This window comes from Lacerta agilis, chromosome 7, assembly GCF_009819535.1.
Source record: "Lacerta agilis isolate rLacAgi1 chromosome 7, rLacAgi1.pri, whole genome shotgun sequence".
NCBI lineage: Eukaryota > Metazoa > Chordata > Lepidosauria > Squamata > Lacertidae > Lacerta > Lacerta agilis.
The window spans coordinates 78,299,847-78,367,618 of NC_046318.1; the positions used below are offsets into that span (position 1 = coordinate 78,299,847).

Here is a 67,772-nt window from a genome sequence, read left to right on the forward strand (position 1 = left end):
GTCTTCACGGTAGCCCACAGGTGCCCATGGAATGTCTGCAGATGCCTATGGAAAGCCCACAAGACAGCTACTAATAACTTAAGAAAGCTTTCCCTGAAGTGTTACCTGATTCTATAATGGAATACTACCTGTAGAACTCCTGAAACGGTTCTTATTGTTCTTAGATTATTGAGGCAGTATCTTTTGTATTTTATTTTATTGCCTGCGGCTTTGATAGCTTTTGGCCACAACGCGGTTATAAATCTGCAAGATGAATGGAAATAGAATTATAGAGTTGGAAGGGATCACGAGGGCTGTCTAGACCAACCGCCAGCATTGCAGGAATCTTTGGCCCAATGTGGGACTCAAACCCACGACCCTGTGATTAAGAGTCTCATTCTCCACTCACTTTTTTTTTTAAAAAAAGCATGCTCTGGATGCCTCTCCACACTTGTAACCACCATCAACTGGCCTGCGATCCCCATAGTGACTCAGATAGTTGAGGATATAGCCACCAGTAAAGTCCCAAAGTTCTAGGAAGACAGGAAAGAAAGATTGGGCAGGATCAGCACCTCGAAGAGGGACCAAGCTGTAAGCTTCAGGGCAGGCATAGGCAAACTCTGCCCTCCAGATGTTTTGGGACTACAATGCCCATCACCAGGGCCGGCACGTCCATTAAGGCGAACTAGGCAATTGCCTAGGGTGCCAAAATGGAGGGGGCTCTGGCCAGGCTTGGGCAAGACGGGCGAGCAGCAGCTTCTCCACTACAGCAGAGAAACTGCTACTTGCCTCTCCACCACCCCCAACTCCTGCTAAAGCAGGCTTTGGCATGGGGGGGTGTGGGGCGCCAGAAGGTGGTCGCCTAGGGTGCAAGAAGCCCTAGCACCGGTCCTGCCCATCACCCCCAGCTAACAGGACCAGGGGTCAGGGATGATGGGAGTTGTAGTCCCAAAGCATCTGGAGGGCCGAGTTTGCCTATGCCTGCTTCAGGGGAAGTGAGGAAATACATTTGCTGCAGACCTACATCTCTGCAGTAGCATCTAGTAACTGGCCTTACGATATACCCTTTAGAAAGGTAGCTCAGAGTTAGAGCACAAGCTTGCCATGTAAAAGATCCCAAGCTCTGCACCCCACACGGGAACATGGCAGGGTTGCAGAAGCCAACTTATTAGACCTTATGGAAACATGGGAGCAAAGTCTGCTGAAATCTTAGAAAGGGCTTGGAAAATTTTAAAAGTGCTTCAGAGTAGGACAGTCAGTGCCTTGCAGGTCTCCACCCGCAACTAGCAAAGTGCAGAACAAAGTATCCATAGAAAGCTGAAGGCCTTATTGCAGATCCATAGCTGCTCTCCTTCTGCTGCTCTTTTGGTAGTACCATATCTTCACTGGCAACTCCCAACCCACACAAACTTTTCCTGCTTTCCTTGTCTTTTCAGGAAAGGTACTTTGATTATTACTAATGTTTTGTCCATTGTCTCTGCTGTACTCATGGGTTGCACACATGAGGTAACTACATACGAATTCAAAATGGTTGCACGCTTGGTGACTGGAATATGCTCAGGTGAGTCAGGGTACTGGATTGAGTGATGATGATGATGATGATGATGATGATGATTATGATGATGTTAGCAAATGTTCTGCTGGGGCAAGTTGTGAGACACACCCCCAGGTAGGGACGAAGCCTGGGTGCCCTCCTGGCTACCCGAGTCCAGGGGCACATTGATATGCGATTGTACCCCAGCGTGAAGAACAACACACACGACCCATTAAGGCTAAAACTACTTTATTGTAGATAAGATGCAGAGTATGTCTCTGCTTGCCAGCTCAGTAAGTCAGAGCTGTGCATTAGCGTGTCCGGCATCTCTCAAGCCAGAAACGAAAGTAAAATGTACAATAACATCACATGTGTGGGAAAGCTAATAGAACTGGTGGCTTTCTCACAGGATGAAAACAGACACATAGTCACGTGAGCTGTTGCTTTTGCAGCTCGGCGTGTAATTATTAAACACATTCCCATAACTTACGTTGTTACCTGCCATGTCTCTGCATCATTTAACACAGTGACGTCTCATGCAGATCAGAAAGAACGGGTTGGCGTTTTGCATGCCACCTTCATGGGGAACATTTTATGGTGCTGACCAATTCCTGTTACTTCCCACTAGGGCCTCCTATACAACGTGGAGATATTCAGATGCTTATATACATCATGTCACATGCAGATCATGAATTATCCCTTGATTTATCATCTAACCAGGAATAATCTACAGTGCTGTTCCCATATACATTGGCGAGATATCGCCTGTAGAGCTGCGAGGATGCATAACCTTGACGGCCAACTTCTTTTTTTCCATTGGTGTCTTGTTGGCTCAGATCCTCGCTCTTCGGGAACTCCTGGGGAATGAAAGAGGTAATTTAGAGAAGAGCACCCTCTGCCGTATAGCAGATCAGAAGCACAATCCCCGTCGGTTTACTGTTTGCAGTATCATCACTGTTACCCTTCTTGCACAGGTTGGCCTTTTCTGATGTGCTTTGCTGGGGTCATGCCAGTGTGTCAGGTCTTCCTACTGCCCTTCATACCTGAAAGTCCTAGGTACTTATACATTCAGAAGAAGGATGAAGATGGTGCAAGAGAAGGTACAATACTAATGATTGTACTGGGACCTTTAGGAGTGGACACCGTGCAAAGCTCCTGTGATCATTCCCGGGCAACTCATATTTAGGAATGGTGGATAGCTTTACAATACTTTGAGCTGCACTGGGATCACTGGGTGTGGGTAGCTGCACAGCTGGAGTACCCCAACAGCCTGAAGAAAATTTGCCCATCCCATCAGACAAGGGTAAAGGTAAAGGGACCCCTGACCATTAAGTCCAGTCGTGGACGACTCTGGGGTTGCGGCGCTCATCTTGCGTTACTGGCCGAGGAAGCCGGCGTACAGCTTCCAGGTCATGTGGCCAGCATGACAAAGTCGCTTCTGGTGAACCAGAGCAGCGCACGGAAATGCCGTTTACCTTCCCACCAGAGCGGTACCTATTTATCTATTTGCACTTTGACGTGCTTTCGAACTGCTAGGTGGGCAGGAGCAGGGACCGAGCAATGGGAGCTCACCCCATCATGGGGATTTGAACCGCCGACCTTCTGATCAGCAAGCCCTAGGCTCTGTGGTTTAACCCACAGCGCCACCCATAACAAGGGTAGGGGACTTTTTTTTACTTTATTTTATGTTGTGTGGTTTTTTTTTACTTTATTTTATGTAACATCATATGATTTTAGCTTAGCTGATATCTAAGCGAAATTAGAAGGTTAAATTAACATTTTATGTTAAATTAATTTAAGAATGTGTGTGTGTGTGAAGTTAAATTTGTAATGACATTAATGAATTTCAATAAAGATTTTTTTCATCAAAAAAATAATAAAAAAATAAATAAAAAGGGTAGGGAACTTTTTCAGCTCCAGGGGCCAGATCCTTATCTCTCCCCAGCCAGTGGGCCAATGTTGACATGTGGATGGGGCAAGGCACCTGTCAACCCCATAACATCCTGATGACATCACATGACTGACATGTCAACATCTCCCATTTGAGCATGGGAAAGTGTTTCGTCTACCCTTTTAAAGATTGTTGGAGCAATCTTTTAAAGGTGCAGCAGAAAGACCCAATCACTCCCCTGAGCACAGTGATAAGTATGTAGATGCTTCCCACTTTCAACAGGGGAGGGGGGAATCCTGCTTACTGCTGAGTTCAATTGCACCAGAGAGTTTGCTACAGGGAGCTCTCTGATGCACCCAAACTCAACAAGTTCGCTTCCCCTTTGCATCGGATGGTAAGAAGGAGGAGCAATCCTGTTTAGCATTTGGTCTCTGCTTTGCCCAGTGTATCAATGGCTCTCAACAACCAGCTGGCTGTTGGGCACTTTGTGAGCTGCACAAAGTAGTTTTGGTCAAGCCCCTCCCTTGCCTGTTTGGCATTAGGTGTAGGTGTGGATGGGCACAGCATGCCCAAAATAGCTTCATCGGCTAAACTGGGAACCTTGGTGGGGCAAGAGTGACCTGCGGGCTGGAGATTCCTTACTCCTCTCATGGGATCTGAGCACTCTGTCATTATCGTATCATTCCTTTTATCCTGATGCTGTGCTTAACACAGGGGCTTTGCACTGCCTTTAATTAGGGGTTTAAAAAAAAAAAACACCTTCATTTCCACTGACCCTTTCGCTTATTTGAGAAGTCACCTCCTTTCTGCCTCTCCTCCCACCTAGCCTTGCAGAGGTTGAGAGGACGGGAAGACGTGGAGGACGAGATGGATGAGCTCCGTGAGGAGTTCTTTGCTGCGAAGGCAGAAAAGCCCTTGAACACGCCCAAATTGCTCTGGAAGAGAAGCCTGCGATGGCAAGTCATCACTGTCATTACCTTGATGGCTTCCCAGCATCTCACTGGAATCACTGCGGTAAGAGAGTTGAAGGCCAAGGTGTTTTGAAGCTGAGTCAGGTGAAACAAAGACTTGTTTTGAACACAAAGTTCACAGGCGATGACACCAGTCATTCATGTTGTATATCTAGGGAGACGGTCATATTCTCCACACTCAGTTGATATTCTGTTCTCCGGGTCTGCAACTATTAAGCACCCCAGCACTTTTAATAATTAAATTATTACAGTTTAAATTGATTGTACTTCTTTTAACATTTGATGTTTTCAGCCACGGACCCCAGTTAAGAGCAGTGGACTCGTAATCTGGTGAACCAGGTTCACGTCTCCACTCCTCCACATGCAGCTGCTGGGTGACCTTGGGCTAGTCACACTTCTTTGAAGTCTCTCAGCCCCACTCACCTCACAGAGTGTTTGTTGCGGGGGAGGAAGGGAAAGGAGAATGTTAGCCGCTTTGAGACTCCTTCAGGTAGTGATAAAGCGGGGTATCAAATCCAAACTCCTCCTCCTCCTCCTCCTCCTCTTCTTCCATTGGGAGGGAGGGCAGGATAGAAATGTAATAAACAAATAAACAAATTACTTTGAGCTAAAACCTCTGATTGTTCTGGTCTAATTTCAGGCTTACTATTATTCAGAGAGAACCTACATATATACCCATATAGGAAAAGACAATGTCCGCTTCATGAGTATAGCTTCCACTCTGAGTTTCTGCCTGGCAATCATATTTTCGGTAAGCATCTCCCGACTCCTCTCTCTCTCTCTCTTCAGTAGAGCATGAGACTCTAAAATTTCAGGGTTGTGGGTTTAAGCCACACAAAGATTCTTGCATTGCAGAGAGTCGGACTAGATGACCCCTGTGGTCCCTACCATTTGTACGATTCTTGGATTCTAAGGTTTCATCACCATACATTTAAAGCACATGTCTTCTCCCCAAGGAACCATGGGAACTGTAGATTATCCTTCTTGGAGCTGCAGTTCCTGGTACCTATAGGCACCAACTCCTCAGGACTGAGTTGTCTTCAGCCCCCTCAATATTGTTGATCAGGGGGCTCAGCACCCCCCGCCCAATACTGAGTGGGTGGAGGAGGCCGAGTCGACTGTGGTGCAGCATCAGTGACAGGCTCTTCCAGAGAGCAAGAGGGGAGGAGCCGTGGCCACTGAGGGGACAGTGAACAAACATTGATTTATGAACCTTGGCCAAGCAAGTGTTTGAACCAGGCCACAATCCTCCATGCTATTTATTACACCTTCCTGGCTCATGATGGCCTCTCACCTGCTTTTTTGCCTCTCTCTCTCTAGATGTGTTTAGTTGATTCTGTGGGGCGGAAGATTCTGCTTCTCTCTGGCTTTGGGATCTGCAGCATCCTCTGTATTCTGTTAGCAATTACTGTGGAATTACAGGTGGGTAATTCACAAAGTTTGGGCACTAACCTGGGCATAAATATGCACAGAGTAACTGGTAGCCATTGATAGCCTTCTGCTCCATGAACTAGTCTAATCCCCTTTTAAAGTCATCCAAGTTTGTGGCCATCACTGCCTCCTGTGGGGAGTGAGTACCACAGTTCAGCTGTGTGCTGCAAGAAGGACTTCCTTTTATCCGTCCTGAATCTTCCAATATTCAGCTTCATTGGATGTCCAATGCATACTCTGAAATTTAAAATCCAGTAGGTTTGTGTGTGAAAGCTTCAAGATGTGAGTGACAAAGAATTTCAGGGTTTTTCCTGGAAAAGTCACTTGGATCATGTATTTTGATTTGCCACCTTACAAGAGATCTCACAGGGGCTCCACTCTTGATTTTCTGTGGCGCCTGTTGCATTCCGTGGGCCAGCAATGCTGTGGGGAAAGACATGGCAATTGTAAAGAAGGGACATCCTTGAAGATCAAGGGGGTAATCAGTGTGGTGGACCCAAAACTCCTACCATCCTCAATCAGCATAGTGAAATGGACAGGGGTGACTGGAGTAGTGGTAGTTAGCAACTTTAGTAATACTTAACTGACATATATCCAACTTTCTCTGAGAGCCAGTGTGGTGTAGTGGTTAAGAGTGGTAGCCTTGTAATCTGGGGAACCGGGTTCGTGTCTCCGCTCCTCCACATGCAGCTGCTGGGTGACCTTGGGCTAGTCACACTTCTCTGAAGTCTCTCAGCCCCACTCACTTCACAGAGTGTTTGTTGTGGGGGAGGAAGGGAAAGGAGAATGTTAGCCGCTTTGAGACACCTTCGGATAGTGATAAAGCGGGATATTAAATCCAAACTCTTCTTCTTCTTCTTCTCTAACAGGAAACCATAAGAGAGATGGCGTATTTCAGCACAGTTTTTGTTCTCCTGTTTCTCCTTGCACAGTGCATTGGCCCAAGTAAGTACCAAGCTCCATGGAGGACGTAAAGGATATGAATAGGAAAGATAAATTACTGAGTCAGTGAAAAAGTTGCATTCAATGTTCTGAATCCTTTCTCTCTACCAAGATTCAACTCCGTGTCTAATTGTTGTGGAGCTGTTCCTTCAGACATCGCGGGCCTCAGGCTTTGTGATTGCGGGCTTTGTGCACTGGTTCATGAACTTTTTAACAGGAGTGCTTTTTTATCACACAGAGGTGAGTGATTTTGGTGGTCAGTTTTGATGGGGAGTTCATGGTTTGCTTTAGGGCTGTGCAGCGGATTTGGTGGAGGCCTGAAACAAATCGGGCCTATTTGGAGGGACCCAGATTTCAGATGCATCAGGTTCAGACAGCCACAGTTCACTGCAGGTCATGTTGCATGGTCCAGAACAATCCATGGCTGTTGGGGGTGGGGAAGTAGGCATGAAGGAGAGGCAGGCAGGGTGGGAAAACCTGTATGACTGCTGGATGCTTCCTCCTCCCCACATCACCCCTTCCACTCAACAGCTGGGAGTGGGTGATACTGTGCAAGCAGCTTTCGTTTAGGATCTGAGTGTCTGGAGTGAGCCAGCAGTAAATCACACTGTGCAAGTTGGAGTTAACTCATGATTAGCAAGAACACAATCTCTACAGACTTGGTTGAATGTCAGGCCTAAAGAGCAGAACAGTTCATTCCCTGTGGTCTTACTTCATGAAAATCAGTTGACAAGGCTGAAAGTCCCCTCCTCCCCACAACAGTCTTAAGTCCTTTCCTTTCTAGGGCTTTTTCCATGCAATCTGAGACTGTGCCTGTATGCAGCCAATCTCTCCTCTGCCCTTTTCATGCCACTTCTGGTTCTGGGAGAAAGGCGGGGAGGGGAGCTTGTCACAACAGAAGGAGGAGACACTTGTGACACCTCACCAGTTGCACTCATCTTGGCCTCTTGGCCTCCCTCCTCCTCTGCTTCAGCTTCTGCCTTTGATTCTGGATTTCACTCTGCCACAGATTCTCCCAGCTCACCAAGTCCTGCTACCCCTTCAGCTCCTGGCATCTCCTCTTCCCAGTCTTCTCCCTGTGACCATTCATCGTCATCCCACCACCACTCCCTGGGCTCTGAGCTTCCCTTGGTGCTTCCTCAGCTGGTTCCTCCCACCATTCCTCTGTGCCCAACCAGTCCATGACACCAGGGATGGGGAGGCACCCTGGTCTCAGTAGGGAGGGGGGGAGGAGACACAAGGTTCCTTCGCTCACCCAACTCCTGTTTCGCAAGGCTTTTAAAACTCTAATTAAACATTAGCCCTGGCCCCAAACGTATTCAGGAACAGAATGGGGTGAGGAGTTGGTCCCCAGGTTGACATTGGATTGGAACCATAAAACAGATGGCCAGTGGTTTGCACTGGTAAACTAATCCCAGGCACATGTAGCAACATAACCTCCCCCTCAAATTAAATCCACCCAAATACAGTCATACCTTGAGTTACACATGCTTCAGGATGCGTACGACATGGGTTATGAACACGCCAAACCCGGAAGTAACGGAACGCGTTACTTCCGGGTTCGGCGGTTTGTGCATGCACATACATGTCAAATGACGTCACGTGCATGTGCAGAAGTGCCAAATTGCGTTGCGCACAGGCGCAGATGTGGCGCTTCAGGTTAAGAACATAATGGGTTATGAACGGGGCTCCGGAACGGATCCCGTTCGTAACCAGAGGTACCACTGTATAAAGTAATTTGGTTGCCCCCCCCCCCAATTGCTTGCCCCAAGAAGCTTTAAGCTGTGAAGCAGTTTATAAATTTCTGGGTTGTTTTCTTCAAAAAGTTATTTGTTGCCATATAAAGCATCAAAGCTATCAAGTCAATGTGCAACCAGATTCCTTCATCTGCCCCAATTGCAACAAAACATTCCCCTCCCATATCGGTCTCTATATCCACAGCAGGCACTGTAACTGTCCATTGGTTTGGCTTCACCCACTTACCCACCCCAAGGCACATCTGAGACAGATGGATGCCAACTATTGCATTGTGGACTGGGGCTCAGAGTTGCTGTGTAGATGCCCATGTTTTGGTGCCTTCTACAGTAGTGATGTATGGAAGCTAGAGTTGGACCATAAAGAAGACTGATCGCCGAAGAATTGATGCTTTTGAATTATGGTGCTGGAGGAGACTCTTGAGAGTCCCATGGACTGCAAGAAGATCAAACTTATCCATCCTTAAAGAAATCAGCCCTGAGTGCTCACTAGAAGGACAGATCCTGAAGTTGAGGCTCCAGTACTTTGGCCACCTCATGAGAAGAGAAGACTCCCTGGAAAAGACCCTGATGTTGGGAAAGATGGAGGGCACAAGGAGAAGGGAACAACAGAGGATGAAATGGTTGGACAGTGTTCTTGAAGCTACTAACATGAGTTTGACCAAACTGCGGGAGGCAGTGGAAGACAGGAATGCCAGGCATGCTCTGGTCCATGGGGTCATGAAGAGTCAGACATGACTAAATGACTAAACAACAACACAGTCATGGAAGGGTATAGCATATACCTAAATTCAGGCTGTGTGATTGGTGGGCCATATCTAACCTCTGGATTGCTTCTTTGACATTTCAGTACCAGCATATTGTACTTCTCCAGACTCCATATTAAAACGTGACGTCCATAAACTCACGGTTGAAGAATTCACACTGATTCTGTAGCCTAACCCAAAGCTTCCCCAGACTGATCCTGTAGCCTAACCCAAAGCTTCCCCAGACTGATCCTCATTCCCCTTTTCCAGGGTGTGAACAAGGATCTAAACACACAAACACATATACCATGTGCATGATAGATAAGTAAATAAGCTTCCATGATATGCTCATCTCTCTCTCTCTCTCTCTCTCTCTCTCTCTCTCTCTCCCCCCCACCCTACCTCCCCCATTTCCTTCCCAACTCTAGAAGGTGATTGGATCCTACTGCTTTCTGTTTTACTTCCCTATCTGCCTAGCTACCTTCTTTTTCATCCTGAAGATTCTCCCGGAAACCAAGAAGAGGACCTTTGTGGATATCAAGAGAATCATGTTGCTGCGGTCAGTCAAGAAGGTCACATCTGCGGTGGTTGATTAGAAACTCGGGAATCACCCTATGCAGATATTTAATTTTGTTTTTGAAATTCCAAACAAAAGATTCTAAGAAAGCTCTTATTGATATCCTCCAATTGCCTTAGTTCAACTAATGTAGTAATAATATAATATTCCCTAAAAACAGTCTTCTTCTTTTTTTTTTTTTACATTCAGTTTTACCTGTGAAAACAGGGACAAACTGAGAAAGCAGCCAGCCTACATCTTATTACCTGCCATCTTTTCAATGTTTTGGCTGAGTCAAAATATATGGAGATCGGGGATGGGCAGTAGCTCAGTGGCTTTACAGGAAGGAGGTCCTAGGTTGAACCCTGATCACTTCCAGGTGGGGGTGGGAAGGACTTTAACCTGAAGACCTGGAGAACTGCTGCCCAGTCCTTGCAGGCAGTATTGGACACACCAGTTGCCCAGCTTCAGCATAAAACAGCTTCCTCTGTTCATTGATTGTTATCTCAATGGCTTTCTTTGAGCTGCTTGAGTACAGATATATTGAGGGGAACTTGCTTGGAAAAATGTGCTCTCTTAGGCAAAATTGCATACACAATATGCATTTTAGGAGAAATGCATGCTAAATTGCTGGGAAATTTTCATTAGGCAATGAAAATGTGTTGAACTGAACCTAAGACCGGAATAATGAAATATATAGAGAGAGAGAAACTGAAATTCATCATCCCTAGGGACACTTCTACATTTCATTTTCTGAGTTTCATATTTAAATATATAACAAATCAGTTTGTCAGAGAAGTGTTTACCCACCTCTGCTTTCTGTGACTGGTAAATGGTTCTGTTTTGCCCCCCCTTGTCTTTTCGAGATGCCTTTGTTTGTTTGTTTGTTTGTTTGTTTAATACCCTGCCTTTCTCCTGGTTCAGCACCCAAAGGGGCTCACAGCATGAATGAAAACAGCTAAAAACACACTCTATTAAAAACAGCACTGAAAACCATTTAAGCTAAGGTTAGCAGATTATTTTCAATGAATCCGGGGACACTTTTCAACTTCAATGGATTTTGTATTGGGACTGATTTGCAAATCAAGGGACTGTCCCCGGGAAACGGGGACATCTGGTAACCTTAATTTAAGGACACAGGTCAATGTGTCATCCTCAGAAAACTCAGCCGTAACAACAACTGAGCACCCAAAGACCTATCTCAACAACAACAGCAACAAGTGTTTGTCTACCGGTGAAAGGAAAGCAATGGGGGGGGGCACGCCCTAGCTTCCTATGGAAGGGAGTCAGCTCCACAATCTGACAGCAGCTACCGAGAAGGCCTTATCAGCTGTTAACATATCGCTAGCATGGTTTGCCTGTAATGGTTCAGTTCAGTTACATCCCTGGCATTTTTAGAAGCTAAATTTCTAAGAGGCATCTTGTCTCTTAATGCATAATGTATGTAAAATGCACACACGCAAATACTAAACTTCCATTTCACAGGCTTATGACGTATGTTTTGGACAGATGATAATAGATCATTGGACAACTGTTGTTCCCACCCCAACTCCAAATCTTTTCAGCCTAAAGAGTAAACGCTACATTGGGCTTTAAAAGAGGATGCCATACTGCATCATACAGTAATACAGAATACAACAGTCTTCAGCAATATGTAATGAGAATGTTGCCCCATGTTGATCTTTGGAATGAGAAAAATGGCTGTCGCAGTATTTCCCGGTGCAAACTTTTGAGTGGTGTTGAACATGAATGAACCCTGTAGATCCATCCAATGAGAAAATAAGCAATGCAATCTATTGACAAATCTAGAAACCAATCACACACATATGACAACTTGCACACTTTGTGCAAGTCCTGGTAAACTTCACGGGAAAGAAAAGGTTTAAGTTGCAATGTGCAACATGGATGTGAGGCTGCTTTGAAAACTACTTGGAAATTCATGGGTGGTGGGGAGGTGTTGGAGAACAGGCCTGTGTGTGCCATGTTGCGTGCCTTGGGACCACCTAAGTTGGCCTGCTGCTCTCGGGTACAGTGGAAGATTCTGAACCGTGGCTAGGGTTGAACTAAAATTCCACTTCCAATCTATTTATACATGGACCCGGGGCACATCTTGTCCTTCACCTACCCCAGTATTTATTGGGGATCTATGTCCCATCCTTCTTTGATTCATATTGTAATCACCCCCAAACAGGTAGCACCTGCCATTGCAGCAAAACGACCACCATTCCAAAGTTTGGCAGGTTTCATCTCCTCATCAGGGATAACCATTCCAGCATCTTGCATCCAATTACGGGCAAAAATAAAATATATACAGACATTACCTTTGTTTTTTGTGTTTTTAAACACCAAACTTTAAAGTTCCCTACACGAAAACCCCTGGATGTATCTGTCTATGATTTGGTGGAGCAACTTTGCTTGCAAATTTAATCCACTTCTGTGAAAGAAAGAATAGCTATGTACATAGGGAATGGGGGGAACAGAGTTTTGTTTTTAACAGATTTAGTTTGGTCCCAAATAACAAGTTGTACTGGAAAGACACAGTTGCTTCAAAACTGTTTGGTGCTTCCCAAAGCTACAGATACAAGTTGCATCTGGTTAATGACATCTGAAGGGCACAATCTCACCTACTATACCTCCATTTCTTTGGGCATTGAAATGCCATCTGTCCACCACCCTGCTCCCAGCTATTCTCCTGTGTATGTAATGTTACCTTTTCTACCCATACCTCTCATAGTATTTTTTTTCTTCCTGTGAAAATAACTAGAGAAATGGATGCAGTGTTCAAAATTATACATCCAAGTTCAGGTACTTTAAGTTCTCGTTCTCTCTCTCTCTCTCTCTCTCTCTCTCTCTCTCTCTCTCTCTCTCTCTCATATATCTAATGGCACAAAAGTCAAAATTTCCTTTAAGAAAAACCAACCCTAATTTTATCTAGCAAAGGAACTAGAAAATTAATTACATAGAAGATTAGTGTGACTACATTATAATAAATGGACACCATGGAAGACATGAATGATTGAAAATTTAATATGAACCAGATCTGTAAGAAACTGGAACTCTTAATATTTATATGATCCATTTAATAGATTTCCAATTTATTTTGGGGCACATCCATTTAATAAGTAACTGATTACCCTGACCAGGAGCAAATTGACCATAGTCCATGGCACTCCATTATGTGCATAATTAAGTATGAGCTCATGCACTGGATTTGGTGTGTTTGTATGTTTGTGTGCATGTGTTTTGGTTTATAGGTGTACCCTAACCACCTCCTCTGTAGCCCTTCGTGAGAGCTTAAAAATACAAATGAGAGCTTTTTTAAAAAAATAAAAAAAGCAATGATGGGCAATTACCTTTAGGCTTTACATAGCTAATTTGCCCTACCATCCCAGTACTGGAAGAACTTGTGATTTTGCCAGTCTGAGACAATGGGAAATGACCCGCCCCCTCTGTGTCTCTGCTAGTCTTTTCCATTCTCAGAAGCTATCACTGATAGCCTCTTATCTCCAAAACTCCTTTTCTCTGCAAGTATTCACTGTGTGCACATCCACATACGTTACAGGAGAAAGTGCATGCAAAATGGATACAAAATGCATACAATTTAAATGCAATGTTTACCCAGCATATTCTTCTTCTTCTTTTTTTTAAGTCCAGAGAAATGAGATGGATTGCATTTATGGTTGAGCACATATGAAAAACTCTGGGAATGCCTTTCAATTCCAAATCATTTTGTAGAGTGGTATTCTTTATTTGTAAGTTATTGAACTGGGGGGGGGGGGGTACTCTTGGTAATGTAAGACATATATTTTTAGTTTGTACGGGTACTGGTCATTTTAGGCATATCCAATTGATGCATGATCACCAGTGCACGGTTCCTTTGGGACCAAGAATAAGGCAGAATGGGGGCGGGGCATAACATTTCCAGAAATCAAAAATAGGCTTTTGTCTGTGTTTGGATATTGTTCTGTTCGGACCTCAAGGCCCAGCCATGGTACATCTCCCAGCTCTGCTTACTTGCGTCAGAAGCTGAAACAGTGGGGTAGAAGCAGAGGAGTACCAGAGGTAGGGCATGGTACCTCTTAACAACATGGAGAGCCCCACTGAAAGAGGCTCCAGGTGGGGTGAAGGAAGGAAAGTGATGAGGAGGAGGAAGGTAAGAAGAAGCCACCAAGAAGCAGGAGCAATGGCAGGAGCTTTCTCCCCCTTCCAAGGGAAGTGATTCCAGTGGTGTCCCCTCTGTCAGCAAGGAGAACCAGGAGTGAGCTGCAGCCCTCACAAAGCCCCAGAGGATGGAGAGGAGAGCCCATATCTCTGAAGGCATCACTCTGGGATCCCGCATAGCAGTTGCCTGGGCTGTTCCCAGGCAACTCCTCTGAACCAGGTTGCCACTTAACTAGGTGAAAAGAAGACCAGTAAAGTCCCTGGCTTAACATGCCAGAAACTTAAGTTTGGGGTTAACAGGGCAAAGAGGTAAGGGAGATCTGCCTGTACTTTCAAGGCAACCATCAAAGTGGAAAAGAGACACTAGTATGTGGTTACATTCAATGCTACTCAGAGTAGAACTAGCATGAGCTACAATAACCTACTCCCTTCCGAGGTCACAAAGGTATTGAAAAGAGGCAATTTTATCTCATCCAGTCCCAGCCCTTAAACAGAAATAGTAAACCCCCAAAATTGGATGGGATCATTAAGTGTGCAGTGCAAATATGTGTAGCTTCTTCTGTTCCTGGAGCGCTGCCACGATGAAGTCATTCAAATGCTCCCTGTTTGGCTGGCAAAGTACTTGCTCGGGAGAAGGGGAGGGGGCGACAAAGAACAAACTGTCCCAGAGGAAGCCGCCCACAAGGACAGCCGTTAGAAGAAACAACCCAGAGACATTTGCAAAGAAAACACACACACAACCCCCCTGTGTTGCATAAGGATTCAAAGTCTGAAGGGTGTTAACAGTAACTGATTTCAACACTTCCTTGAGGCCTGATCTTTCCTCTGTTAGCTCTTCTGAAGTGGTGGTTTGTCTGGGGGATGATTCCAAACACTCTAAGATATTCCATCACCCACAAATGGGCCCTCTTTTTTTGAACAGGGGAGTGACAGTCCTCTGATGGAGATTGCAGAATGGCAGTATCCCAAGGTTTCGGGGCTCCGAGGCAAACTTTTCATAACTTACAATGCCTGGGAATGGATCCAGGATCTTGTCCATGCAAACCTCATGTTCTTCCACTGAGCTAAAAACAACAACAACCAATGACAAGTGTGGAGCCTCATCCATGGAATTAAGGACGAACCAGAATTATGTAAAAGTTCCAATTCAGATTAGGTTCATATTTCATATGGAGTCCTAGAGACAGTTCAAGAGTCCAGTCCAGGATGAATCTGCATCAATCAGAAGCTGTGTCTTGGTTTTCAAACATTTCGGAAGTCAAACGGACTTCCGGAATGGATTAAGTTTGGCGCTTTTGTTTTTGCCATTTGTTTTGCGTTTTTGTTTTTGAGGCTTTTTCGGTTTATTTGTTTTTGTGACTGTGTGGAACCCAGTTCAGCTACTGATTGATTGATTGATTTTGTGACTGTGGAAATGGATAAAAGCCCCGCATCCAAACAATGACTATCATCAGTGCAGGTAAGAATTTTTATTATTATTATTAATTAGTTATCATCTACAATAGTGTCTTATTTATTTTATAGTACAGTACATTGATTGTTGCTTTCATTTTATGGATCAATGGTCTTGTTAGATAGCAAAATTCATCTTAAATTGCTGCTTTAGGGGTTGTTTTTAAAAGTCTGGAACAGATTAATCCATTCTGCATTACTTTCTATGGGAAAGCTCGCCTTGGTTTTGGAACGCTTTGGTTTTGGAACGGACTTCCGGAATGGATTAAGTTTGAGAACCAAAGTAACACTGTATCTGAAAATAATAATTATTTGGCCGGTTCACCAGTATTTCTAACCACAATCACATTGGATCTGGGTACAGAGAAGCATATGAGCCCATTCTGGTCAATTAAATTATCATCTACTGCTCTGCATTTTCGTGGAGGAGGTTCTTTAAGCATGGCAGCCCCACTTTGTGGAATAGCATCCCTGTTGAGATACAACAAGCACCCGCTATCTGCATTTTTGAAAAACAACTGAAGGCAGTTTTGTTCCAACAGGTTTTCCCAGTTGTATAAATGGGCCTTTGCAGTGCTTTTTTTACTCTTTGGAAAAGGTATTTGATAAGCACTAACAGGGCCAGTGCTAGGGTTTTTTGCGCCCTACGCGAGATCACCTTCTGGCGCCCCCTGCCAATCCCTAGCACCTGCCCTGCAGAGAAGCCCTATTTCGAGCTGCTCCCCCCTCCCCACCACTCTGTTGCTGGCGGAGCGGCACCGGGTGGCGGGGGCGGGGCGGGTGGCAGGCTGGCTAGCGCCCCCTCCATTTTGCCGCCCTAGGCAACTGCCTAGTTCGCCTAAATGGACATGCCGGCCCTGAGCAATAATACTTCTGTGCGGGGGGAACTCACTTTCTAGCACCTTGGGTGCCATGCTTTAACCTTTTTATGTGAACTGTATTTTTCTCCTTTCACAGCTGAATGCAATCATTTGGGGGGGGGTAGGACTCGGCCAGATGCATCCATTCAGATTTTCACCAGATTTCCAGGGCAAGTGGCAGTGCTATCTCTACTTGGAGGGCTAGAAGGTAACATCTCCTTTTATTTTTGAGATTAGCGGCATGGAACAAGCCAGGCATGATATTGACTGTCCTTGAACTCTGTCACCGGCTGCAAGTGTTGCAGAAATATCAACCTGCGTGTGACTGAAGTAATCTTGGACAATGGGAAGATGGTAAAAGGCTCCACAGCTGTGGTTCAAAGTCATAAAATGATGGGTACTGAATATGAAAAAGCAGAGGAGATGATGGAGCTTCCTGAAGACTAGATCCAGAAGTATAAACTGATGGTATGAAAACTTGATGGTATTGTACATTCAATTGGACCAGTATTATTTTGAGCCATGTTTTGCCAACGTGCAGAAGTAAACATGGGCACTAATAAAATATCAGGATGAAATGATACATATATTAAATAATTAACTGATGAAGTATTTCCACCCGTTTATGTACTCCTGAACACCATAGGTTCCAAGCCATGTGAAATAAAGTTGCAAAATGAATGGTAGGTAAAACCAGTTAATCATAAAAACCATCATGGGGTGGGGCACCATGCCTTAAATGCCTGCTGAAATTTCAAAAAGCCTTTGTCAAGTGCAAGAAGTTCAGTCTCAGACAGAAATATTCCATCTAAGAATTCATATCGAGGTTCCTGCTACTACTTTTTTGCGGTGTTTCATCACTACGTCGATGTCCACATGGGCAGATTGTTAATGTACCGTAGTTGGAAAGAGAAAAAGGAGAAAAATAAATGAAAGCTGTGACAAACTGTTTGCGTACTCAGATTCCACAGTCATCTTTTCTATTAAGGAATCCTAGATTCACAAGAACTGGGGGCTGCAGTGATCTAAGGAAACAGTAAAGGAATAAAATGGTTATGGGACACTCTCTCTTCCACATGATTTATGGACCAATCCTGCAATCCCCTGTGTGTCATATTCTTTTTAAACCCCTTTCAGTCAGTAGCCAAACTTTGCAGTAGAGAAATCCAAAAGTTAATTACATGCTGTATGAAGAAGAGTGCTCTTTTTCAGGCCTGGCCCTACCATTAGACAGCAACTTATAGAAACTTATTAAGAGAAGGGGGAGGCGAGTTTAAATTAAAAGAATTTGAGGACTTGAGAGGGTATAACATTGTTAGTTGTTTAATGTATGATTATTGTGTTCTTATTTCTGGAGAGTAGTAAATGGGGGGTTTTATGCCTCCAGGGACAGAACAACTTGGCAAGCTTTGACTACTGTACCTCTCGATTTGGGAAGGAGTGGTGACAATTGCTGTTTTACAATTTCAAAATATCTTGGGTCCATCCTACCTTCTCTCATTGCTGAATGACCTGCCCCTTTCGGTCGCATTGAAAAAGAAACTACCCTTTCTTCCTCAGATATGGAGAGTGCACCATTCCGTCCCGTGGAAGCAATTTGGCACTAGCAAATGTAATGTTTCTGAAGAACACTTGATCGGGCAGAAAATAGATCTGCAAGACTTGTACCTCTTTCCAAGAATTTTTGCCAGGAGGAACAAGCTGGTGAGTATCAGGTGCTGCTCTGAATTCAGGGAAGGATCTGCTGGATCTGCAATGTCCTCATTGCAGTCCCAAGCAGATGGAGAGTTTGACACACACAACTACAGCTTTCCGTTTATGGTTGCCTTGCCATAGACACGCACACTTGTGGTCCAAGACATCTCTGCCCATATCTCCCTTTTAGTATAAGCATTAGATAGGAATCACAGCACTGTGATTGGAGAAAAATGATAGCCCTGGTAAAATCAGTTCCTGATTGGAAGCTGTACTTCAAGGATAGGGAACTAGACCTGGGCCCAGATTGACAGGTGTATGGGTGCCCCACCTGTTGCTCACCTGGCATCATTATGACAGTGTGGCTTCCAATACCAACCAGAAAATTGACACCAACAGCTTGCTTTGAAAGGAGAGGGCTTTCTTTCTTTCTTTCTTTCTTTCTTTCTTTCTTTCTTTCTTTCTTTCTTTCTTTCTTTCTTTCTTTCTTTCTTTCTTTCTTTCTTTCTTTCTGGTATTCCTGAATGAATTGCTACTTTGAGCATTATATTTGTGTTTATTACATTTATAGGCAACCCTTTTCTTCCAAGGAGCTAAAGATGGTGCACAGGGTTCTGTTCTTTACCATGTCATCCTTACAACAACCCTTTGAGGTAGCTTAGGTTGAGAGATGGTGACTGGCCCAATGTCACCCAGCGAGCTTCCTGGCTGAGTGGGGATTCGAACCCTTCAGTCTCCCAGGTCGTAGTCCAAAAAACTCTAACCACTACACCACACTGGCTCTCCGGAGATGGCTTCTGTTCCCATCAGCCGATTGATGGAGAGAACAATCCTTTCAGAAGTCTCTGTGTAAGTGGATTGAATGCAAACCACTTGCAGACAGAAGTCAAAGGGCTTGTTCTCCACACTCATGAGACAGTTGATAGTCCTTGTAAGTGGTTTACATTCAGACTGTGAATTTGCTTCGGACTACATGAGCAGCAATCCAATTAGGTCAAAAGGCAGGCAGTGCCAGCTTAGTACTGAGGTTTCATAAATAGGGAGTTAAGCCTGAGTTAAGCCTGACTTGAGGAAACTGGTCCTTCAGATACTGTTGGACCCCCAGCTCCCATCTTCCATGAATTTTGACTATTCTGAGTTCAGCAGATAAGTAGTAGTCCAATAATTTCAGGAGGGTCATTCCTGAGAAGTTATCCCCAGCATGAGTTACGCACTTCTCCATCTCTCCTTACAGGACTCGACTCAGACTTAACAGGCTTCTGTTTCCCAAGCTGCAATTGCTGCGTATCAGTACCAAATAAATAAAACCACTGAGCTGCAGCCAATTCCAGAGGTGCATCTAGTTTCGCCTAGCCCAAATATCAGCCAGGCAATATTCACAAACAACCGCAGAGGTCTAGAAGGGTGGCGACCGATGAGGCGTAGGTCTGTTGCTTTCTTGAAATATTCCCACTTTCACAGGAAAGCCAGGAAACTGGGGTGGGTTGGGACAGGGCAGGTTGGGAGGAGAAAATAAGGTCTTGTCTTCAGCCCAGGAGGGAAGTTGCCACTATCGAAATTTAGCCAACTGGGCATAGGGAGTTGAAGGATAACAGTAACTACTCCGTTGGAATCATTCCATTAGTCTTAAAAATCTATTTAATAAACAAGCAAACAAACAAACAATCTGCTGAAAGGGGTGCTTCCTGAGTTTCTACTTTTCCGCCTGCTTCTGGATGTGGATCTTCACAGCCTTTTTCAATGCCCTGCGCCTCCTGATACCCACAAAGGTCCTGTTTTTCGTTTCTGGGACACACAGGAAGATATAAAAAATTGTGGCTACAGAGATAGGCCAGAAAAGAAGGAAAACGAAGGCTCCAATATATGCCTGGGGGTGAAAGAAAAGGAGAGGGGAGGAAAGAATCAGAATCTTTTTATTTGCCTGTTGTACAAATATTCTCCTTGACTTCCCCCCCACAAGGAGATCAAGACCAGTCATCCTCTTACCCTTGCTGCCACATTTGCGCCAGATGGCAGTTCAGGATGACGAGTAGATTGTGAACCAGCTCCCGGCATTTCTGCCCCATGTTGGCCTGCCTCAGTTTTGCTTCATGTTGTCTTGTACATTGAGGGTTGGCTCCTTCCTGCTGCTACCACTTGTCCCAGAGTCTTGCCAGTCCACCCAAAAACCTAGCTAAGTCTTTCTTGCCTTGGAAAGTACTATTGGTCTTGGAGGTGGGGGAGGAGACTATGCAGAGTCCTCCCTACTGTTGTGCTGCTTGCTAATGATTGAGTGACCCCTACACTTATTACCAGAGCTGGCCCATGACATTTCGGCACCTGAGGCAAACCACAGAACAGCATGCACATCCCACTGGGGAAGAAGGGGTGAGATCTATATCAGGAACAGGGTGTTGGTGAAATAAAGATCTACATCAGGAAACCAGCAGCACCTCCTTTCCGCCAAGAGGTCAGTGTAGAGGTGGCATGGTGGTGGGGGGCAGATCCGGTCTCCAAGCTGTGCGTGCTACAGCTGTTGCTGCCACCATTCCTCTGTTGTAAGGAATAATGGCTGGTGTCTCTCTTCCTTGTGCCGAGACAAAACCAATCACAGTTACGAACACGTGACACTGCCTTCTACAGAGACAGACTACTTGTCCATCTAACTTGCTATTGTCTACGCTGCCTGGCAGAAGCTCTACAGCTTCTCAGACAGAGGTCTTTTGAGGGTTTCCGTGGAGGTGTCAGGAGTTCATTCTGGGACCTTCTGCATGCAAACCATGTGCTCTGTCAACCAGATGTGGGTTATCACCTGAGAGCAAGTGTGATTTGTCCAAAGACATGGGTTGGTCATGGGCTTCATGACCAACTGGGCATTTGAACCCCAAGCCTACTGACTAAATGTAGAAGCTGTGGCCACCTAGAAGTTGTAGGGTTCCAACTCCCATAAGCCCTAGCAAGGATGGCCATTATGCAGAGATGTTAGAATTTAGAAGGCAGCAACATCTGGAAGGGCAAAGTTTCCCCATCACTACACTGAACCCAGCTGACAAATGTATACTGTATATTTCTGAAAAAAATTAACATTCAGCTTTAACAAAACACACTGACTGGGTTGAGGAAGGGGAAGTAATAATGGCAGATAAATCAAAATCACTCTGAGGACATGGCGTCACTTGCGGGTTTGGAGGGGGACAATAATGGTGTGGGAAGGGGTTGAGCTTAGTTTAATGACTGAAACGGTGCACTCTTTATCAAACTGACATTCAAAATCACTCACCTCCACATAAATGGATGTCAAGTCTGCAAGATAGCTCGTTAACCAATGCACTATTCCTGCAATCACAAGGGCTGAGGACCGAGATGACTGAAGAAACAACTCCATCACAATTACAGTTGGAATAGGACCTAAGTAGAGAGTAATGATTCGGGGCATTGAATACCACCTTTTCACCTTTTTTCGGGGGGGGGGGGTATCTATTGTATTCATATCTTTTGCATCATCTAAAGAGCACAGCACATCAGCTGAGCACTTACCTGTTCCTAAGCCTTCTCCAAAGATGAACAAGTGGTCAACAACTGTGCTGAAATACACCATATGTGGGTAGGAGGCCTGTTGAAGAAAGTAGGGTAGCATTTCCATTACATTCTGGGGGGTCATTTACACCTGGATTTCATGTGTTCATATTTAGGCAGCATTTCCCACATGTAGTCCCTCTCAAACAGCTCCTATCCTGCAGGTTCCTCCCTGTAAATTCAGATTTCGCAAATCCAAGGATAACCCAAATAAAAATAAAAATCAAAAAAATACAACTCCACTCAAGGCAAAGGACACATCACCTTCCTTTTTTCCAGTGGGGTGTGTTAGCATTTCACCCCTCCCTTTGGGATAATCGTATGACCTGGTGGTCAGAGAGAAGGGGGAGGGAACTGTGTCTTTGATCCTCCTTTTCCTGACTCTGAGCCTCGTGGTTTGAGAGTGTGTGATTTCATCTCTGCTGGAGATAAGATGTGTGAGTGAAGAGCTCTACCGCACAGTCTGTATATTCTGTAAATATGCTGTAGCTTATAGTGATAAAGAACAAGTGGATTTTTTTCTTCGATTCCAACTGCAAGTGTGCATGTCTGTGTGGGAAACATGGATTCAAAGAGAGGAAGCATGGATTCCACATGAAATCAGGCTCAAATGTGGATGAACCCCTAATGTCAGGTGTCCTTTATCTAGCACAGGGGAAATCAATGTGGCATCCTCCAGATGTTGCCGGATCATAATTCACATCATCCCTAATCATTAACCATGTTGTGTTGAGGCTGATGCAAATTGGAATCCAACATCTGGAGAATAGGAACTCTTAATACATCCCATATTTCCCATATTTGCAACTCCCACCTCTTTTAAAAAATTTTTTTACAGTATTTATTTGCTTTTCTGATAACATTCAACATCAACAAACCATAAACAAAAATCATACAAGAAAGAAAAATATTTCCTTTCAAAGATTTTAAATAATTGACAAAAAAATCAGAAAACATTCATTGACTTCCTATCCTCTCTTTCCATGGTTCCTTTTAACTCCTCTTTTCCTCGTGTTTCCTTAGTTCACCCCGTCTATCGCAACCACTTTTATATTCTTTAATTATTTCTTACTCTGCTGAAAATTTTACCATCCTGCTAGGTAACGTGTTTACTTATAATACTTTCCCATATATTCTGTAAATGGTATCCAGTCTTCTTTATATCTTTCATCGTTTTGGTTTCTTATCCCAGTGGTCATCCCTGCTAACTCCACATATTCTAGCAGTTTAATATGCAAGACGTCTTTCATTGGCACTTCATCATTTTTCCATTTTTGTGCTAATAATATGCGGGCAGCCGTTGTGGCATACAGAAACAACTTTATTTCTTTATTGGAAACTTCTGTTGTTATTAACCCCAGCAGTAGTGCTTCTTGGTTTTTAACAAAAGATTCTTTAAATCATTTCCCAATAATTTTTAGTTATGCTACATGTCCACCACATGTGCCAGAAGGTTCCTTCTGTTGTTTTACACTTCCAGCAGTTACCTTTTATTGATTTTGACATTTTTGCTTGTCTGTTGGGTGTCAGATACAACCTATGCTGTATCTTCATAAAGTTTTCTCTTAAGCGATTACCATCTCTTATTCCATAGAACTGCTGGCCCACAGAGTGAAGATCTCTTTGAGATCTCTTGCCTTGGAGTGGAGAGCCCACCTGACTTTCACAGGGAACATCAGAAAATGGAAAATATTTCAAGAAAATGAATGTTCTGTCCCACCTACTGCCTACTTGCCCATTGCTTTGGAGCCGTTACAGAGGAAGGAACAGAGGAAAAGGGCAGCCCTCTTAGACCTTCTCAGTTCTAAATGCCACCAATCACAAACCTGCAGTTCCAGGCTCAGGGTTAACAGAACACAGGAAATGATACACATCCCAAAGCCAATGAGAAGCAGCAACCTGTGCCCCTTAGAATCAGTGAGATAGATCTAAAGAATATAAAGAGAAAGAGAAAGATCCTCTTAGCTACAAGCTGGTTAGCTTATGCCTTTACCTGTACAGCTGACAGAAAGCACTATTAAAGATAAAATTAAAAGCATATATACGAACAAGTCATGCTGAAGAAATAACAGCTTGGCTTCTCTCCCTGCTAATGACACTTTTGGATTTCTTTGAGTGTGTCAGTATAAGAAAGCATAAACCATGCATATTGGGGCAATTGTCCCCACTAAAATCTCCCCACTACATAGTGGGCAGCTCAATGAAAATGTTGTCCCCAACACATGGCAGCTGTGGGGGGAAAAAGTGAATTCTCTGTAAGGGATCAACAGGAAGGAGACTGAAGATACAACTCCTGAAGTAATAATGCCGTTAGACAAAATCTTCACAACAACAACATCACAGCATTGGAAAAGGTGCAGAAGAGCCCAGCCATGATTATAAGGTCAAATAGCTCAGTGCTGATAACAGCAAGGTTGCAGGTTTGATCCCCATATGGGACAACTGCATGTTTCTGCATTTCAGGAGGTTGGACTAGATGATCCTCAGGATCCCTTCCAACTCTATGATTCTTATGAAGTAACACCCCTGTTTGGAAAGAGTTGAACATTGGGGCAGAAGATTCATTTAGGGAAACATGGTAGAGGTGTACAGAGATATTTAGCTAGCAGTCATTAGGTAACAACTGCATCACAGGCTCATGAGGTTTGCCAGGATGAGCAGCTTAGGATGCAGTGGATCCCCTGTCTTCAATTACCCAACCCCAGCTCAGCCAAAGATACAGGTTGGCAGAACTGGGGTCAGTGTAAGTTCCAAAAAAGGGGCTATTCTGGGGTGTGTGACAGGAATGGGACCAGAGAGTGGTGACTTAAGCCCATTCAACTCAGTCACGTGACCTGGCAATGTGGCGTAGAGTGCTATTTTAAAGGCTTGTTTAACAACAACAACAACAACAACAACAACAACCATTTTATTTACAATCTGGCTGAGTTTCCCCAGCCACTCTGGGCAGCTCACAGCACATACTAGAACATACTAAAACATCAAAGAATGAAAACTTCCCAATACAGGGCTGCCTTCAGATGTCTTCTAAAAGTCAAATAGTTGTTTATTTCCTTGACATCTGAAGGGAGGGCGTTCCACAGGGAGGGTGACTTTACTGAGAAGGCCCTCTGCCTGGTTCCCTGTAACCTCACTTCTCACAGTGAGGGAGCCAGGGAACAACCCTTGGAAGAGGATCTCAATGACTGGACTGAACGATGAGGGAGGAGATGCTCCTTCAGGTATACTGGGCTGAGGCCATTTAGGGCTTTAAAGGTCAGCACCAACTTTTTGAATTGTGCCAATGAAGATTCTTTAGAACCTGTGTTATATGGTCCCAGTGGCCACTCTCAGTAACCAGTCTAGCTGCTGCATTCTGTATTAGTTGTAGTCTCTGGGTCACCTTCAAAGGTAGCCCCACATAGAGTGCATTGCAGTTTCCCCTCTGCCATGGTTAAGCAGAGCATAGCAACCCTAAGACTGGATCTCATGTACCTTGACACCATGTTAATGTACACTGGCTTGCTATACACCAGCTTCTTGTGCACAGGATTGTTCCCTTCAGCTTTCTCAAAGGATCTTGGGAACTGTAGTTCTATGATAGAGTGATGTGAGTTTTCTTTTCTATCTCAAGTGAGGAAAAAAAATAATAGCATCAAACATATCAAAACAAATTTGAAAAGGGATTTTTTTTTAATAACCTGCTTCAGTCAATTTACAGTTTCCATGAACTGCATTTAAATCTATGGAGTTCTCTTACAAAGAAGAATGAGGGAACCTTCATAGACCTACAATACCCATGATTTATTGAGGGCGGAGGGAGCTGTTGCACCATAAATAGCCATGAAAGGGATGTAAACGTTCACAGCAAAGACCGGTCGTTTTAAGAAGACTGATTTTCAAGAATTAGAAAGCAAGAGAATAAAAAACTGGGGGGGGGGGCTTACCGTAAATGCGGTTGCACAGCAATGAAAAGCAATTCCACCTATAACAGTCAGCTGGATGTTATATGTTTCTACTCCCATAGCCAGGTAGATTCTTTCTGAGTAATAGTATGCCTGAAATCAGACCAACACAATGAAAAGCCTTGAGTGACTGGAAGAAGCAACTGGTGGTCACCTAAGGTGATTAGAAATTGAAGACTCCACTGTGGGCTAATGTGAGAAACAGGAAGTTGAACTCAATGTTCTGATTCTGCAATGTTCTTTCTCTCTCTCTTTTTGGACTGAGCCTTGGATGTCAGCTGCTCTTAGTCTAGAAGATAAACCACTTCCAGGTTCCTTGAGATCCAGTGTGTTAGAGTGGTTAGACTAGGACCTGGGAGACAAGGGTTAAAATCCCCACTTGGCCATGAAGCTCACTGGGTGACCTTGGGACAGTCAATGCCTTCACACAGATACAGGGAAATGCTGAGCACAATTTATCATTTAGATGGGGCAGGGCTTACTTGCCCCCCTACCATTTTTTTTATTGACACCCATGTTTCCAAGAGAACATGACCATTCATGATGGAAGAGATGCCCAGATGTTTTTTTGGACAAATCCACCCATTATTCCACCCATTATTGCTGATGACTGTTTCTGTTATATTTGTTGTTATGTATTATTTTATAAGTTGTAAGCTGTCTTGAGCATGGATTTAACAAATAAAATGAGTGAGTGAGTGAGTGAGTGAGTGATTCCTAATCATTAGCCATGCTGGCTGGATATGATGGGAACTGGAGTCCAACAACACTGGCTGGGCCACAGACCTCCCAGCAGGGGTGTTGGATAGTCCCAGCCCCTGGAATAGAATCCGGAGAACAAAACGGGTCCCTTAGTGAAAAGATCTAGGGTATTCCTCGAGACAAAGAGTGATAATTGGTGCCTCTGAACTTGGTTTGAAATGCACCCTCAGTTTACCGGGCTCATCCTCCTAACATCTTGGGATCTTGCTTTCCTTACCGCATTGAGGGCATTGAGGTGTTCTCCACCAATCAAGGCAACTATGGGGAAGACTTCTCGTCGTAGGCTTGGGGTCATCAGCAGTTTTAGAGGATTCATATTCTTTTCTTCCTTCTCAGTGATGTCCTCCAGCTTCAGATCTTGAATCTCATCCTCCACATCATCCCTTTCTCTCAGCGTCTTCAGTGCTGGGTGTGAATATCGACAGAAAGGATTAGACTTCAAAGGAGGAAATTTTCCCAACAGCATACAAATCACCATGGCTAACCTGACCCAACAACCTACCCTCCTCCCTCAACAAACAAGCCACACTGCAGTCAACTGAATGCAGCCAACCAAGCTCGGGACCTCATAATCTCTCACATTAACAATAAAACAAAATACATAAGCAAAGGACCTACCCACATGATGCTGACACAAACCTACTAAATCAATAATAAGCAATAGAACAAAAGAACAATAACACATCTCTCTCCCCCTCCCTTTTCCCCAAATGCAAGATGTCTATGAAAAAAGTGTTTCTCACTATATTTAAATGAACTGTGAAAAAGACTATGAATTGAAATTGGAGGCAATAGATATACATTTCCCTCTTTATCTGTTTTGTAATATATATATATATATATATATATATATATATATATATATATATCATTGAATAAAAATTAATTTAAGTACATGGCTAGGCATAAGCTAAGACATTGTCTGAATGCCTGCCAGGTCCCCTTGGCTCTCATTTTGAAGAACTGGGTGGGCACAGTCATTTGAATAGTTCTTGTTCCAAGTGGTGGGCAAACAAGAGGGCACTTCAACAAGTAGGCTGAGTCTGTTTGTTGCAGTGCATCTGACAGTGTGTCCTTGGACACTGGGCCTGAATCTGTATGGCCAGTTCATTGTCCAACTCAAGTTATGTGTATCTCTGGTTCCTGGAGCAATCTGTCCCTCCTCTGCGAGGATGGCCAACACTAGTGGAGTACAAATGTCTCCAAGCAAACTGCTTCCCAGCAACAGACACAGAGAGCCAATCCCATTCCTCATCTCCCTGTGACCAATCCTGCCACAACATCTCCATGTGATTCATGGCAATGGGTTGTAGTTTAAGTCCTATTCAGAGTAAACCTATTGAAGTCAATGTACCTAGGTTAGTCATGTTTATTTACTTCCTTGGATCTGTTCTGAGAAGTATTGAATTCCACCTCATGTGTATCTGCTTTGCTACAAAATGGTTGTTGATAACTCTATATTAAGAAGATCAATAAAAGCTGTACAATTCAGAATGTTTTACCTTCTCTTGCACTCGCTACATCCTTCCTCTGGATGAAAAGATACCTAGGACTTTCAGGAAGGTAGGGCAGCACAATGCTCTGAAGTATTGGCATGATTACAGGAAAGCTTGCCAGAATTGGGAGACCTATGCAAGGAGATAGTGTGATGATAATGCAGGGGGGGGGGGGAAACTGTGCTGGAAAATTTGATATGCTTTAAGCCGAAATATTAATTCTTTTGAATTACCTTGTTCAGCCCCAAGAAGTTGCTGAAGAGCAAGTATCTCAAACAACAGATAACCGAGAGAAGAAAACAGATGGTGCATCATGGTTATGCCTCCCCTCAGGCTTTTAGGGGAAATCTCAAGAAGATACAGAGGGACAACACAGAAGATTATTCCTGGTTCGATGATAAATTAAAGCACAATTCACAATGAGTGTGTGGCATAATGTGCAGAAATGTATAAACAAGTGTATGATTTCAAAGGATAATTCACAATATACACGTGATGTGATGTGCAGGAATGCATAGGCATGTCTGCATGGCACAGTGAGTCACATAGGTAGATTCCTATGATGTCCCCTGTGGGCTTCTGCAAAATGCAATTCTGTCCTTCACAACTTGTATGTATGGCCAGTGGGACAAACTGCAAGTTCAGATGGCATTTGACACCATAGATATGAAGATTTTGCCCACTCGTAGCACTAAGCAAAATTGAGCCCCGCATGAACACAGAAAGGTGTTCTCGGCCGCTGCCTCTCAATTTTGAAAATTTCTTCCCCATGCTCCTTGCCAAAAGCAGAGCACTTGACAGCATAAATATGATGATGTAATCCAACTACACTGTTTCCCATGGTGTAGAATAATTTGCATGCAAATTGCCACATCCTTGGGATGGCAAATATTTTATGTTAAACAAAACAAAACAAAACATCAAACTCATTTCTGCACACAAAAGTTTCTTTGCAGGATATTCATTTCATTTCATTTATTATTCTTTCTTGGTCTTCTGTGAATATCTTTTTCAATTCAAGGTTGTTGGTGTAACCTAGAGGGGTGAAATTGCACTAACAGCTTGGGCCATGTCTCGAGTTGTCCATCCCCCCCATGTCTGGATCCTGTTCCAGGTTAGCACACCAGCTGTACTGGGTTGTTAGAAACAGTCCAACTATCTGGGGATTCCTTTGGCTAGTTGATCTGGGCATGATTGCCCGCCAAAACCTTCTGTTCAAATGGTCTGATCAGAGGCCCTTATTGTTGGTCAGTGCTTTGCTGGTTGGCCAGGCATTGTCTGCTTTCATGCCCGGCTCACTGGTGGTGCATTTAAGCCAGCTCCACTGAACACTCTCAGCTCAGTTGGCAGAAGAGCCAAAGGAAGAAGAAGACCAAAGACTAAAGATTGTGGACATCAGATTGTGGCTGGAGTCCTGTCTCATTGGACTGGTTGTCAAAACCCTAAAATGGTTTCAACATTCCTGCAGGAGGCTGGAACGGATATACAGTACGCCCAATGCCTGAGCCAAAGTTCCACTTACATCTGTAGCCAATAAAGTTGTGGCCATTTTTAAACCAGATCGTTGTCTGAGTTCATCTTATCACCCCTTAATAAACAACTACAGTGGTACCTCTACTTACGAACTTAATCCGTTCCGAATGCACATTCGTAGGTCAAAAAATTTGTAAGTCGGAAAAAGCGATTTTCCCATAGGAATGCATTGGAAACGAAAAATTCGTAAGTCAAGTAAACCGCATCTAAAATTCGTAAGTTGAGTAAACCCCATCTAAAACCGCCAACAGATGTCCATTCATAAGTCAAAAAATTCGTATGTTGAGTAATTCGTAAGTCGAGGTACCACTGTATATGACATTTAGAAGACATCTGAAGGCAGCCCTGTTTAGGGAAGTTTTTAATGACTGATGTCTTAATGTATTTTTAACCTTCTGTTGGAAGCCGCCCAGAGTGGCTGGGGAAACCCAGCCAGATGGGTGGGGTAGAAAGAATAAATCATCATCATCATCATCATCACTGCCAGGGGGAAGGTGGCACTGCGGCTGAGAGCGCAACCGCCTTCTCAACCGTCTTGCAACTGGGCTTCTTTTTCTTAAAACAAACAAAAAAAGCAAGGTGCTGAATCCAGGACCCTGACTCACCTGAACACATTCCACTATAGAAGAAGGTGAAGAGGATGCATCCATAGAATCTTAACTTACGTGAAAAAAGCAATATCACAGAAGAGGTAATGCATAAAAAGTTAGTTATCACTAATGCACCTTTCCTGTAAAGACAGTAAAAGGGGATGGGGGGGAGCCATACCAATGAATGTAAGGTACAATCAAAAGATCAGACAATTGAGAAAAACTATGGAATTGTAATACGGTCAATAATGTTTTTTTTTGGGGGGGGGGGGTGATTTCTTTTGGTTTTGCTAGTTTTGAGAAGAGACAAAAAGTACCCAAGGCATTGAAGTTCCCACTCCCAAGCCTGGTAAAATTGCCCAGGAACCTTTTTCTTTCTTTCTTTCCACCTACAGATTTCAGGAGACATTGCTCAAAGTATGTGTGTGTGTGTGTGTGTGTGTGTGTGTGTGTGTGTGTGTGTGTATGGGCTAGAAATTTGATATTTGCTGCCATGCTAGGTAAATTCTCTTACTTGGAGGATAGGGATGAAAGAGCATGAAATACTCTGCATGGAAATATATGCTCTACAACTGACATGGCCCTTCCCCAGTGGCATACTAGAAAATCTGCACACTCATATTAGGTTTTACGCCAGATACATCATTATTTAAAACCACCTTCTTAAAACAAAGATTCATTACCTGACTAATGGTCATCAAATAGGATCATTAGATCATACTCTTTCTTTCCCTGCCACATCTCTCTCTGAAATGGCTAGTAATAGGTGAAGGTGATCTGACATCACTGAATTTCCCTCCTGCATTTCCCATTACATGTGGTTGAATGTCCTAGGCAGGGGGAATGATGTTACTGGGGGGGGGCATGTAGGTCCGCAGCAACACCATCACCATGACTATCATAGAATCATAGAATTGCAGAGTTTGAAGGGACCCCGGAGTCATCTAGTCCAACCCCCTGCAATGTAGATTACCTGTCACATGTTTATCTTTATACCTGCCAAATCTCTCCACCAACCAGCCAACCACAAGGGACCCAACAATGTTTCCAAAGAACAAGAACGTTGTTTCAGTTGTGACCAGGCTTATGTGAGAAAGTTCGATCTCCATTTCAGTATATTCTGTTAAGTTAAAAAACTCTCGCATGTCCTGTGAGAGAAAAACATAAACGTTCAGCATTAGGACCTCTCTACAGATTACATGGGGATACGGGTGGTGCCGTGGGTTAAACCACAGAGCCTAGGGCTTGCCGATCAGAAGGTTGGCAGTTCGAATTCCCGCGATGGGGTGAGCTCCTGTTGCTCGGTCCCTGCTCCTGACAACCTAGCAGTTTGAAAGCACACCAAAGTGCAAGTAGATAAATAGGTATCGCTCTGACGGGAAGGTAAACGACGTTTCTGTGTGCTGCTCTAGTTCGCCAGAAGCGGCTTAGTCATGCTGGCCACATGACCCGGAAGCTGTATGCCGGCTCTCTTGGCCAGTAACGTGAGATGAGCGCCGCAACCCCAGAGTCGGACACGACTGGACCTAATGGTCAGGGGTCCCTTTACCTTTACCTTACAGATTACATGACAGGAAAAGCTAAGAGTACAAGAGCTGTATGAAACCCTCAAGAGCACTGCCAGTCAGCCAAGCCCACATTCCCAGCACGTTCACACTCTTGTCTCAGTGACATCTATGCTGGCTTAGTCCTGTCCACAGAATGGGAGATGGAAGATTCCCCAAGGACATGCTGTAAGGGGAGCTAGCCTTATCTTGTATGCTTATGCTGTGGAATGCCCTGAGATCTACAAATGAAGGGCTTTATACATTAATAATAATAATAATAATAATAATAATAATAATAATAATAATGCTCTGCAGGCCTTGTTTGTTCATTTATTCAGTATCAGCCCATCATGCACCTGCTTCTGATGCAGGTTGCATTCATAACTTGACCATAACGGTCCCTCAATTTTGTATACAGAATATTTTTTTTAAAGGCTCAGACTAAAAAGCGATGTAGCTTACAAATTATAGGTCACCTACAACACAGATGAATCCAGTGGTGGTGTTTGAATTACAGTGGGGCAGTTGGGAGGGATATGGGGTGAAATGGAATGGGAGCTGTGCGTTTTCACTGTGCATCCATGTACATGCAGATCCGCATTCAGGGCCAGAAGAAACCCCCACCCTAGTCAGAGTTTGAGGTCTTCTAGAGCAGGGGTGGGGACCTTTATCTTTTTTATATATAAAGAATTTATTGGATTTTACCAATAAAACAGACAATACAAAATACAACTAAACAACAACAACAACAACAAAAATACAAAACTACAAAACTGCAAAAATACAAAAATCTAACTATCCTAATCCTATTCATCACATTGTATTGGGACCTCCTCACATTCTCTTTTCTGCGTTCATTTCTAATCTTCTTTAGTAACTGTAACATTAAGGGGGTAGGGACCTTTATCATCCCATAAGACACATTCTGCAATAAGCAGCCTTGCGGGGGCTGCATTCTAGCAGTCAGACTTTTATCATGCCTTGTGTTAAAGTTTCATTTGATTACTCTAAGAGATTATCCATTCTAGCAAAGCAAGGAGGCATTGCAACAGTTCCAGCCAGGCAAAAGGAAATGTGAGGAAGGACGGATGAGTGAATTCCCAAAAGCCAGAGAGAAAGAGGTTTTGGTGGCATGAAGTTCCCGTCTTGTTAAGTTCATATATACCCATGAAGCTTTAGAAAAAAGGGAATCCCCACCCTCACTCTGCAAAAGGAAATTTATGGTCAAGTAACAGAAGTTTATAAAACTGCAGGTATTAGGTAAAAGTGCTCATTAAAGGAATCGACTATTAAATGTAACAGTCAAAAATGGATTACGTATATTAAGGAGAAATTGCTTGCACAAATCTATACAGTAGTCAAAACATAAGACAAAAAGTGAGAAAAATATTAGAAGAAATACTAAAGAATTTTCTTTTCACACAAAAATCAGCATCTTGCTGCAGAAAGGTGGGAAACCAAATCTAAGATTGGGAAAATAAGAAACTGTTGAAACTGTTGAAACTGGAAACTGGAAGATCCTTTCACCCCTATCATCAAATTACCCTGGATAAAATGTGGCCCTCAACAGAGCAAAACACCCCCAGCCCTACTGTAACCCCTGCGTTAAAAAGCTATCTCCACTGCAGGCCATCTTACCATAGACGAAGAGATGAGTAACCCCATATTGTAACCATCATGTTGTGACAGGAGGCAGGAAGCCACTGAAACCCACATAAGCATCTTTGACAGGTCCTACAGAAAGGAGAAGCACATACTGTGACGAGAATGTACAGGGCAAAATACATGTGGACAGCTTCTGATGTATAACAGGGGTCAGCAAACTTTTTCAGCAGGGGGCCGGTCCACTGTCCCTCAGACCTTGTTGGGGGCCGGACTATATTTTGAAAAGAAAAAAAAAATGAACAAATTCCTATGCCCCACAAATAACCCGGAGATGCATTTTAAATAAAAGCACACATTCTACTCATGGAAAAACACCAAGCAGCCCCACAAATGACCCAGAGATGCAGTTTAAATAAAAGGACACATTCTACTCATGTAAAAACACACTGATTCCCTGTCCGGATTTAGTAGGCGGTTGGGCCGGATCCATGCCTTAGTTTGCCTACCCATGATATAGAAGTTCCACAAGCTTGTGGGTGTACTTTCTGTGCCATTGGGTTCTCTGATTGTGTGGATCCCATGTTCCAGATGTCAACACTCTGTGTGGACAGCAGGAGCACAGGGACAGATGTAGCACTGGGGGAGGAGGCAGAGCATCACTCCCTGTTGCACCTGGGATTTCCCTACACCTATTTAACGGCACATGAATAGGGCTAGTGTCTACCACACTGTCCTCCTGCATCCCAACACTGAGAGCACATTGTTTCTGGTATCTTGCTGGAAGCACCCAAGTCATAATTGTCATATTACTAGTTTATTTCTCATGTTTCTCCCCACTTAGATCAACAAGGTCCATAGCAACTCCCATCACACCCCTAGGAAGCATGGATGTTCCTGGAAATATTCCTAAATACGCTGTAAATATGAGATCCAGGTACCAAACGGGACCACATTTAGTTGGAAACGAGAACCCACATGTTCTTTGTCTCCACCCCATCTTACCCTACCCACTTGTTCAATTTTTTTTAATTTCTCAGTTTGTCCTCTCAGTTTCTCACTCTGCAAAATTTGCTACCTGGAATCAATTTATATTCAACTAGGGGGAAAAAACCATTTTAAAGGGCTTCCCATGTTCACTCAAGCTCCAAAATACTGGAAAATTGAAACTGCCCGGGTTCACACGCTGAGCAGATGTTTGCTCTGTTCAATATGGATAGGGTATGGCATTCTACTTTGTGGTTAGTTCAAGCTTCACCACTACCTTGGAGCTGGGCGACTTTGTAGAGCGGAGCCAACACATGTTACTCTACTGCCAACCCAAACCATCCACAGAGATAGAGTTGGAAGGAACCTGATCCAGTCCAAACCCCCCCCCCCCCGCTTGCTGTAATATAGGCACAGGTGAAAGACTGGAATGAGGCAGATATTTATTAAGGGGAAAGGCTTCTCTTTGTTGGCACTTTGCTGATCAAATTCTCTCTCCAGCTATCCCAGGACCCACTCTGATGTTTGCTCAGCATGCAGCAAATCCCACCCCCACCCCCCAAAGCTGTTAGCTGTACATCTATTCTGCTGCTCTATTGTTTCTTGGTTATGACATTCCTACGAAATCGCTTAGCTCAGGATTTTGATTTTGCAAATTATAATTTATATAACGGAGGTTAACATGGAAATATATTAAATAACACATTGCATTACACTGCAGGAATACTGTAAAATGATGATATGAATTGATTACTATTAATAGTAATACATAATCGGGCGGGGAGGATATTGTAATAATATAATGAATAATCTGTTATATCCTAATGTTATTATACCTTAATATACTGTATTAGTCTTATCAGTTCTTGGTTATACTATATCAACATTTTAATTAATCATAGAGATTTAATATATAATTAATATTATAATGTATTGCCTTGGATCCATGCTTAGAGAAAGCACACTGGAAGCTGTTCATTGGTACTACAGTACTCTAAGAATGACAAATTCTGAGCTGAAGCTGGATGGAAGAAGTTGGTTTAAACTGAGTGAGTGAGTGAATGAATGAATGAATGAATGAATGCATTCTGGGGGCATGGTGAGGGCAGGACCAGAATGGGGAGACTTTTTATGGATCTTAAGCCCATTCAGCTAACACAGAGTTCTTGTGCATAGGTTTGCACCCTTAGAACCACAAATTCTGCATCAAACCCAAAGTACTATGGGGTACCTTTTGGAAGTCTGGAAAAGATTTATGCATCAACTTAGATTTCCCATAAACCTCATTGTTTGGACAAAGTCCTCCAAGCTCACCCGTCTCCTTATTGCTGCATCGACTAGCTTCTTATTTTTAATCATGTTTTCTTCTGTAGCAGTCAGAAAATAAGGCTCACCTGTTGGGGAACAAGATAGTGTTGCTGACTTGCTCCAAGCACTGAATTGATACAGCAGGAGTAACTATGCTATTTGTTGGATCCATCAGGATAACTGATGGACCTTCCTTGCTCTGTCTGGTGAATGAGCTGATAAAGTTTGTGACACATTATCTTAGAGGAAGTTGGAATATGGAAAATAATAAGTTTTTACTTGATCTTTGATGGGGTTTCTTCTTCACACCAGCTGCTTAAATTTTAACACTACTTTTCAATATTGTTTGCACTTCTAATTAAAAGCTAAAAGTTGCATTTCCTTTGGCTGAAGATCTTTTGATAAAGCTTATTGTGTTATAGTAGCTGAATGCTCACAGGAGTACATTCATGCAGATCCTAGTAAATTGACCATTGCTGTCTGACTTTTGGAATTCTCCCTGGGGACACAGGGAAGGATCTGCCATGATGGATTAGTATTAATATGATTTATTTATTACATTTGCATTTCACGACTTTCACAGATTATCAGAGCACAAATGCCCATCACCAAATCATTGGCAGTGAGATGATCATGGCAGGGAACCGTGTTAGTCCTCTTGCACTGACCCTTTTAATATTTGCTGAAATTCCTGAAAAAGAGTACAGGAGCTATTGAGCCCAGTGTCATTGATTGTATAAATAACCACAGAACCGGCTACAGATGGAATCTGTCTATAGGCAGCCTCCCCACCTGGCTTTGAGGAGTATTGAGCAGATTAGCGCTTGAGGATGAGTAGGCAAGAGTTCACAAACTTACAGTAGCTTTCTCTTAATTGTGAGGAGACAGGAACTGAGCCAAGTTCTGCTTTATATTGGAATAAAGCATTCAGAACTATGGCAGTGTGGCAAGAGCCAATCAGAGGGTGGATGTCTGAAGGTTCCAGGAAGCTGTTGACAGTTGGAAGCAGAGATGATGCAATATCTCTGCTCGCAACAGAGAATGGTTTAGGGTTGCATTCTGATGATAAATTAATGTGGGTTATTTGGTGGAACGATGGGTCTAGAATAACAAATCTGAAAAGTGACTGAGCTATGAATCTGGAAGTCCTCAGCTGGCATGCATGATTTCATAGGTGGCCCTAGACAGACTACATTCTCTCTCCACCTGCAAGATGGGTTTAATCATAGTGACCTACCTTCCAGAGTGGTTCCGAGGACCACAATATGATATCCTGGAAGCGATGGGGAATTGCTTTTTACAAATGCTACATCTCATGTAGCTTCCAATGTTTCACGTTTCAAAGTAGAAAGCTGGGTTGTTGATGTTTTTGGAACATATTAGTTCTCATGCTGGGTATCCATGTTCTAACCACTACCTTTCTTTGCCAATCCTGGCCTTCTCAACTGGAGGCTCTTTTACCAGCTAGCATATGGTGCAATGCTACATTAGCTGGTTCTCCATTGATAGGGCCGGCCCAATACGTTTTGGCATCTGAAGCGAACCACAAAATACCACCACTTCTTCCCCAGCTAAGGAAGAAGGGGTGGGTGAAGAACTACATCAGGAACAAGAGGAAGATAATATATATCTTTATTGCAGTCCATAGAACCACAAAACAGTTTCAAAACAAGATACAGTTAAGACAACCAAACAAAAGGCAAAAGAGACCGAGGTAGTCATTTTGTTATGTCTAGAGCATGATGGTCTTTGCTATTGCAATGTCCTGAGAACATAAACAAAGCCTATTCTTAAAGGGGATGCCTCTCAATCTACCATTTAGAACTTCCGATGGAAATACATTTAATCTAGCTATGGTAAATAAATGCTGATAGGTGGGTACAGACAAATTCCTAAGATAGGAGGCTAACTGAAAGTCGTGCCCGTATTGGATATTCCAGCTGCAATTGGGCCACAGATTACATTGGATCTGCATCACAGGTCACTATGTGAGATGTCCCAAAGTGCAGGTTACGGACCTTTCAGGTTGCGAACGGGGCTCCGGAATGGATCCCGTTCTCAACCAGAGGTACCACTGTAATGTGCTTTTTGTACTTCTGTGTTACAGGAAAATGGTATCTATATGAATGTATGAAATGTGAATTAAAATGTAATGCAGAGGCTTATAATTTCTTATTTTATGCTCTTAACTATTATGTACTTAACTAATACCTAGGGACAAACCATATATACAATTTGTTTATTAAGGGTGCTACATTTTGCTTCTAAAAGCAAAATTTCAGAAGGATACCTGCATTAATTTTCCCACAAGGGTAACCAGTATGGTTTGGGGATCACTTGCATTTTCTGTTGTTTTCTTTTTTTAAAACTATTTGGAAATTCCTAAAAATGGCTGTGGCATGCTATTTCTGAGTGAAGTGAACGGACTATTAAGACATGGTAACAATTTTATACTGGTTTTAAACCAATAGGTCCAGCGACTCTTGTCTTGGGCACCCTTACGTTTAGATTTCAAGATGGAAACATTAAAAAACAAATGAACAAAAACAGAAAACAGGTGAAGAAATTTGCAAGCAAGTTTTCCCCTTTTGATGAATAAAGTCGTAGTCGTTCGAAATATCAGAAAATATCAAAAATCATTCATCAAAATGACTAATACAGTTCACAGGGTCCCACAGGGAAGGACTTATACAATGGCAAACTGTACTGAGAATTCTCAAACATCAAGAAATAGCACTATTCTGTCCAAATGGTTTTTACAGATATATATGTATGTATGCATTTATATGGATTCTACCTCAATGATACAATTTACATAAATGACAAAAAACCAATAATGGCCACCAAAGAAAAGTAGCCTGTGTTGATTTTAAAAAAATGTATCTTACAGTAAAATCTGAAAAACTCTTATGGTTTAATGAAATAAAACCCTTTGAAGAGTCACATATACACACCTTCCCAATCTGATGTTTAAAACCACTCGCCTCCAGGTAAAGGAATGCCATGCCTGAAAGAAACGTTGAAACCCAGAGCACAAATCCTGCAATCACAAAGGTTGAGGATTGGGATGACTGAAGGAAGAGCTTCACTACCATTGTACCCACAAGAGGAGCTTGGTGGAGAGAAATGATTCAGAGCATTGAATGCCACCTTTTAATTATCTTACTCCCTAAAGTATCTATCCCATTTGTAGACAGGCATCTCCCCACCACCACTTACATGGGGGTTACATTCCAGGCCCCCGTGAGCATAAGTGAAATCGTGTAAAGTGGGGAGCACCTTCTTAAAAGTCTGTAAACACACACCCCCGCGCTCTCTTGCTCACTCCTACTCTCTCTCCACACAACTCTCTCTAATTGAATGAACCAACTCTGGGCTTGGCTGCAGGACATGTGAAAAGCAGCTGGTGCTGGTGCGCCACCCCACAACATAAGCTGTTAGGCGGGGAGGCTGAGCAGCCTAAACAAAGCCCCGCTACACCTCTGGTCTCTTTGGGGCTTCCTTTGTCCTCAGTGACATCCTCTTTGGGCTCTGCGGAGAGTCTCCTTGCAAGCCAAGAGGACTCTCCAGCTCTTTCCCTTCATTCCCTGGTACAATTCTATTTATGTACTTATTTCCTGGGGCCGCACATATACTCGGCCGTGCATGTGTCAGTCATGCATAAGTGGAGGGACGCCTGTATTTTACATAATCCAAAAGACACAATTTATCATCTGAGCACTTGCCTGGCCCAAAGCTTTGTCTGAAGCTGAACATGGTGTCTAAAAGTAAGCTTAAATGTGCTATCTGTTGCACACTCTCCTGTTGGAAAAAGTAGGTTATATTTCCATTATATATTGTGGTTTTCCGCTGCTGAGTTTAATGTTTCATGCCTGCATTCCTGTTGAAGTAGCATTGTCCATGTGATGTCCCCCTCAAACAGGTCATATCCCTAGGGCAGTGGGTTTGAACCAGTGTGCCATGGCACCCTGGGATGCCTTGAATGATGGTGAGGGGTGCCACAGGAAAAACTGGCCTCTATCCCTCTTTCCTTCCCTCCCTCCTCTGATGCTCTATCACGTCTCTGTCTCCCAAAGGCTTGCACAGCTGTTTGTTGCAACAGGTCTGGCTACAAGCTTCCCAGGTGAGGAGAGGAGGCTGAGGAAGCACTCCACAAGGGAGGGTGTTTAAACGGGGTGAGGGGCTGCCGCCTCTGCAGGCAAGAGGAGATGTAACTGGGGTGCCGCAGAAAAAATGTAGTTGGTCAGCGGAGCCATGGACCCAGAAAGGTAGAAAACCTCTGCCTTATGGTTTCCTCCTTTGAATTTGGTACATGCACCCAAGAATAATCAGAAAAGTTTTGAAAAACTCAGCGAATTGGAATCACACAATAACCATAGCTGTCAAGTTTTACCTTTTCTCACGAGGAAGCCTATTCGGCATAATGAAATTTCCCTTAAAATAAGGGAGAACTTGACAGCTATGCACAATAACACTTGCCATATTGGCAATTAAATCTGCTAATTTCATAGAACTGCTGATCTATAGAATGAAGGAGACCTCTTTCAGATCTTTCACCTTAGAATGCAAATTTCACAGCAAAGACCTGAAAATTGGAAACCGTGTCCCTTCACATCCATTCTCTTGAAGGCTTTGTACAAAATTCAGATGAATTGTTGCAAACGTTCAATATCACGACAACACAAATTTTAGTTACAATAAGAGGGCTAAACCTTAGCGATATCATATAGACATTTCCAACGAAAAATAAAGACCCAAGACTACATCCCTGATTGTTTGATAAAATAATGAACTTATAGCAAGTTACAGTCTCAGCCATAAGCAAAACAAAATGAAAATGAAAAACAACAGCAAGACTCAGAAACTACATTGATATCAGTAACAAGTATTGCACTAGTTCTCTAGGACAGGCAAAAAAAAAATAAGGTTAAGTCCAGTTGAATGTTAAAATCAAAAATAACTTTTTTTTCTCACTTAGAAAGCACATCCATTTAAATTAACCTAAGTTCATGTGCATAATTTAAAAACAGAAAAGGAAAAGAAATAAATAAATGGTGTGTGGTAGCTACAGCCAACTTTTCCATGGATTTTGGAGCTGTTACCTAGTACATATTATGGGTTGGGTGGCAGGGAGAGGGAGAACAAGGTCAAAGTCATTCTCAACTCTAAATGCCATCAATCACAAACCTGCAGTTCCAGGGTCATGGTTAACAGAACAGTGACAATGCTGCAGATCCCAAAGTCAGTGAGCAGCAGAAACCTGTGCCCTTTAGATAAACATCTAGAGAAAACAAAAATAAGGCTGGGAGATCTGATGAATTACTCACTGGTTGACTTATGTTTCTTCCTGGACAGCTGATGAAATTCATTTTAGCCTTCTTTCATTACAAAATCAGGGCCTAGGGAGATGTTGTCACCAGCTGTACCTTGATCTGTATCCCACTCCCACATTGTAAGAAATATGAGACTTGAAATCATGCATGAATCTCCCTAGAAAACACACACACACACACACACACACACACACACACACACACACACAGTATAAGCTGGGGAGTTGTGGAAGTGGAACACAAGAGAGTGCAGCTCTGGGGTTGTTGTTTTTTTCCAGAGAAGGAGTGATTATATGCCTGCTGATGATTCAGGTTCATCATGGGTTAACCTATCACTCCCATGTTAGGTAGGTGTTCCCTGGGAGGCGGAGCTAGTTGGCATTTTAAAAGGAGGGGGAACAACCTTGAAAGGCAGTTGGGGGTTTGGCAGTTGGGGGTGCAGGGTTAGAGAGAGTAAAGGAGAGGTTAGGCTTTGGGGAATGCAAGGAAAGGTCATTACCATTGCTAAAGGGATGCAGGAAATATTCTAACAAAGCTGAACTACATGAGAAGAAGATTTGTACCAGTAATAACCCGAGACATCCATGTTTTCAAGTTACCTAATAAAGTTAAATGTGCTTAAACGTTCGCTGACTGTGGCAGTGTATCAGTACCTTAAGAGGTGTGACTAAGAGGAGAGAACAAAGCTTTCCTGTGGAAGAGGAAACTGTTTGCTAATTCTCCTGTCATACAGAGGGCTGGACAGTGAAGCCAAGTGAGCCACTTATTTGCCTAAAGGGAAGGCCAACTGTAGTAGTTGGGAACCCTGGTAGGGAGATCCCATAGGTGGCAAGAGGTTTTCAAACGCAGAGCCCTGAGGTACCCCAGAGACAACTCCCGTATGAACACTGAAGGATTCATCCTAGTTGTCAGTGAAACCTAGGGAGAGTCTCTGTTGAGGAAGTATTGAGGAGGGGGGATAGGATCGTTGCCTATCAGGACAGTATAAGCTGGGGAGTTGTGGAAGTGGAACACAAGAGAGTGCAGCTCTGGGATTTTTATTTTTTTTCCAGAGAAGGAGTGATTATATCATCTCTAAGATGCAGCATGGTAACTAACTTTGATGGTGTTTCCTGCTTGGCAGGGGGTTGGACTGGATGGCCCTTGTGGTCTCTTCCAACTCTATGGTTCTATGATTCTAACTGATGGACCCTCCTTGCATTGTCAGGTGAATGAGGTGACTAAGTCAGGGGCAGATTATTTTAAGGGAAATTGGATTATGGAAAATATTCAAATAAACTTTGGGCACTTTTCTTTAATGTGGTTTCTTCTTCACACTGTTTAATTTTTTTACACCTCTTTGCAGGATTGTTTGCATTTCCAAATAACAGCTAACAGTTCTATTCCTTCTGGCCTTTTGACTAAGCTCAGTATGTTTCATCAATTGAATCTGCATAGGAGTGAAATCATGTAGTTCTGGGGGGAAATGGGCATTTCTGTATGATTAAAAAAAAAAATTCTTCTTGGGGATGATGGTATGGGTCTCCCATGATGAGTTTCTCCACTTCAGACTGTCCCACTGCACAACTGGCCATCACCAAATATTTTAGCTGAGATTCCTGCATTGCAGAGGGCTGGACTAGATTGGTTCCCTTCCAACTCTATGATTCTCTAAAATCATTGGTAGTGAGACCATCATGGGAGGGGACTGTGTTAGTATTTGTACATTGGCCATTCTGGTATTTGTTGGAATTATAAAAGTCTGAAGCTGAAGAGGGTAAAGGATCTGTCACCCACAGTGTTATTCTATAAAAAGCTGCAGAGGTGGGCAGAGATGGAATCTATCTACAGGCGGCCACCCCAATCTGTACAGGGCAGTAGTCACATAAGGTTTTGAGGGTGAACGAGCAAAGAACGCACAAATGTACTGTAGCTTTCTCTGGCCGGTGAGGAAGTGGGAGCTGAGACAACCCCTATTTGGAACCCTAATAGCATTGTGAAAGCCAATCAGGAGATCTATGAATGCGGCAGCCAGACTGGTGGCCGCCAAGACCATATTACACCAGTTCTTAAAGACCTATATTGGCTCCCAGTACGTTTCCGAGCACAATTCACAGTGTTGGTGCTGACTTTTAAAGCCCTAAATCGCCTTGGCCCAGTATACCTGAAGGAGTATCTCCACCCCCATCATTCAGCCTGGACACTGAGGTCCAGCGCCAAGGGACTTCTGTCAGTTCCCTCCCCGCGAGAAGTGAGGTTGCAGGGAACCAGGCAGGGGGCCTTCTCAGTAGTGGCGCCCACCCTGTGGAACGCCCTCCCATCAGATGTCAAGGAAATAAACAACTATACAACTTTTAGAAGACATCTGAAGGCAGCCCTGATTAGGGAAGTTTTAAATGTTTGAAGTTTTATTCTGTTTTTAGTGTTCTGTTGGGAGCCGCCCAGAGTGGCTGGCGAAACCCAGCCAGATGGGCAGGGTATAAATAATAAATTTATTGTTATTATTACCATAAGGTCCCAGAAAGCTGTTGACAGTTGGGTGCTCAGATGATGCAACATTGTAAAGGTTTGGAGCTTTTAGAGTTAACAAGCTCAACCAGGTCGTCCCACCCACAGGAGGAAAAGCGTCACCGGAAGATGCTGTGTAATGTGATACTTGTTGTTCCTGTATCTTTCTTCTTTCGTTTTTGAGCCGGAGAAGGAGAAGACGAAAATGTCTTGCGTCTCTCCTGGGATGTAATTTATGCCTTGTAAATAAAGCTTCTAGATTAGAAAGAAGCTGGACTCTGTTGTCTGTAATTGCTGGCATGCACACACACCGCTGTGCAAGATAAGAGAACTCTGCAGATAGCACAGGAGAAGCAAGTGAGAACGTACAGCAGGTACGTGCACAGCAGAAACTTGCTGGGCTCCATTTGTGTGCTAAGTGTGCAAAGTTGGTTTGAAGCCTTTCCAACAATCAAAAAACGCTTCAAACATCATCGCTACTTGCAACATAGATTGGCAACAGGTTTAGCATTGCGTTCTCACAATAAGCTGGCCATATAAGAAATACTTCAGGGCATAGGTGCCAGGTCCCATGGGCCCTGGGTGCCATGGCTCCCACAACCTTTTGAATGAGGGGGTTAGGCACCCACAAAGTGTGGTACATGCACATGCCCCCCGGCATTCATGCACTGTGAAACAGCGCCCCAGTATGTGTGGGGGCAATCTGGTGCTGCTGTTTAGGGTGGGGTGAGGGGGTACTGGCAGGTCTAGGTTCCAATTGAAAGGATAGTGATATGAGAAAGCGATACTAAAGAATTGCACAACCTTCTTGACTGTTCTGTGCTTGTGGCAAGTTCTGTTTGTGGGGCTTGTTGTCTTTTGTGATCACTTTAGGTATTAAAAAAAATAGCTATTTGAATATGGTACTTATGTGTAGAACCCCACATGGCCCTGCCTGCTTCTGGCCAACCATTTACCATGGCTATCTGCCAAAGGGTCTCTATGCATTTATAGCCCCATGTGCAATATTTATGTGCGAACAGCTGCTCAAGTATAGATCCACGACAATTCACCAAGATGCCTTGGGCAGATTAGAGTAAATCCAGTAATAACTGGAGGGCTGCATCTTTCTTCATCCATGGGGAAAGACAGGACTCCACTCAAGCTGAACAGGCCTCTATTTACCTTATCGGTAACAAATCAAGCCTCTCAGCTGCAACCGATTCCAGAGGTGCATCTAATTCAGCCCAGGCCAAATATTGAGCACACAATATTCACAAACAACTGCTGAGGATTGCAAAGGTTGCAAATAATGAGCTGAGAAAGCTGTTGCTTTCTTGAAATATCCCCCGTTTCACCGAAAAGCCAGGAAACTAGGGTGGATTGGGGCAGGCTTGGGCAGAAGGTGTAAGAAAGACTTTGTCTTCAGCCCAGGAGGGAAACCTGCTACTCTTATCAGTACTTTTTTTTTCAGTTACAATGTGCCGGAGCGCTCAAGTCAAAATGGAAGCTGGCCAGCATGTGTGAGTCTACTTCTTTTTTAGATCTATGACTCCACCTAGCTCCTTCCCACTCCTGGCTGTGATTGGTCAAACTATGGGGTGGAGCCAAATCACATTTCATTTTCTTCATTTGGTCTCCCATGTACCAGCAGCGGGCTTTAAGCCTTAGAGGTAGACCTCTACCATTGCAGACGTGAGCATTTGTGCAAGGGCACTTCCAAGCTATCCTTAATCATCTGCCTGAATCGAAGTGAGCGGGAGAGGCGGGGACACATTAAATTGACCTTCACCAGAACTGGAGTTACATGCCCCCCCCAAAAAAAAAAACCCAGCATGGGAGACAACTTGCCATAGTTTTTAGCACTACGAGTGGTGGACTGTTGTCAAATCGGCATCTTTTTCAGGGCTAACCCCAAGTCACCTGGCGACTTCTTGTAACAACTTCATGGTGAGTTCCAGCACCTATTTTTCTTTAAATAAAGCACTGACTACTATCATCGTTATTTATCAAAATGATTACAGTTTTAGACAGTGGAAGAATAACAGTAACAGCTGTCTTTGAATAACTTCATTTATTTTTTAAAAAAGCTATTTAATATATACACAAACAACAAAATAAACTGCATAGGGTGCTTCCTGAGTTTCTACTTGATTCTCCTCTTCTTGGTTGGTTTCTTCCTTTGCTTCTGTTTCAGCATGGATCTCCTGATCTGTACAAAGGCCTTCATTTTTGTTTCTGGTATAATCCTGAAGATAACGAAAAAGGTAGCTACAGAGATAGGCCAGAAGAGAAGGAAGATATAGGCTCCCATAACTGTCTAGAGATGGAACAAAAAGGGGCGGAAGGAAGGAAGGAAGGAAGGAAACAGAATCTTGGTTATTTATTTGTCACACACATATTCTTTTGGAGTTTACCCTACAAGGAGATCAAGGCCAGACCTCCAGACATTTGCCGCAAGTGTCATTGTAGACCAGCTCCCTGACCACCTGCCCCTATCTCTGTTTTGCTCTACGTTATTGTGCACATTCAGGGTCAGCTCCTTCCTGCTTGCTTGCTTGCTATGAGTCCACCAGCAGAGTCCACCAAAGAAGCCAGCTATGACTTTCCTGCAGGAAAAGAAGCGGAAAGGACACCAAGGACTCAGTCCAAAACAATGATTTGATAGATATAAATTGTTCAAGTCTCTTGTGAGTTTTATTCCTTGAGGTTTGTAATATGAATATTTTTATTAATATTTATATTAATAATATTTGTAATATTTATATTACAAACCTCAAGGAATAAAACTCACAAGAGACTTGAACAATTTATATCTATCAAATCGTTATTTTGGCCCGAGTCCTTGGTGTCCTTTTCGCTTCTCGTCCTGCATTATTCTACCAAGAACTGCAATTTCTTCAAGCTATGACTTTCCTGTCTTAGGAGGCACCATGGGCTTCTGTCCGGGGCACTGAAAGAGTGCATGGAAAGGTTTGATTGTGTGGGTCAATAATGCGGGCAGAGCAGGAGCCAAGCAGAGATTACAGGCAGGTGCTCCTCTGGAGAGGCATCTGCAGAGTTGCACTCCTTGAATAAATAGTTTTATTATTTATACTCCACCCATCTGGGTTTCCCCAGCCACTCTGGTTCACTTCCAGCAGAATATATCTCTTTCTTCTGAGTAAACAATCAGTGGCAGAGCCGAAGGTGCTGGTATTCGCATGGATATTATGATTAATTCAATTTATATATCAGCCCACCCAGAGTGGCTGGGGCAACCCAGTCAGATGGACAGGGGATGATGATGATGATGATGATGATCATCATCATCATCATCTCAGCATGGTGTACCCAGGGATGTTGGGAGGTGCAGTCCACCAACATCTGGAAGGGTTTCCCCATCACTGCACTGAACCTGATTGGAAAATATGTGAATTCCTGAGATGATTTAACATTCAGCCTTAACAAAACACACTGGCTGGATTGGGGGGAAGGGTAGAAATAATGGCAAATAAATAACTTCAAGGGTATGGCTTCGTTTGTGGGTTTGGGGAAACAATAATGGTGCGACAAGGGGCTGAGCTTTGTTTACTGGCTCTGATTATGCACTTACGGTCCTGTATATCTGAAGGAGCGTCTCCACCCCCATCGTTCAACCCGGACACTGAGATCCAGCGCCGAGGGCCTTCTGGCGGTTCCCTCACTGCAAGAAGCAAAGCTACAGGGAACCAGGCAGAGGGCTTTCTCGGTAGTGGCGCCCGTCCTGTGGAACTCCCTCCCTTCAGATGTCAAAGAGATAGACAACTACCAGACATTTAGAGGACATCTGAAGGCAGCCCTGTTTAGGGAAGCTTTTAATGTGTGATATTTTAATGTATTTGATTTTTTGTTGGAAGCCACCCAGAGTGGCTGGGGAAACCCAGCCAGATGGGTGGGGTACAAATAATAAATATTATTATTTTTATTATTACGACCAAACGGAAATTCAAAAACGACTCACCTCAACGTAAAAGAACATGAGTTCTATAAGAAACCTACTGAGCCAATGCAAAAATCCCGCAATCGCAAATGCTGAGGCCCGGGATGACTGGAGGAACAGCTCCGCCACAATGACAGACGCAAGAGAACCTTGGTAGACAGAAATGATTTATGGCATTGAATACCACTTCTTCTTTTCTCCATTTGACTCACTAGATTATCTAATGCATTCATATCTTTCGCATCATCTAATTAACACAATGCAAAGGCAATACGTAAGCAAACCTGTCCTTCTAGCACGGCAAGGTCCATGTCTGCCTTTACAGCATTGTCAGTCACTTAGCACTTTTGTCTCCTGACCGAATGCTTTCCCTGGATTGCACAGGTTTTGAAACAACTTGTTAATGGAGCTATGTACAACCTGCATTTTTTTTCAGCTTGTGCAGTAATATTCAGTTTTCAGAGCCTCCGTGCATTCCTGAGCACTGAACTTAAAAAAATATAAGTAACGTATGTTGGAACAATGAAAGCTGAAATGTTTCTTGGAGAATGACATCCAAGTTCTAGTTTCTGGGGGAGGGGGAATGTTCATTTTCAATGAGGCCTTTGGCTGATTAACATCCTATAGCCTTTTAAATGTGTTTAACATATGTTGTGTATATTATGTTTCTATCTTGTATTTTTCTGTTGTGAACCACCTTGAGATCTATGGATGAAGGGTGGTATAGTAGTAGTAGTAGTAGTAGTAGTAGTAGTAGTAGTAATAGTAATATCATCTAAGCACTTTTTGTTGTTGTTGTTGTTTAGTCGTTTAGTCATGTCCGACTCTTCGTGATCCCATGGACCAGAGCATGCCAGGCACCCCTGTCTTCATCTAAGCACTTACCTGACCCTATACCATGTCCAAAGATGAATACATTTTCCAAAACTTTTCTTACACGCTCCATTTGCGGGATATATTTCTGTTGGAGAAAATACAGGTCGTATTTACATTATGGGGATTCTCCAAAGCTGAGTTTAATGTGCATTTGAAATGTTTGTGTTCCAATTAAGGAAGAAGAAGAAGAAGAAGAAGAAGAAGAAGAAGAAGAAGAAGAAGAAGAAGAAAGAGTATCAAAGCGGCTAACATTCTCCTTTCCCTTCCTCTCCCACAACAAACACTCTGTGAGGTGAGTGGGGCTGAGAGACTTCAGAGAAGTGTGACTAGCCCAAGGTCACCCAGCAGCTGCATGTGGAGGAGCGGGGACACGAACCCGCTTCCCCAGATTACAAGTCTACCGCTCTTAACCACTACACCACACTGTCACTGGGTTGTCCACCAGCTCATTTTCCACATGTTTCCTCCCTGTAGATCTGGATCCCCCACCCACCCACCAATTCAAGGTGAATCGAATAAGTTTCGAAAAATGCAACTCCACTCAATATAATGGGCACATTGCCTCTCTTATTTCCCCTGTGAGATGAAGCATCCATTCTGACTACTATCCTTTCCATGCACCTTGCACCATCATGGTGCCAGTTTTTCTTTGGGTAGTGGTGGTGCCTATTTTTGAAAATGTCCGCAGCAGTATATTTTTTGTCTTCTTGTGTTTTAAAACAACAACAACAATTAAATACAGGAAAATTTGCTAATTCCAACAGGCCTAGGATTAGAATGATGCTGTAAGTATATCAAACCCAGGGCTACTGAGTGTTAGCCGTTGTCTCCAAAAGTTTATGCAAAATTTGTTTTTAACTTATATCTAAATGACATCAGTGCAGGGAGCAGCAGAATTTCAAGTAGCTGGGCCACAATCATCACACAAAAAACCACAAGTGCCATTATCTAGATAAAAGACCCAACCAGAGATTTCAGATTGTAGTACAGTGGTACCTCGGGTTACAAACACCTCAGGTTACAAACACTTCGGGTTACTGACTCTGCTAACCTGGAAGTAGTACCTCGGGTAAAGAACTTTACCTCAGGATGAGAACAGAAATCGTGTGCCTCATTAGCTAAAGTGGTACCTCAGGTTAAGAACGGTTTCAGGTGAAGAACGGACCTCCAGAACGAATTAAGTTCGTAACCAAAGGTACTGCTGTATTTCTCCAGATTTTCCTGATTAATGCTTTCCTGCTGATTTCAAATTATATGACTCTATTGATTTCCATTAGAACCATCTTCCTGTGTTAGAAAGGGGAAATGCCTATTTTGCCTATTTTTTTTATTTTAAGATTGAAAATAAAACAAAGTGTGTCCATGCAAAGGTTATATTGACTTGGGAATTCCTGGATGTGTGCTTTGGACACAATTTATTTTAAAAGGGATGTCTGCTGCTCAACTGATTCCTTCATAGATGCACTGTTTGTGAAAAAATAAATAAATTGAATCTACAGACTGCAAGATGGGGGACAAGCCAAAAGGCAACACCTACTGGTACAAATGAAAACATTCAGATTTGGTCTTCAGCTCCAACTGAAAATCTGCCTGTGTCCATAATAAGGAGGCCAAATCCTAATGAAGGAAACATGGATTCCCCGATGGGTAAAAGATTCCTGCATCCCAAGGGGTTGGACTAGATGACCCTCATGGTCCCTTCCAGCTCTGCAGTTCTTGGATTCTAGGTGTGACCAAGCTTAAATGTGAACAAGCTGCTAGTGAAATTCCCAGGTGTAGTCCTTGTGGTGCCCTCCATATTTTGTTGGACCACAGTTTGCAAAGCCGATTACCCTTGCAGGGAGTTGACGTTGTGGGCAGATCATGAGCCTGACCCATGCAGGCGGGGCTTAGGTAGCTCCGTGTCACAGGGAGTTCCTGGCCAAGTCATTTCATATTGGCCAGTCCAATAGGCCGAGGGTGGGGGCATGGCTTAGCCCATTTAAACAAGTTGCGGCCAAGCTCTCGCTCTCTTTTACCTCGCTCCCACTTTCGCAGTTCTCCCTCCCTAAGATTAGGTCCTTATCCTTTGACCTTGCTATGGACTTTGGTTGGTCGCCTGTTGAAGGGACCTGGTAGGATTTTTTTCCACTTGGCAAATTGGCACCAGCCACTTGGCTTTTTGCCTACCTCGTAGCAAATTGTCACAACTTTGTAAGGTTTTGCAGTTAGGCATGGGAGCGTTCGGTTGGAGGGGAGGGGAGGTGGCGGCCATCACCGACAGGCGAAACTCAAAAAATTAGAATATCGTGGAAAGGTCCATTTCTTTCAGTAATTCAACTTGAAAGGTGAAACTAATATATGAGATAGACTCATGACATGCAAATCGAGATATGCCAAGCCTTCATTTGTTATAATTGTGATGATTATGGCGTACAGCTGATGAGAACCCCAAATTAACAATTTCAACTTTGGGGTTCTCACCAGCTGTACGCCATAATCATCACAATTATAACAAGCAAAGGCTTGACATATCTCGCTTTGCATGTCATGTTTCTATCTCATATATTAAACTCCAGTAGCTAATGAAAACAATTGCTTACATAAATGGACTTTTCCACGATATTCTAATTTTTCGAGTTTCACCTGTACCCCTCCTATTTCAAGTATATTCTGTCGGAAGCCCAGACGGGGGCCACAGCCATAGTACGAACCCTATCGGTGACCATGGGGAAATTCCTAGTTGATGTGCATCAACAGGGCTTCCCCTATCAGTGGTTAACCCTTATTAGACTCCCTGCAGGCGGGCAGGAGTCAGATATAGTCATTGGTTCCAATGCCTAAGCCAATACCACTCACATTCTGTAACCAATAAAGTTGTGGCATTTTCATCCCATTGACCTAAATTCTGGTGTCAAGTGTCTTTATTCTACAATGGGGAAGAGTTCAGGACCTTGCCACGGAACATTCCTAACCATTGGCCATGATTGATTGAGACTGGTGGGAATAGGAATGCAGCAACATCTGAAGGGTTGTCACACATACTTCTTCCCACATTACTTCCCCCCCCCCACATTTTGGGAGGGCAATTTGGGACACATACAGACCTGCACCATCCTGCCACCTGCCACCCGCTGCCCGCTTGAATACCAGCAGTGTCAGGGGGACGGACAGCCATTGAAGGTGCGGAACCAAAAGAATGTGGAACCAAAGGCTATGTCTCTTTTGGTTCTGCACTCTTTGGGTCCCTGTTGGGTTAAATCCCAGAAGTGTGGTGTTCCATAAGTACATCGGCTGTTCCATTCTTTTGTCCCACGCTCTGCTGCGAGTCAACTGACTCGCGCCACAGTGTGGGACCAAAAGAACCTGTTTCTTTGGGTACCACACTCTGGTGAAGCCCAGAGTACGGGGAGCTAAAATGGGACATCCAGGATTCAGATCAGAAGCCAGGCAGGCTTCTGTCAATCTGGGATGTCTCGCTCGAAACGGGACATTTGTGCGGTAAGCTCCCATATTTCCAGTTACCATTGCTTGTTCCACAGAACTGTTGACCCATAGAATGAAGGAGGCCTCTCTTGCCTCTGAATCTAACATTCGTGTAACTTTCACATGAAACATCTGTCAATGGGAAACTATGTTCTTTCTCATCCGTTCACTTAAAGACTTTGTACAAAATTCAGCTGAAGGTTAAAAACCCAGTGCAACTTTTCTCTCAAGTCTCCTTCTACAGATGTACCAATCAGAAGCACATCCATTTTAAATCGACTCCATTCATATGCCTTGTTCTTACTCTTCTTAAAGAAATGTCCTGTTACATCTACGGCCAACTTAAACATTGGCTTTGGAGCTTTTGCATGATACAGATTAAAGATGGAGGGCGGACAGGGCCAAACGACGACCTATTTAATGATTCTCAGCTCGAAATCTACCAAATACAAACCAGCAAATCCAGTGACATGGTTAGCATGATACAGGTCCCGATGCAGATCCCAGAGCCAGTGAGAAGCAGAAACTTGTGCCCCTTAGAATCAGCCAGATACATCTAGAGAATATAGAGAGAAGAAAGAGAGACCCTAGGCATTACAACAGTACATTAAAACAGTGTTTCCCACACTAGGGCCTCCAGCTGTTTTTGGACCACTGGTCCTGCTAGCTAGTGATGATGGGATCTGTAGTTGAAAAACAGGCTTCATTCATCCTGGAGAGGCTCCTATTCCATAAATTTTCATAATTTTGGTCAAAAGAGGAAAATTGGCATCTGATTTATTATTATTATTATTATTATTATTATTATTATTATTATTATTATTATTCCCTATTATAGCAAATGGGTAATGGGAGAGCTTTGTTTTGGACAGTTTTGCCCAGGACCTGAATTACAGATCAAAGCAGAGAGAGCATAGGGCAAAACAGTAAACAATTGTTATTTTTCTTAAGACCAGAGTTACAAGGGACATCTTGGCGCTTATTCACATGCTTCATTGAGAAGGAATGCATATATGAACAGCAGGTTTTGAAGTGTGGCATACTGATTTTGTGTATAGACAACCACAGTCGGGGGGTCAAGACTCTTAAATGAAAAAGGACCTGCAGCATATCCACTCAGAGATAAGCCCTTCTGATCCCAGGTAAGCATATGTAGCATGTTTAGCCAACAAAATACCTTTTATATGTAGTGAGATTACAACTCACATCGACCCTAGCTATCGGGGCCAATAGTAAGGAATGGTGTAAGTTGTCTACGGTGCTATTTTTTGAGCCTGTACATACCACCTCTTGCCCCCACCATCCTGCTGCCACCACTTCCCGATGTGAGACCCTTTTACAGTTAGAATAATGTAATCACAGAATCTTAGAGTTGGAAGGGACCCCAAGGGTCATCCAGTCCAACCCCCTGCAATGCAGGGATCTCAGCTAAAGCATCCTTGGCAGGTGAACAGCCAACCTCTGCTTAAAAACCTCCAAGGAAGGAGAGTTCACAACCTCCTGTGGGAGACTGCTCCACTATCAACCAACTCTTACTGTCAGGGGCGGGGAAAAACCTGTTTGTCTAGTTGGAATCTCATTTACTGCAACTTTAAGCCATTGGTTCGAGTCCTACCTTCCAAAGCAAGTGGAAACAAGCTTGTTCCATCCTTCCAATACTTGAAGAGGGCTATCACATCTCCCTTCAGTCTCCTCTTTTCCAGGCTATACATACCCAGCTCCTCCAACTGTTCCTCACAAGGCTTGGCATCTAGACCCTTGACCATCCTAGTTGCCCTCTTCTGCACACGTTCCAGCTCGCCAACATCTTTCTTAAGTTGTGATGCCAGGAACTGGACACAGTATTCCAGGTGTGGCCTGACTAAAGTTGATTAGTTGCCAAAACGCCTTCCAGGAAGGTGCCTGACAATTGTAAGAAGGTCTCACCATAGCACAGGTGCTTTGGCGCAACATTGTAATGATTGTCAGGTACCTTCCCGGACGGCGCTTTGATGATCGTAGAAGGGGTCGTGCCAAAGTGCCACTGTGGGAAACGGTGAAGTAGGAGGACAAAGTGCTTCTGGGAGGCTGCGCCTGCCACTGCAGGAAGTGGTGGCGGTGGCAGAAGCAGTCTCAGGCAAAGGGGGAGGGAGCGAACAAGTGGGCATGCAAATGGCAGCCAGGTGGAGGTGGGGGAGATAGGGGGCATGGTGTGTACCGGCACCTTTTTCATAGAAGCAAAGCACTTCTTGTATTCCACCAGCATCTACAAAGCAGCTTGTTGGCTACTCCAGATGTATAGGATTGCAGCCACTTGGATACATCTGTACCACAGACTTAAACTGGTCTAAGCCAGTGTGGTGTAGTGGTTAAGAGCGGTGGACTCGTAATCTGGTGAACTGGGTTCGATTCCCTGCTCCTCCACATGCAGCTGCTGGGTGACCTTGGGCTAGTCACACTTTCTTGAAGTCTCTCAGCCCCACTCACCGCACAGAGTGTTTGTTGTGGGGGAGGAAGGGAAAGGAGAATGTTAGTCACTTTGAGACTCCTTCGGGTAGTGATAAAGCGGGATATCAGAACCAAACTCTTCTTCTAATATTAATTCCCTTTTCCAGAGGACTTTTAGGAATCATAGTTCTATGATAGTAAGGTAGGGGTGATATATCTTCTCCATACGGTAGGCCATTTAGGCTAAAAAGGGCAATTCCCCTTAGAGTACATTGGTGAAATAATTAATGTAGCAGAATAAAGTACATAAAGACAGGAGCTCTTGCTTCTTCTAACACGTGCATATGCAAAGTGATTTTTAAAAACAACAACAAAAACCTTAGGACAATTCCAAGTAAACCAAGGAGCCATGCTATCTGTTTAAATCTAAGGGCTTCTCTTAGAACTGGGGTGTCAAATCTTTTTTCAAAGAGGGCCAGATTTGATGAAGTGAACATGCATGAGGGCCAACCAAAGTTGTTGACCTTTCTTTAGGATTGACGTTTTTGAGCTTTTTAAGGATTTTACCCCAGGAAATAAACTGCCACAGGGGCTAAATTAAACCGACCGGCGGGCCGAATTAGGTCCCCGAAACAGACTTTGGACATGCCTGTCTTAGAAAGGATAGTTAGAAAACGCCATAAAACTACAATTCCCAGGTTTTTGGGAGATTGGGAGAGCTGCTGCACAGTAAATAATATGGCAGAAAAGATATAGAGAATGTTGCAGTGAGGTTCAGTCTATTGAAGAAGAGTGATTTTCAAGACTTAGAAAGTGAGAGGAAACGTAGACAAGGCTTACCGATAATGCAATTGCACAGGAAAAAACAGTGCTTCCGACTATCAAAAATAGATGTGATTCCCCAATATCTGATTCTGTAGGCAAGATGATTTTCTCTCTATAATAGTATACCTGAAATCAGACCATCACAATAAAAAGTGTTAGGTGAGGGGAAGAAGCACATGATGGTGACCTGGGATTCAGAGAAATCCTAGAGTTCGTTTTCTGGTTATTTTGGCTGCTGTCGTTCTTTTCTGGATGTCACCTGCTCTTAACCTAAAGGTAACTCTGGGGTTGCGATGTTCATCTTGCTTTATTGTCCGAAGGATCTGGCGTACAGCTTCCGGGTCATGTGGCCAGCATGACTAAGCCGCTTCTGGCGAACCAGAGCAGTGCACAGAAATGCTGTTTACCTTCCCGCCAGAGCGGTACCTATTTATCTACTTGCACTGTGTGCTTTCTAACTGCTAGGTGGGCAGGAGTAGGGACCGAGCAACGGGAGCTCACCCTGTTACGGGGATTTGAGCTGCCGACCTTCCGATCAGCAAGCCCTAGGCTCTGTGGTTTAACCCACAGTGCCACCCACATCTTAACCTAGAAGTCTTTTAATTTAGGTTCCTCTGTATAATTGATTCAACTCTTTAAGTAGCAAGTCCTGTGCTTCAGAGTTGTCATTTTCCTCATAGGCCTGCCATGCTTGACTTAATTCTAATGGCAAAGATGGAAAATAATTCAACATCAAATGATAGAACTGCAGTATTGGAAGGGACCAAAGAGAAGAGACTCCTGACTTGGCTCTCCTCCTTTGCAAAAATCTAAGTCTAAAGTGATGGTGTTAACTAGGTGTCCCCTGAACTGCATCTTCACCCAAAAAGCTGAGTAAAACAAATATGTGACATAGAATTATAGAACTGTAGAGTTGGAAGGGATTCCCAGGGTCATATAGCCCAAGTGTCCGCAACGCAGGAATCTCAACTAAAGCATTCGTATCAGGTGGCCATCCAACCTCTGTTTAAAAACCTCCAAGGAAGGAGAGTCCACCATCTTCCAAGATAGCCCATTCCACTCTCATGAGCTCTTACCATCAGAAACAGCTCTTACTTGTCACTATTTTGCAGAATGATGAGGAACCATCGGTGAGCACTCTTTGGGATCAGTCAGCCAAGCAGCTACAAGTCCACCTAAAGGTGACCTCATCTAGCCCACATTTTATCAGCTTCTCCACAAGAATATCACAGGGAACTTTGTCAAAAGTCATACTGAAATCAAGATACACTATGTCCCCAGCTTTCCACTGATCCACCAAGTTTGGAACTCTCTCTGTATAAATTATTGAGATTTGTCCGGCATGACTTCTTTTTCTTCTTTTTTTTTTTTTTAAGAAACCCATACTAAGTCTTAGTCATCCCAGCACCCATTTCTAAGTATTCACACACTGGCTATTTAATTAAATGTTCTAGGGCCTTTCCTGATATCAACCTCAAGCTGAGTAGTCAGTAGTTACCTGTGTCTTATTTTTCCCCCTTTTTGAAGATGGGTACATTTGTCCACCTGCAGTTTGCAAGGATCTAACCTGCTGTCCAAGAATTCTCAAAGATTGTTAAATGACATTTTAACAGGGAACTGGAGCAGCATTACTGGGTTGTGCTAATACACAAGGGGGCAAAACCAGAAGGAAGCAGCTTGAAATAATTATTTGTAGATTCAGTTTATACTAATTCACAGAGCACAGGAAAGAAACAAAATGAACTTGAGCTCTGAAAACAGGAGGGCAAATATGATATAATAGGCATTTCTGAAACCTAATAGGATGAGACTCATGGTTGGAATATAGTAATTGAGGGGTATAAACTAATCAAACAGGAAGGGAAGAGAAGTAAAATTATATGTCAAGGATATGTACACTTGTAAAGAAGTCCATGACTTGGAACATGGAAGGCAGGTTGGGAGTGTTTGGGTAAAAATACCAGAGCCCAAGCATCACTCCACACATGCTCAAGACTTCTGGACCCTTCTGACTGGCCCTTGGCCTGGGGCCCTGTCACTTCATATTCACGCAACTGGATGTGAAGCTTAATTGACCCCCTTCTGGCCGCACAAACCATGCCACCGCCCCCACCGCCCCTGGTGTTGGTGGCATGGCTACTCCAGAGAGCAAACGCTTACCCCTTGGAGCCCTGAGGTAAGCAGCTATTAACGAGAGTTATTTGTATTACCCTCTGGAGTAACGGAAAACAAGCTTGCTCCACCTTAGATGTGACAGCCCTTTAGATATTTGAAGATAAAAGGGGGATTCTGATTAGACATGGATGCCATCTGTCATGGATTCTTTCATTCAGATTGCAGTGTGTTGGACTAAATGACTCGTTGGAACCCTAACAACTCTACAATTCTACTATTTTATTCTTAGGAAGAACCTTCTGATGGTAAGAGCTGTTTGATAGTGGAACAGTATTTCTGAAGGGAGTAGTTCCTTTCATTGGAACTTTTAAAGCAGGAATTGGGTGGTCATTTGTCAGGGACTCTTTAGCTGTGACTCTTGCATTGCAGGGGAATGAATTAGATGACCTTCGGAACCTCACCCAATTCCACAATTCCACAATTCTATAACATCATCATGTTGATTTCCCCCTCTTCCTTCATGCTGAGAAAATGAATCGAAACAGGAAAATGCAGAACATGGTGATGTTGCATCAAATAATGGACAACTCAGTTCATTTCCCATCCATTTTAACTTCATGTGTGTTCATTAACAAATCTGTTCTGTACTATTTCTGCATTAATCTGGAAACCAGACATTTTTGCACAAATATTCCTATTTCGACACATATTTAAACACCTGGTATATTTTTTCTGAGCTGAGAAACATATTGCAAAATTTCAACAAGTGCAGAACCTGAAAGATCACTGCATTCCAAACCATACTTTAATCTGATATGTGGGAATCATGTTATCTCACAGTAGATGTCAGAGCATTAACATTTCAGAAATTTAAAGGAATCATGCCAATCTCTCCAACTGTGTGATGTCTCATTCTACATTACCCTTATGTCTTTAGTGTTCTGTACCTGTGAAATCTATACGCTTAAGCAGAGGCAAAGTTCCTCCCACACCAGGTGCTGAGCTGAGGAGGGCGCTGCAGGTCATTCACAGAGCAGAGAAAGACAGTGATATGCAGCTCACTTACAGTTAAAAAGGTATAGGGACCCCTGACGACTCTGGGGTTGCGGCACTCATCTCGCTTTATTGGCCGAGGGAACCGGCGTACAGTTTCCGGGTCATCTGGCCAGCATGACTAAGCCGCTTAGTCCAGAGCGAACCAGAGCAGTGCACAGAAATGCTGTTTACCTTCCTGCCGGAGCGGTACCTATTTATCTACTTGCACTTTGACATGCTTTTGCACTGCTAGGTTGGCAGGAGCAGGGACCGAGCAACGGGAGTTCACCCCATTGCGGGGATTCAAACCACCAACCTTCTGATCGGCAAGCCCTAGGCTCTGTGGTTTAACCCACAGCGCCACCCATGTCCCTTACAGTTGTTGGTTTTTTTAATTTAAGAAGCAGAACAGAGAACACATGGAAACTTCTAAGGTTGCTCCTGTCTAGTCGAAGCAGTTGCTCAGACTGGCTTGTACCTCCCACTTCACTCCCTATCCCTCTGTGTCCCCTCCCTCTGTCTATGGTGAGTCCCAAGGGACCATCTCTGTTTCTGCCTGGCTCTGTGCTTGGTAACATGCAATAGATGCATTGTTCTGGGAGTAGGGGCACGTAGGCTGTCAGCAGAAAATCTGTCAGGGTGGCTCTGTGATGAAGCTGCTAAGTCTGATTCCTGTCTTAGCTCTGTGCTGTGGCACTTGCCTGTTTCCTCCTTTCCTCCTCCTCCAAGCTCCCAGTCTCCAGTACTTCCCAGTTCTTCCCCTCCTTTGAGGTGTGTCCATTTGTCCAACACCAGGATCCCAGATCTAAATCCTCTTCCTCTGACTTTTCCCTGGGGGGGCTCCTGGTCAGGTGGTTTCCACCACTCCTCATCCAGCCATTCCCTGATATCCACTAGGGTGAAGATGGAAACCCTGAGGCACCCTGGGTGTTATCAGGATATATATCACTGGCAATGCTTTGTAGAGTTGATTGGAACTGGGATTCACCAATACCAGGTGTGCCACAGGCCTCCCCCTTAAGGATGTTTAGATATTCCTGATCCCTGGAACAGAATCTAGAAAACAGAGCAGGCCCCTGAATGCATCAACATGGACCATTCCTAGAGACAAGCAGTGACAATTGGTGCTTCTGAACCTTTTTGTGAAATACATTCTCATTTTACATGGTTGAACCTCCTAACAACTTGGGATCTTGCTTTCCTTACCACATTGAGGCCATCAAGCTGCTCTCCACCCATCAAGACGATGATGCGGATGACTTGCCATTTTAGGCTTGGGGTCATCATTAGCTTAAGTGAATCCATGTTCTTTTCATCTTTCTCAATTATGTCCTCCAGTTGGAGCTCTTCTATCTCATCTCCCACGTCGTCAGTGTCTCGCAGCTTCTTCAGTACTGGGTGCGAACAGAGGCAGAGAGGATTAGACTTTGAAAGGGGCAACTTCTAAAGTAAGTAAGTAAGTAAGTAAGTAAGTAAGTAAGTAAGTGGATTGATTGAAAGGAAGTTGGAAAGGGGAAGTCCAGAGGGTTTAATCTTGGGAATCTCTTAATAATAATTTGTGGCATTTGAGGAAATTGTATTGGGATATTTGCTGTATTTGTAATTGTTGCAACTATTACACAACAGTTGCTATCATTTATACTTGCATATATTTCCATCATGTGTGTAGTATTGTTTTGTTAATGTCATTGTTCCTAGAATTCCTCTTGTTTTTCATACTTCCATACATGCCACAAAGGATATTAGGTGCTTCCTTTTACATTTCTGGAGACAAGCAACAGCCCCCCCCCCAAAAAAACCCCCACACACATCCCCATGCAATTTTGAAAACTTGATTTAAACAGAGCCTAAACATAGTGCACTTAACCACTCCAGGTGGATCATCATGTTTATAGCATCTATGAGAGATGGCCATCCAGCCTCTGCTTAAAAACTGCCAAGGCAGGAGAGCCCACAACCTCTCGTGGGAGTCTGTTCCACTGCCGAACAGCTCTTGCTGTCAGAAAGTTTTTCCGAACATTTAAGTCGGAATCTCCTTTCTCGTAGCTTGAAGCCACATTCTTCCACTCATGATACTCAGCAACTGTTATTCAGTGGTATACTGACACTGACACTATTGTCATCACTGCAAGTAGCCATTCAATGTCTTCTCATATATTATACCCTAAATAGTTGTGTGAAAGGAAAGTACATTTATATATCAGTTGTATGTGCATTGTTATGAAAAGGTTGTTGATGACCCTCTATTAATGAGAGGATTATCAACATGAATGTTCTGATAATCCTAGAATGAATTATGCAACAGGCCAAAGGTGCCTGAGGTCTCTTCAGCCTGAAGGGATGTCACAGCTCTTTATGGTGATTATACCTAAAGGTCCCAGTACCTTTTATTGCACTATTTTCATCTTCCTTCTGAATGAAGAGATACCTAGGACTTTCAGGAAGTAAGGGCAGTAGAAAGATCTGAAGCAATGGCATGGCCACAGAAATGCTTGTCAGAATTGGTAAACCTGTGAACGAAAACAAGAGTGATTGATAATGTGAAAACACTGAGGTGGGACATCTGAAAAACTGTAAGTCAAAGGATGAATTTCTCTGAATTACCTTTTCGGGTCCCCATAATTTCTGGGAGAGAAAGTATCTGAGCCAACAGAACACCAAAAGTTGAAAACAGATTGTGCATCATCATTATGCATCCCCTCAGGTGGATAGGGGAGATTTCCCCAAGATATACGGAGACAACACAGAAGGTTATTCCTGGTTAGGTGATAAATCAAAATATAATTTACAATGAGCCTGTGACACGCTGTACAGAAACATATAGAGAACTCTGTGTGGTACAGAAGGCCACAATGAGTCATGCAGTTAACTCCTTATGAATTTAAGAGGTCCCCCCATAGACTTCTGCAAAATGCCATGCTGTCCTTCACAATTTGCATGAGAGGTCACTGGATCAAGCTACATGAAGAGACCATACTTGACATCATAGTTACAGAGTTGTTGCCCAGTCGTAGCTCCCCACTATTTCAGGCCCCACAAAGTTACAAAAAGAGGTGTTCTCAGTGACTACTTCTTAATTTTGGAGTTTTCTCCCCCTGGCTGGTTGCCAAAAGCTAGAGCACTTGACGCCATAGACCCCAAGATGTTGCCCAGTTGTAACTTAAACCAAACTGAGCCCCACAAGGGCTTGCAGAGAGGTGTTCTCAGCCGCTGCCTCTTAACCTCATAAATTTCTTCCCTAGCTGCTTGCCAAAGCCAGAGATTGCTCATCTTCCAGAACTGGAATTAAATACTGGACGTTCATTTTGTGATGGCTAGAGAAAAGTTAGAAGAGAAGTAGCCAACCTGACACTCCACAAATGATATTTTGACTGCGATTCTCAACATTGCTTACTACTGAATATGTTGGCTTGGGTGGATGGAAAATATAAATCAACAATATTTGCCTCCCACTGGAGTAGAATAATTGGTAAATTACCACATCCCAGATCTTTGGGATCTAATTGCTAATCTAATCCACTCCACACATTGTTCTTCATGTCCTTGGAGATTAGGAGGGGGGGTTGTCACAGTAGGACAGGAAGACTCCCAGGATTCTTCTGTGGCCTCTTGCCCCCTCTCTGCTTCAGCATCTGAGTCTGAATTGCTCCCTGTCACTGTCACAGGCTCTCCCTGCTTACTAAATCCTGTTTCCCCTACAGCATCCAACAAATTCTCCCACTCTTTTCCCTCTGACCTCTCCTTGGTGTCCCACCACCAATCCCTGGGGGCTGAGACTTCCTTCTCTGAGGTTTCCCTTGGGTGTTCCCTGGCTGGTGCCCCCACTCATCATCTAGTCAGCCCCTGAAATCATCTCAGATGAATCTTGTGCATTTCGGGATGATTTCTTTTTACAAAAAGGCAAGCCAATAAATTGAGGACTCCGACTTACCCGAACATATCCCAAAGCATAAATGGATAAATAGGCTGTATCTATAGGTTCTTATCAAGTGTGAGAGACCCAGTAGTACAGAACAAATGATGTATAAAATGTCAGTTATCATCAAAGCACCTTTCCTGGAAAAAAAAAAACCCAGTAAAGGCGGGGGTGAGGGAGGAGATGCCAATGAATATAAGGTACAATCAAAAAATGAAAATAAGTTACAAGAGAGAGAGAGAGAGAGAGAGAGAGAGAGAGAGAGAGAGGAATTATGGTGCTTCCTACTTCAACTGTTCGGACTGAATTTGGGATGTTACATCACTCATTCCATCTCTCAAATTTGGGAGAACTCTACTGCTATTTTGAGAGTAAATGGTTGGGACACACTAAACATCTCAAGCATGGCTAAACAGGGCTTCCCTTTGCCATATCCCTTCTTTTTGTATTGGCTATGAAAACATTAGAGGAGGCTCCTAGAAACTACCTAAATATTAAAAGCATCATAATAAAAAGTAAGGAACATCTGTGTAACTTAAATGCTGATTACAACATGGTCATGACTCTAGCAGGTGCCTTAGAGCTTAGACACACCACCTTATTTACACCAGGAACTGAATGGACATAGCAGGGCTAAAATAAATTAATCAAAATCAACGTTAAGTGTTTTCAACATCCCACCCAAGATTCAGACTCTAATTCCAACGGTACCTAAAGAGTCCCACGTAGATATAAAAGCTTCCAATATTTGGAAGTTTGGGGAAACATGAACCTAAAGAAACTATTTCTAGCAGGGCTCCTATAATCTCTGGACAGCTTTGTCCCACTGGTTAAAAATAATAATAATGAAAAGTGATTTTGAAAGGTTGACTTCCTTTGATCTTGCCGTACTGAGAAAAAAATGTTTCTGCAAAAAAAAAGGACATTGTCTGCCTAAGTTGTTACATTGCCTAAGTTGTAGCTTTTCCAAGTTCTTCCTGTGGATATATCACCCTAAATTTTGGCTGCTTGGCAAAAACCTTTTGAAACATTTATATTTGAATCTGCAGGGACCCAGGTGGCGCTGTGGGTTAAACCACAGAGTCTAGGGCTTGCTGATCAGAAGGTTGGCGGTTCGAATCCCTGCCACGGGGTGAGCTCCCATTGCTTGGTCCCAGCTCCTGCCCACCTAGCAGTTCAAAAGCACATCAAAGTGCAAGTAGATAAATAGGGACCGCTCCAGCAGGAAGGTAAACAGCATTTCCGTGTGCTGCTCTGGTTCGCCAGATGTGGCTTTGTCATGCTGGCCACATGACCCAGAAGCTGTCTGCGGACAAACGCCGGCTCCCTTGGCCTATAGAGTGAGATGAGCGCCGCAACCCCAGAGTCGTCCACTACTGGACCTGATGGTCAGGGGTCCCTTTTACCTATACACAACAGTTTAAAAAGTGCTTGGATAAATTAAATTATATTGTGAAGCTAACCAGTCAAAAGCAGGGGATACCCCTAATATCGAGTAATACAGCAAAAGCCTAGAAACAAACTGAACAAATGCACAATATGGGAAATTCAGTGGATGCTATTCTCTTAGTGGGGAACTGGTTAAAGAATCTAGATTGGGTAACTACCCTAAAGGTGACTCTTAAAATATGCAAATCCAGGATGAAATCTTTACTCCTTCCAAAATCTCAGTTATCCAATTTGTGTGCAATCTACTTCCTTTTAACAATTAGAATACTTATGTATTGTTGTGTCTGTAGTGTTAGTTTAGTGAAAGATAAACCTAATAATGTGGTTTCAACTAATTTTGTGTCTGTAGGATTATAATGCATTTGGAGGACATGTTCCCACCACCCAATTAGCTAGCTAAAGGTGATCAGATAAGATTCCAGGACTCTGTCCCTCCCTGCCATACAACACTCCCTGAAATGTTTAGTGAAAGATAAAAATTATCTGACATCACCCGCTTTGCCTTTCTCTGAAATCCCATTCCATTTGGTTGAATGCCTTGGGCAGGTGGAATGAAACTAACAAAGTTGATGGTATTTTATCTTTTATTAGATGTTACTGGGGGGTGTAAGCCAGCAGCAACCATCCATTCCTGCATCCCCTCAGCATGCTAGGAAATGCAATTCACCACTTAGAGGGTTATATCTATACCTGCCAAATCTATCCATCATCCAAGCAACAGGAAGGGACCCACAGGTAGCTCCGAACGGAAATAAAGCCAAAGGGATGGTGGCCAGGACGAGCCTAGAATCTACATCCCCAAGCTCTTCCAATATAGTTGCGTTATACAACTCATGCAGGAACTAGGAGAGAAGCACATAACATTCAACATTAGGACCTCTCTGCAGACCCTAGAAAGGCACAAATGACCAGCCTGGAAATTCATGAAGATTTTTAAACCCAAAATAAGCATCTTGCTACAGAAATGTGGGGAACCAAATTTTAGAGGGGGGGGGGAGAGAAACTGAGAGAACCAAAACAGGCAGATCCTTCCATTGCTACTGCCAGTACGTGGCCCCCCTCAAATTACCCTAGGTGGAACGTGGACCTCAATAGTGTAAAAGCCCTATAATAACTGCTGCTTTTATAAGCCAGCTACACTGCAGCACCATCTTACCACAGTTGGAGAGTAGAGTAGCCACATGTTGTAACCATCACACTGTGATAGGAGGCAGGAAGCAATTGAGACCCATATAAGCACCTTGGACGACTCCTACAGGAAGGATAAGCAGGTATTGTGATGAAATTGCACAAGGTCAGATACATGAGAACAGCTGCTCATGTGTAGATGTTCCACGAGATCATGAGTGAACTTTCTGTGCAGTTCAGTTTCCTGACAGTGTATGTGCCTCTTTTCTGATGTCCACGCTCAGTGCATGGAAAGCAGGGTGACAGGGTGTCAAGGAGCTGTCAGAGAGCCAGGTCAACCACAGGGTAGGCACACACACAGAAGGCACACAGCAGAGTCCTCTGGTTTGCCTTAATCCAGCAAAGACATAGCTGAAACTGACCACTAGCTCCACCCATCCCCCTCTAGCCTATCAGTCTGGATCCCTCCCAAGCAGGCAAAGGCTATGTAGAGAGGGTGAGCTCCTCCTCTGGGCCTGTCTGGCCTGTTGCTCAGCAATGTGCAGGATCTTCCTTGAGATGGGTGTCAGAGTAGGAGGAGAGCCAGCAGGACTGGGACCGTCCTGCTGCTGTGTAGCAGGGTCAACCTCTGACTCCTCTCTGTCCGAGTCTGCTCACATACTCTCAGCCTCTCACCCTGTCCTGGAAGGTTCTCCTTCTCCTGACCCCCCTTTGATCGCTCAAACCTACTGCTTCTAGCACCTCCCAGCTCATCCCTTCTTCAGACTGCTCTTCAGTGTCACACCACCAGGATCTGGGATCTAAGTTGTCTTCTCCTGTGCCCTCCCTGGAGGGGATCTTGGGTGGTTGGCTCCCACCACTCTTCCTCATCCAGCTAGTGCCTAACACAGGGAGAGACACATAGCACTGAGGGAAGAACACACTACCACTCCCTGCTGCAGCAGTGATGGCCATACTTCTAACTACTCCTGCCACATATTCCTTCTCCATCTTAATACGGAGAGCACATTGTTTCTGGTGCCTTGTTGGAAGTAAACCAAGTCATGATCAGCATATTACCCGTTAATTTCTAGTACCCATTTCATTCCACAACCAATCCAAGAGTCGGGAAACTGGAATATTACAGTCCAATCAGGAGATGAAAACCTGTCACAGGCCCCAGCTGCAAGATATCACTGATTAGAAATGGATGGGTGTCCTTAAGAACTTCAGTAACAGCCTTGAAATGAGGGTTGTAAATTCCCAGGGGCCCTGGAACTTCCCCCCCAAACCCAGCTGCCATCTTACCATTTTTGGCCCATCACACTGAAACTACTCAAAGGGGGGGGGGAGGTTCAGTTTTGAACTTAATCCTCCCAAGAAATAAATTTATCCATCACAGGATTTTACAAAATCCTGACAACCACATTCCTGGAAATATTCATAAATACAATGCAAATAAGGACAAGATTCAGATCTAAACTGGGCAACATTTAGGGAATAATCTTATGCAGATGAAGCATGCAGCTGCTTAAATCTGGCAGATGGAGAATGTGCCTTTAAAACAGTTTTCTATGCTAGGGAACCGGGTCATGTAACTAAGTTTTATGGGCTTCAAACCCAGCTGGTATGCTAAATTAATTATTATTTTTTATTATACTAAACTAACATATTAAGCGTATAGATTTAGAACAACCCATAATATCTTTCCTTTCTGCATTGGGACTACCCCAGGAATGCCTAATTCAAACCCAATGTATTATGGGTCGTTCCACCTATAACAATTGGGAAAACATTTAAACATCAATTTGGATTGATAGGACTCACCTGTGTCTTGGGTGTTTCCTCTGAAGTCACCTGAATTTTGGTTTCCTCTGAACTCGCCCGGGTGTTGGCTGTTTCCTCTGAACTTGCCTGGGTGTTGACTGTTTCCTGTGAACTTGCCTTGGTGTTGGCTGTTTCCTGTGAACTCACCCGGGTGTTGGCTGTTTCCTCTGAACTCACCCGGGTGTTGGTTGTTTCCTCTGAACTCACCCGGATGTTGGCTGTTTCCTCTGAACTCACCCGGGTGTTGGTTGTTTCCTCTGAACTCACCCGGATGTTGGCTGTTTCCTCTGAACTCACCTGGGTGTTGGTTGTTTCCTCCAAACTCACCTGGGTGTTGATTGTTTCATTGTCTACCTCCTCTTTTTCATCCATAGTTTCTTGTGTAGGAGCCCAAAAAGAAGGCTCACCTGTCAAGAAATAAGACAGTGCTTTTCATTTGCACCTACCATCTGTTTCACAGATACAGATCCATAGGTTTTGAGGCTCTTCCATTTAGTTAGTATGTCTAACAGTCATGCCTGGGATTTTATCCTACGGAGATCACCAGGATTGTAGGTGGGTCCAGAGGCACAGGGCATTGGAATACAAGGATGTGTTTTCAGAGCAGGAGTGATTATGTCATCTGTTGACGTGAGGTGGTAGCTAATTTTTGTGTTAGATTAGGTTAGCTAAAGTCCAAATAACCAAGCAGAAGCTGCATACGTCCTTCCTTTTCTTTGTTGGAATTCCCTTTTTCACCTTGAACACTTAGATTGTGACACCATTTAAATAACTACTGAACTGGATAGATATGGAATCTAACTGTAAGCAGCTTCCTCATCTTATGCAGGACATGAATGAAGAGGATGAATAGGGAAAGAATACATGGACTTACTGTAGCTTTCTCTTACTGGCAAGGAGTGGAATATTGAGTCAAGCCTTCTTTTATTCTGAAGTAAAGCTCTCAGAACTCTGTGTTGTGAGAGCCAATCAGAGGAAGGAGGCCAGAAGGTTCCAGGAAGCTGTTGACAGTTGGGTTCTGAGATCATCCCTGCTTATTAATCTGGTTTAGAATCGTATTGTCAGAGCAATTTAATATGGGTTGGTTGCTGGCATGATGGAGCTAGAATAGCATTGTGGCGAGCTAACTGAATAGGGAAGTCCACTGCACAGAATATCCATAGTGTGACCACATCCTTTTGCAGCCTTACGTCCTCCTTCTGCAACATGAGGATAATAACATTGACCTTCCTTGCAGGGTTGTCATTTGGACTCCAATATAAATTCCCGGGAAACATTTGGAAATGTTTTAGGGAAATGCTGTGTTTCATTTAGCTTCCAGCTAAATGAAGCATTTAGCATTTCACATTTCAAAATAGCTGTAGCTGTTTTTAGAATGCTCCAGTTGTCATGCCAGACAATGTTCCATATTCCATGCTCCATGTTCCATATTCCAGCCCCCAATTGTTGGAGGCTCTTTGAACAACTCGCATATATTGCAATGGTTTGCTCTACAATAGTTTCTCCGTCACTGATTTAAAAGGCAATATGGTTTGTGTGTTTGTGTGTGTTTAAAAAGAATAATTAATCTTTCAGTTTTTAAATACATGAATGTATCCTTACAAACAAAACAATATCAAGAGTTTCCTGCCAGTTTTTTAAAAAAAGTTATGTGCTTTAAATGTCCTGTAATTA

At 43.5% G+C, this 67,772-nt stretch overlaps 2 protein-coding genes and 2 long non-coding RNA genes across 4 annotated transcripts in view; 1 reads left to right on the forward strand and 3 right to left on the reverse strand.

Moving 5' to 3' along the window:
- LOC117049403 (solute carrier family 2, facilitated glucose transporter member 7-like) overlaps positions 1-2,382 on the forward strand; it is a gene marked incomplete at its 3' end in the record, with an annotated part of 2,736 nt that extends 354 nt beyond the window's left edge. The window contains exons 2-3 of the mRNA XM_033154059.1: positions 1,416-1,540; positions 2,234-2,382. Of these exons, the coding sequence (XP_033009950.1) occupies positions 1,416-1,540; positions 2,234-2,382 (274 nt within the window). The remainder of the gene's footprint in view (positions 1-1,415; positions 1,541-2,233) is intronic.
- A 25,584-nt stretch (positions 2,383-27,966) lies between these two features.
- LOC117049404 lies at positions 27,967-30,907 on the reverse strand. The gene is made up of 3 exons (XR_004426990.1): positions 30,849-30,907; positions 29,868-29,992; positions 27,967-28,115 (listed from the first exon to the last, which is right to left on the reverse strand). It is a non-coding gene; the product is annotated as an uncharacterized LOC117049404 (long non-coding RNA).
- A 2,183-nt stretch (positions 30,908-33,090) lies between these two features.
- On the reverse strand, positions 33,091-36,198 carry LOC117049405. The gene is made up of 3 exons (XR_004426991.1): positions 36,155-36,198; positions 35,220-35,382; positions 33,091-33,133 (listed from the first exon to the last, which is right to left on the reverse strand). It is a non-coding gene; the product is annotated as an uncharacterized LOC117049405 (long non-coding RNA).
- A 9,043-nt stretch (positions 36,199-45,241) lies between these two features.
- Positions 45,242-60,305, reverse strand: LOC117050450 (solute carrier family 2, facilitated glucose transporter member 5-like). The gene is made up of 3 exons (XM_033156115.1): positions 60,184-60,305; positions 59,006-59,193; positions 45,242-45,415 (listed from the first exon to the last, which is right to left on the reverse strand). Exons 1-3 carry the CDS (start codon positions 60,275-60,277, stop codon positions 45,242-45,244), a joined length of 456 nt encoding a protein of 151 aa, XP_033012006.1. The 5' UTR covers positions 60,278-60,305.
- Between the last annotated feature and the right edge of the window lie 7,467 nt (positions 60,306-67,772).

Coding starts and splice junctions, on each gene's coding strand:
- LOC117050450 (XM_033156115.1), bottom strand. CDS start 60,277: ATGCCATTGCTTCAGATCTTTCTACTGCCCTTACTTCCTGAAAGTCCT. Junction 59,194..60,183: donor TGAAAATAGTGCAATAAAAG/GTACTGGGACCT, acceptor GTTCGCACCCAG/TACTGAAGAAGCTGCGAGAC. Junction 45,416..59,005: donor AGCTTGATGGCCTCAATGTG/GTAAGGAAAGCA, acceptor TTCCATCTCTAG/ACAGTTATGGGAGCCTATAT.